The 72,089-nt window shown below is 38.1% G+C and overlaps 1 protein-coding gene across 1 annotated transcript; it reads right to left on the bottom strand.

Moving 5' to 3' along the window:
- Positions 1–26,081: 26,081 nt before the first annotated feature.
- On the bottom strand, positions 26,082–29,111 carry LOC147640308 (lysine histidine transporter 2-like). The gene is made up of 8 exons (XM_086779015.1): positions 28,574–29,111; positions 28,219–28,373; positions 27,728–28,117; positions 27,100–27,493; positions 26,911–27,016; positions 26,726–26,817; positions 26,560–26,628; positions 26,082–26,344 (listed from the first exon to the last, which is right to left on the bottom strand). Exons 1-8 carry the CDS (start codon positions 28,640–28,642, stop codon positions 26,246–26,248), a joined length of 1,374 nt encoding a protein of 457 aa, XP_086635141.1. The 5' UTR covers positions 28,643–29,111; the 3' UTR covers positions 26,082–26,245.
- Positions 29,112–72,089: the final 42,978 nt, after the last annotated feature.

Genomic DNA, 72,089 nt, shown 5'->3' with positions numbered 1-72,089 from the left:
AATGCTCTTTTGGTACCCATTTGCCTTCCGCATGTTCCACCCTTGCTTCCAAGCAACCTTGGCATCCAAAAGTAGCTTAAGTGTGTCCACAAATTCCCTCAATCCAATCCATGCATGTAATTTTTTAAAAAATTTGGCATGGTATCCTTTGTATTAGTGAGATCAAGTCTCAAATTTCCAATGTACTCAATTCACAATCAATGCTCTCTTGGCATTTGGCATAGTATCAAAGGCATATCCTCATTGCATCATACATTGACCAATGGCATATTGCATGTAGCCTTTGTGTCAATGAAGATTGATTGTTGATGGAGAGCTTTGCTTGCTAATCTCCTAACCAAGCCTTCCCACCCTCTTACCAAAGTTTAAAATCCAATGGTAAGAGTTGAGGCCATGTCTTCACTCCATGTACCTAATCCTCTGATGTACCACTTTTCCAAGACACTCACACCGGATTCAAGACATTCTCCCCTTGGCCTCTCTATCAATTGCCAAGATACGCTCACCACATAACTAGCTTTCTAATAGTGCAAGAATCAATGGAAAGCATAAAAATGGATGAGAGCATAGGAGACATAACAATGGCATTTATAGAACATGGCAAGTTTCATAATGAGGATCCTTGATCTCTCATCAGGGTAATCCACCCATCATTTGACTGATTGTCCAACTAGATTCTTGGTGATTTCGGTCAAAGGAAAACTAGTTTAGTTCAACGGTAGTCTATTCTTTGTCTTTAGGAACTGGAATCGATCACAAAGTTTTTGCTTAATTTTCAGATCGAGAGATGGACAAGTAGGTTTACTGTTCGTCCCTCTCGTAATCTAACCAAATTCATTCGGTTTAGTTCTAACAAGGATTCCCTTCAGATAAACATCTATTTTTGGGTAAATACCAATTTAGTGATTTAACCAAATAAAATATCTAAAGATATTCTTTCTATCACCTAATTTCTCGACCTTAATTCCCTAGGTAGAATTATGGTGGAAATTCATCTTTTGACACTAAAAATTAATTCATATCCTTCTTTTTCTCATTTAATGAGTGCAATCCAAATATCATGGGAATTCCTCTTTTATCATAAATTAAATCTATCTAACATTCCTCTTTAAATTAAAAAAAATATTCAATACTCCAATATACCAAGAATTCTTCTTTTTCCATTTTAATGATTGAATTCCAAATATGATGGGAGTTCCTCTTTCATCATTTTAATCTATTCATGGATAAAATACTTTTAACTAAAATTTCTCTTAAAAATTACATAAAAATATCCATTAATCCTAATATGACAAGAATTTCACTTTTTCCATTCAAATGATTGAATTCCAATTATGATGGGAATTCCTCTTTTATCATTTAAATATTTCATGCATAAAAATAAATTTAACTAAATTTTCTCTTAAAAATTAAATAAAAATATCCATTAATTCAATTATACTAAGAATTCAACTTTTTTCATTTGAATGATTGAATTCCAATTATGATGGGAATTCCTCTTTCATCATTTAAATTTTTCATACATAAAAATAATTTATCTAAAATTCTTCTTTAATAAAATATCCATTATTTTAATATTCCAATTTTCTCTTTCTCCATTGGAATACATGGATCTCCATTATCATGGTAGTTTCTCTTTTATCATAAAAATGAAATTACTAGAAATTTCTCTTTTTCTCTAGTTAACTATTTATGCATAAACATTAAAAATCAAATTTCCTTGGATATGATGAGAATTATTCATTTAACCTAGGATGACTAGTCCTAGAATATGGTAGGAAGTCCTCTTTTCACATTATGCATAAAAATAATTTATTTGTTAATTTTTAAAAATTTTGCCATAGCTCCGCTACTATTACTGATAATTTTTAATAATTTTGAAAAGCATAAGTTTTAGTAATACAATATGATAGAATAACTATCATTTGGACCAATATCCAATTTATGGACTTGATTCATAAGTTTATCATAATTTAAGTAACATAAAAGCATTAAAAAGCCACTTCTTTGGCCTCTAGCTTGACTAGCATAGAGTTTTCTTTTAGATTTGAGAATTGCTTCATGAGAAGCATCATTTGAATATAGAATTGGTCATAGGAATGACCATTCTTTGGGGGGGAGAGAGATATGCTTAAAAAACATTCTAATTAAGCATAAATGTAAACTATTTATGGTTAATCATTAGAATTCATTAGAGAGCTTCATTTGCATTGAATTCAATTGAATACTTATCAAGCTTGAGAGGGGTTGAGAAGTGAAAAACATTTAGAAGATTAAGAAAAAAATCATAGTCACACCTTACCTCTTGTTTTGCTTGATTCTCTAGTTTTAGGAGAGGCCCCCAACCAATCAATTGGTTAGTATGTTGAGGAAAGCTCCAAAGAAGGTTGAAGAGAGAGAGAAGCTCCAATCTCTCCAAATTGTAGAGGATTTTTAGAGGATAATAGAAAATATGCTTATTTTGGAGAGTAATACTGGCATGGTCTAGTTCACAGATGACAATACAAAAGAATGAGGGTCTATTTACAGGTGAGGGAGGCCACTAACTAAGTCCAACTAAGTTTTAGAATTTTTCAGCTTCAGTTTGGCTGAATTTGGACAAGATTTGGACCAGTTTGGCTCTCTTTTTTATTTGGTTTGATCCAGGAGAGAGGAGAGATAAAAAAAATATCTTAATATTTTTGAGTTTAAAACTCCTTCACATGTGTGAAATAGGTGGCTCCTTGAAGGCTCCCCCTTTCCTTACCAAGGTGTCAAAATTGTATGATTACTCTAAAATATCTCATTTTTTTAGTAATATTTCATAATTTTTAACTAATAAATCTTGTACTCAGTCAACTCTTCATCTTATGTGGGCATTTACTCATTTTTGGGTATTTTCTTTTATTCATTAGACTTATCGCATCCCAACACTTGGATTAATCTTATTGGTCCATACGAACCTTAATTGGACCATAATCCATAAATTTTAGAAAATCTTGACCCTTAGGCTAAGGTCTTTTAAATCATTTTTTTAATTGATTCCAATTGCACCTTGGAAAATTTATTTTGATTTTCGATTTCAAGGAAACACATTTTTTATATTTGTAGAATTAATATATCCAAAAATATCTCAATATTGAATTACCACTCTCTAGAAATTTTTATCTCACTAGGCAAAAATAAGAAAAAATAATATTTTCTTGTATTCAGAAACAAGGAATGATTACAGGGGATTGAAGTAAAGCTTATTCATTATTCAAGCGGCTGAGGAGGAATCTTACATTCTCTCCCACTTGAAAAACGCTAGATGTCCTCATCTCGCAAAGTGGGGTAGTCTTTCGCCAACTCTTCTTCTTTCTTCTAGGTGGGGTCTTCTAGAGGAAAGAACTTCCACTTTACTAAAAAATCTCTGAGGACTTTGCTCCTGAGAATCTTCTCCAGAACGTCAAGGATTCATTAGTACGGAGCCAATCCATTCCAAGGAATCCATCATAGACTCCCAAGGGTAGGACTTTGAAAGAACTGGTACTCTGTTACGTTCCCATCTAGGCTAAACTGAATAAGGTCTGTCTCAAGGTGTGTGAAAAGAATCTTTCCACTGGCCAATTTCACTTGTATAGGTTTCCCTGATTTTTGATTTAGGACTAATTTACGCAGCCATCCTGGGGAAATAAAAGAATGAGCACTGCCTGAATCAATCAAAAGCTTGAATTGCTTACCTTGGTACTCTGCTGGAGTCTGGAGGACTGAAAATTGACGGTTATTCCCCTCATGCTCTATTGCTGCTGCGTAGATCTGTCCTTTTTCTTTCTCCACTTCATCAGCTATAGTGAGTGCTCTAGCTGCTACAGTATGAGGTGGAACTCTCTCTCTTTGGTTATTCCAATTCTAGAAGGGAGTTCGGAGACTGCTTTGCATGGAGGCTGTAGAGGCTGAGCTGTCACTCTTCTGGGGTTACCCTGATTTTGGCGCAGGGGACCTTGATTGGACTGATATGAAGGAGTCTATCTTTGAATTCTGGGACCCTCGCTTCCTTGGCCCACAGAAGGAGATGGAAAATCCTTGAGCTGGTGCCCAAATCCCTGACATCCGCCGAAGCATCTGTTCTCGTTTCAAAGTTCTTCCCTTTGCATTCTTTAGAGAGCCGGAGTTCCTGAGAAAGTACTTCGAGGGAAAGGTCTTCCTTCATTCCTGAAGCTTGGGACCTTGGTGTCTCTTTGGAGGCAGAAAGTTGGAAGAACTTCCCGGTGTCTGAAATCTTTTGAAGGATGAGGGAGGCTTTGGCGGGACTTTTACGATGAAAGCTTTGGCAAAGTCCTTCGCCATTCTCACAACTTCCGCCATGGACACTAGCTTGGCATTTCTGACCAGTGTGTCTAAGGGTTCGTTCATTCCCCGAATGAACCTGGCCATGAGTTGCTCTTCATCTAGAGGTGGTGAATATTTGAGTAGAAGAGCAAATGCCTGGTGATATTCTTTGATGGTTTTGCTCCCCTAATTTAGCTCTAAGAATTCATTCATTTTGGTTTCTAAAAACCCGGGGGGACAAAATCTCTTCCTCAAATAGGTTTTAAGATCGTTCCAAGACTGGGTATTCCTATCCAGATGGTTGGTATCACAATGGTTCCTCCATGCCACCCTGGCTGTGTCCACTATTTTCAGCCTGGCAAGAGCCATTTTGCTCCGCTCATTGTAGCCTGTGACATCAAAATATTCTTCCATAGCTTCCACCCATTTCTCCACAACCTCGCCGAAGTTCTCCCCTTCACCTTTGAAGGGTCCTCTGTGAAGAGCCTTGCGAACGCCGGGGGTCAAGCTCTTCCTCTTGAGAGAGAGGGTCTGGTTGACGGCCACGGTTTCCTCGCCTCATGATTCTGCCAAAAATGATATTATTAAATTTTTCTTTTGATATCGTCCACGAGATCCTAAGACTTAAGAGGTTCGGAAAATAATTTCTTAAACAAGATAAATTGGAGATCTATGACATATGTTTGGTAACAGATTTTGCTTTATCAGTTCGTCCATAAACAATCACTTATACAACAGAGAATTTTTCCACAAAACATTTCTTTATAAAAGTTGCAATATGTACATAGAGCAGCTCGGCTCCAGAAGTCAAAGACGACGGTACTGGGCTATAGACATGCCTTGATACAAATGTTCCCTTACTGCCAAGGGAGCTACTAAAGCGACTAAGGAGTCTGTAGATTTGGCAAGAAAGTCTGAAATTTCGAGGCCCTTGAGTGATATAAAATAATGCCATGTATCACTTTCAGCTTCATTAGAATCATGGTCAATGAGAGATTCTGCCTCAGCATCGCACGCTAGTCGCAAAGAGGCGTGGACATACTGCCCTGCAAACTACTTATGCTACCGTCTCTCCACGCTGCGTCAGGAAAATATAGATCCTCAAAATGGCCTGCGAGTCTAGCTCGGCTCGTTTCGAGTTGTAGAGCGGAAGAGATGAGATGCTCGAAGGCGAACACAGTCATGTCTTGTGACTGGGTAAGGTCAAGAATATCAGATAAGTGTGGAACTTCCATCTATAAAAATAATTTCTTTGATTAAAAATCTTCATTAATAAAGCTTACGGAATAAAAAAACAATATGTAAATGCTTTTTCTGAGTTTTTTATTATCAATTTCTGATAAGAATTCATTTGTCCTTATTACCTTTCAACAAAGCTCTCATACTAGCTATGAGACCCCCCCTCCCCGGGAGCTCTGACGGCAGAAGCAGCGTCGGCCTCCCGTGCGAGGCGGGGATCCACACTCGGGGCCTCGCTCGCGGATGTCTGGACGAGAGACTAGCCTGGCGGTTCCTCCGAAACCGAGTTCGGAAAAACTCCCCTCGCCCGGAAGGCACGAGCGATTCCGCTATGGGAAAATCTTCTAACGGGGAAACTACTCTAACGAGTCAAAGTCTTAACTAGTTAAACTGATCTGACCGAACCTGAAGTCACATGGTCAGATCAAGAAGAGACTTACACTTGGTCCATGAAATCACCGCATTTTTCCTCCTTTAATGAGGCACAACTGCTGATCCCCTCCCACAGAACAAGGTCTTCTCAGGACTTAATCTAACTAATGTAACTAATCGCATCTTAATTATTTCGCAGGAATCCTTCGATCCAACCTAACCCCAACCAGCCCATGGGTTAGCCAACCACCCGACCACTATATTTGTGGGATTCCTTTATAAAGATTTGGTTGTGTTTTGCCCGAGTACCAAGGAAAAGAGTTCCCAGGCCCCCTAGCCCAATTTATGCAAAAATTAAGGTAACACACCCAATATGAAATTGCCATTTATAACAGATTTGGTTGGCTTTAAAATAATCCTTCAATAGAAATCATAATATTACTGATCATCATCCTCCAAAATTTTGAGTCCATTGTATTATAAAATGTGTCCTCTGAACTCTCTGTTGAAGACCAGCTGGCCAACCAACGAGATCCAGTATCAAAATTTGATTCACAAAAATCTTTCCTTTTAGTCCATCCGAATCTTCCTTGATGCATGCATGGGTGTCCTCGCAACCGCGAGCCTGTGCATCGCCTGGTCAGAACCCTCTAAGATCCTCCTTAGGTGTCCTAGCACTTCACTCAGGGACCGCTTTGTCGGTCCTCGCCCATCGTACTGGAAGCGTACCATTTTAACCATACCGAGGCTGGTCAAGACCTCGGCAGGCTTTGCCACGAGCGACATCCCTCAAACGACTCCCCGCCACTTGTTCAACGAGCCTCCTCTTAGTAAAACACATGCCAAATGCTTCGTCCAACATTCTGGCGTAAAACAGTCCTTTAAATGAAAAACAGAGGTTCCAATGCATGTAAAATTCCCAGTTTGAGATTGGTTCCACAAAACCCCTTTTTCCATAATTCCCAGTTTCATAATGAGGATCCTTGATCTCTCATCAGGGTAATCTACCTATGATTTGACTAATTGTCCAACTAGAATCTTGGTGATTTCGGTCAAAGGAAAACTAGTTTAGTTCAACGGTAGTCTATTCTTTGTCTTTAGGAACTAGAATCGATCTCACGAAGTTTTTGCTTGATTCAAATCGAGAGATGGACAAGTAGGTTTACTGTCCGTCCCTCTTGTAATCTAACCAAATTCATTCGGTTTAGTTCTAACAAGGATTTCGTTCAGATAAACATCTATTTTTGGTAAATACCAATTTAGTGATTTAACCAAATAAAATATTTAAAGATATTCTTTCTATCACTTAATTTCTTAACCTTAATTCCCTAGGTAGAATTTTGGTGAAAATTCATCTTTTGACACTAAAAATTAATTCAAATCCTTCTTTTTCTCATTTAATGAGTGCAATCCAAATATCATGGAAATTCCCCTTTTATCATAAATTAAATTTATCTAAAATTCCTCTTTAAATTTAAAAAAAATATTCAGTATTCTAATATACCAAGAATTCTTCTTTTTCAATTTAAATGGTTGAATTCCAAATATGATGGGAATTCCTCTTTCATTTTTTAAATCTATTCATGGATAAAATAATTTTAACTAAAATTTCTCTTAAAAATTACATAAAAATATCCATTAATCTTAATATGACAAGAATTCCACTTTTTCCATTTAAAAGGCCTCCTCTACCTCGTCCTCTTCTTGAACTTGTGTAGAAGGCCTGTTGCTCTGAACTGTTTTTGTTTTGTGAAGACTGTTGGTCTTCACCCAAGCTCTTCTCTTTCTATAATCAACGTAGATACCAAATCTGAAATTGGGAATGTTTTTCCGAGTCTGAATAGACGTCTTGAATGCCTTGTATTGTGGCCCGAGACCACGTAGACAGACTTCCACCTTATCATCATCATCTACTGAAACACCAATAGATGCAAGGGATTCCACAATACCCTTGATCTTCAATGCATAGTCATTCACAGACATACTCTTTTTCTCCACAGTATGTTCATTCTTTAACTGTATCTTTCGTGCCTTGGTATTCGTTTCATAGAGTTTTACCAAGGTGTCCCACGCCTCCTTGGGGGACTTGACATCCTGTATGCGCCTAATCATGGTGTCTTGTATACTGATAGAAAATACATAACTTTTCTAGCTCCTTGGTTCTAATCCTTGAACTCTTTCACATCTGCAGTAGTCGGATTGATCTCCAGTATCTCCGGTGCCTCTTCATGCTCACCTTCTATGTAGTCCGAGCAGCAGTAACCCTTTCCCATCAGGAAATTTGTCAACATGAACCTCCAAGCATGGAAGTTGTTCTTGTCAAGCTTCTCAGCAACAATCTGGTTTATGCCATCATTTGACATCTTTCCAGACACAAATTTACCAGAAACAGTACTCTGGTTTGTCTTGCACAAACTGCTATATTTTTTACAACGGTACTGTACTACACTCAAATGTCACAACAGTGACCTCAATGTGCATACATACACCCAATGGCAACTGTTTGACCTCCTTGCAGCACCACACACAATGTCTGCACAACCAATCTGTCTTCTTGCAGTTCTTAAATAGAGTTTTGCATAGAATCGATGACTTACCCGCCGTAGTGCTCGAAATCGCTTGCTTTTCGAAAAACGAAGGTCCTAACCGAAACGCGTTTTTCTCGAAAAATTTTGTTTGATAGGACTTTATAGTTCCCCTATAGCTTTACTCCCGCGAAGAAAGCTCCTCAATTAGAGATCGTTTGCTGGTGCCTCCCGTAGAGCTCCCGACAAGGGTGTAGTCGCCAACACAAATAGGGAAGAGTAGATGAAGCTCTTACCCTCGTACCGCTTCCTATGCTTCTCTTGCTTGCACCTCAGCCCTTAGCATGAACCAGGCTCTGATACCATGAAAAGATGTAGGGGAGAAGAGAGCTTGAGCTCTTGCAAGTACACACACACTCACAAAACCCTAAAAGAGAACACATAAGGTGAGAGGCTGAAAATCTTCTTCTTAACACTCAACACACCATATACAAAGATAAGAGCACACAATATGAAACCAAACACATACTAGGGTTCTCTATAGTGTGAACCCAACTAAATGAGCTAGCGCTATAACTATGCCAGTCTCAAGAATGGCTGTCACACAGCCTGTCATCCCACACTGGCCGCATATCACCCATGATCTCACCAACCATGCCAGTGGTGTAAGTGTGGGGCCTATCCCCCAGGCGGGTCATCAATGTCCACCGCCTCACTAGATGAGCTCGATATCTCAACACCTATTTCCTTTGAGGAAGCAGATGATCATTAGATCCATGCTATGCAGGATGAGTATAACTCTATACTCAAGAATGACACCTAGTATTTGACAGATCTACCTCATGGCAAGAAGGCCATCATTGGTACTAAGTGGGTTTACAAGATAAAATGCAAAGTAGATGGTAGAATTGATCGCTACAAGGCCAGACTTGTTGTAAAGGGGTATGCCTAGCAAAAGAGCATTGATTATGATATGAGACCTTTGAGCCCACATCTCGTAGTATGACTACCATTAGGTGTCTCATGATTGCTTTGACAGCACATCATGGGTGAAATGTAAATCAATTAGATATTAAGACTACATTCTTGAATGGCGATTTACATGAGGACGTGTATGTATCGTAGTCTCCTGGTTTTGCTTTGAAAGGAGAAGAGTCTAAAGTATGCAAGTTTGAAAAAGGCTCTTTATGGCCTTAAGGAGGCTCCTAGGGCATGGTATGAGAAGATTCATGCATACTTGGTTGCAAATAATTTTTACAACATCCCAACAGAGAGTACCCTTTAAGAGAAGTAAGGACAAATTTTTGGTCATCGTTCTATACGTTAATGACATGCTACTCATGGGGCCCGATATAGATCAGATTTCAGTCTTTAAGGTTGATTTGCAGTGATCGTTTGAGATGTCAGATTTGGGGCCCTTGCATTACTATTTGGGGATTCAGTTTATGCAGGGCAATGATGGCATTGTTATGCTGCAGTCTAAATATATACAGAAGCTATTGAAGAGGTTTAATCTTGAAGATTATAAACCTGTGGCTACACCTATGGAGACAGGTACTCAACTTAGTCTTCAAGATGCAGGAGACTCTTTTGATGCTAGTTTGTATCAGCAAGCTGTTGGATCCTTTCTTTATGTGTGCAACACGAGGCGAAGCATTGGTAGGCTGTTAAATAAGTAAGTTTTTTACGATTTACACTCAATATTTTGGATTATTTTATCCAAAGGGGGGTGAGTCACCGTTGCATACTTTCAGTGATTCAGATTGGATTGGATATTATGACACACGACCACTAGTGGGTTTTGATTTCACCTTGGTGATTCATGTATATCATGGCTCAGCACAAGAAGCAGCCTATAGTGGCCACTTTCAGCTATGAAGCTAAGTATAGGAGGGCAGCTTTTACAGCTACAGTTATGTGTGTGTGGCTCAAACGTCTTATGGTGGTTGATTTGGGTGTTGGACAATCATCTAGCACTACGATTTTCACTGACAACCGGAGCACATTAGCAGTTTTGCGAGGAACCCAGTGTTTCATGCTGGCACTAAGAACATTGAGGTGCATTACTAATATGTCAAGGAAAGACTCTCTACAGCAGAGATCTGCTTGGTCTATGTGCCGACAGATGACAACATGGCAGATTTATTCACAAAGGCTCTTCCTGCTGAAAAGTTCAAAGCTTTTCATAAAGCTTTGGGCTTACTGCCTTTTCAAGATTGATCAGCCATACCCTGTAAATGTTCACATCATCACTCGAGGGGGGGATTTGTAGCATTATATGGTAGTGATGTGTGTGAACACACTTAGGACCGGTGAGGTAATTTTTCCCTCACTAGGTGTAAGGTCCCTCCCAAGCCATGTATGTATGTGTCTCTTTTAATATAGATTTCACTAGGTGTAAGGTCCCTCCCAAGCCATGTATGTATGTGTCTCTTTTAATATAGATTTCAATAAGGAAAGAGAGTGCAGAAGAGTGAGACAATAAGGCTAGAAACATTAGGAAAGTGTTAGAATAAAAATATTAGCTCCAAAAATCCTAAAAGAAATAAGAAGACAAGAATAGTTTTATTAAGAGATAAGTATCTCCAAAAATAGAAATTCGAATTTAGGTGATAGGAGGTCATATTTAGAGTACTTTTACATATTTAGAGTCCATGCATACTAAAAATGTAGAAAAACAACGCGTTTCCAAAGATGGCGCATTTGTGACTATATTCAGACGTTTTTGCCTATTCTACCTACGCAGGCTTGTAGACCAAATACCTTCCAATTATTTTGACTGGCTACATGACCATATTCTGAGTTTTTATCACAGAGTTATGGCCGAAACGATTTGCTGATTCTGTCAGGGTCTCTACACCACAGGGAAAACTGTAAGAAGGCAGCAAGTAGCCTCAAGGTAATCTTAGAGCTTGAGATGTATATATCCCTTCATTCTTATCTAATATCTTAGAAGAGAAGGTTAGATTGCTATGGTCTTTCGAAGGAAAAGACCAAAACTCCATAGCTTTTCTTTTAGAAAAAGAATAGTATGCCGCAGCCCTGTAAGAGAAGAAGGCTATTTTGCCATAGACCTTAGAAAGAGAGAAGAGTCACAGTACAAGTAAGAGGAGATAAAGCTTGGGGATTATTGGATGATTTCAATCAAAAGATTAGGTATTAGAAGACTCTATTCTCATATGTCAAGTTCTAAAGCTCTTGTTAACGAGCAAAGCGGCAACGATAAACGATAAATTTCTATAAGGTATATACATGGGTTTGTTTTTCAATTATATATCATTCTTAGGGGTTGAGGTATGGCCCCGGCTTCTCTATTAATTGTTAATAGTAATCTATTTGATTGATTTACTAGTTAAAGTTTGTATTCTTTTAAACAATAGCATATGCCTTAAATAAAGAATGTCTTCTCGCAATCTCAAGTTGAAATGCAAAAATCTTTATGAAAAGGATTGTTTTCTTAAGAAGGTAACATGGATTCTAGTCCTATGGTTTAGTGAGTAAATGGATTGTTATCTTGGTTAAATTAAGATATAGGTACAACTCTCCCTGCCTTGACGCTACCCCGTTCTTATGCTTGTATAGTCGGACGACGGAGACGTTAGTGAGGCCCGGAGTTGGCCCATGGTATCCCTCATAACATTGGGAGAATGAGGTTCACCTATTGAGGCGAGTGATTGTGATGCTACCTAGTTCTGAGGGCCCAAGCTAGTGCGGTGAATTAGTCCACCCTAGTGTGCAGACATCCCTCTGAGGGGCGGGAGGATCGAGCGATGGAGCTTCAGAGGGCGACAGGCCGACTTGAGCGACGATGAGGTGTATGGTCCCGTAGGGTTTTTCCCATATCCAGCATGTAGAGGCTGGAAGGCCGAATTCTAGATCATCGGCGGTATAAAGGAAAAGAATAAGAGAGCCGGTTTGGCTTGTATGAAATTGATTCATGTATAAACTTTTCTTTTAAATCTTGTCTTGGCATTATTGTACTGTGAAAAAAGGTTGTTTTAATAAACCTTGTGAAAAGGGCCTTAATTAGGGAACATGTTTATTTATGTCAAGCAGTGTGGTAGGATTAATTAGAAAACAAATTGACACGTGAGTAGGGTGAAAAGTGGGAGGATGGAATGCCCTAACGGCACCATCCTACGGACGGGTGGACCCGATTAGTCGGGTAGCTTTCCAACATATTAAGTGAAAGCCCTACGTTAGATAAATAGGTTCTCGGACAATTCTATTCTAGAAGACTAGGCCAGCGGCGGCTGTGTCTTGCATGGATGAGGAAAAAAGCATTGTCTCTAGAAATGAAGACTAGTAGTTGCCCAAATTATGATCAATTACCATATGGGTGATTTGACTTTTAGAAGACCACGCTCCCCCTGCGGGATAGAACAAGGTCTTACCTATGAATCGTATCCTTGAATCTCTGCATGGTCAAGGTGTCGATGAGTAGGAAATTTTCTCCAAGATAAGACTTAGTGGACTATCTTAAGTGTTTCCCCTATTTTTGGAAGGGGGGGAATCTTACAAGTGGTATCAAAGCCGATCTTAGTTCCTAGAATTTGTTTTTCAAAGGTTAACTATCAAAGGGATTAAAACAAGTGATTGTTTATCATATGAGGACGAATCAATCATCTCTATACTGGCCAAAGAAGTGATTTGAATATCCTCACATGTTGAGATAATCATCCTATGAAATTGTGCTTGTATCTTGTGGGTGCACACGCAAGATATTTGTACAATAAATTTGAGAAATTAGATTGGGGAGAAAACCTTTTGTGAGAAAAAACATAGGGTGATCAAATTAAGAATCTAGTGAGAGACTGAATAGAAGGATAGACCAAAACTTTGTTTAGAGAAATTTTCAGGATATATCTCATTAGTTCGCATATTATAAATTATTAAGATTATAACTCCATTAAGGTTTGAATAAATGACGTGTGCATGTCATCCATTGGATGCTTTACACTAGGACGATCATCCAAGATCTAGAACCCATCTCAGACAAACATGGGTCTAACTTCGGATGTGTAATTCCCAGAGGATCATACTATTAGATGTGTTAATCCCAAGATACTAGATGTGTAATTTTCAGAAAACTAATCATCTCAAACGTGTTAATCCTAACAATCTTTGGATGTGTCAATCCCAAGGCACCAGATATGTAATTCTAAAAAAAATGAAGATCTCAGATGCACTAATCTTGACTGCCTTTAAATGTGGTGTTATGATAAGTATTTGATAGTTTTAAACTTTTTATGGATATAATGAAAGAAGCAAGTTCACCCTTGCTCGTCTAAAAATTGAAAGAAATGCCGAATTAGTTGGAAGCACTATTGTCAATCTAACCACTAGAACTAGAATCAATTATATGAGATGCCATGAAAGTACACCTTCATGAAAGGTTTTATCCTCTAGGATTTTGAGAGGATAAAATGAACGAATTTTTAGAGAGCTAACCCAAGAAAGGAAGACCCTAAAATAATACCACCAAACTTTTGTTAAACTTCTCCGATTTATTCCAGAGATGGATGAGGTAACTCTTCTCCATCGATTCATTTGGAAGCTTAATCTACCTTTGAATAACCTCATCAACAATGTGAAACCATCCTCTATTTGAGAAGCCATAATTATAGCCAGAGACTGTGATAAAGTTTTTTTATATAGAAAGTATCGAGAAGGACATGAGTCCTTCCATGTTAATCAAGAAGAGGTCTCCTAATTCAAGAGGAACGTCAAGCCCACCCCTGGCTATAAGAAATCATGACCTAGAGCAAAAATTAGGTCAAGAAATAGGGATAGCAGGATTAAAGATAACCGAATTCAACAAGTATTTCTGTGAGTAAATAGAAGAGGATATTCAACAAGTATTTCTATGAGTAAATAGAAGAGGATTGGTGCAAGATTCATGTGAAGTAATTGTGCATGATGAATAGAGGTATTCTACAAGACGATACTAAGATTACGAAATTGCTATCATAAGTTAGATTGCATAAAGGATTGATTCCCTTACGTTTCTCCATGACAATTTGTTAAGTACCATATTACATGGAGGTATAGAATAAGGAATTCGAAGGTTCATAGCACTTGAGAGGTATATGGATGCATGAACTTAGGGTAATAAGGCCAAGTAACTTTAGAATAATAGACCTTTTAGGGGCACAACAAAACAAGCCAAACACATGAAATAAGGGACTCGGAACAATGTTTAGATAAAAGAAGATTTTTACCTAGTGGGGACACCACTTTGAAAGAGATAGGAGGATTTACTTAGATACTACTCCAGCTCGCGAGATGAGGACATCTCGAATCTTTTAAGTAGGGGAGATTGTAAGGTCCCTCCCAAGCCATGTATGTATGTGTCTCTTTTAATATGGATTTCAATAAGGAAAGAGAGTACACTTAATCTTAAGGCTAGAAACATTAGGAAAAAGTTAGAATAGAAATATTAGCTCTAAAAATCCTAAAAGAAATAAGAAGACAAGAATAGTTTTATTAAGAGATAAGTATCTACAAAAATAGAAATTCGAATTTAGGTGATAGGAGGTCATATTTAGAGTACTTTTACATATTTAGAGTCCATGCATACTAAAAATATGGAAAAACAATGCGTTTATAAAGATGGTGCGTTTGTGGCTATATACAGACGTTTCTGCCTATTCTACTTGCGTAGGCTTGTAGACCAAATGCCTTTCAATTCTTTTGACTGGTTACATGACCATATTCTAAGTTTCTATCAGAGAGTTATGGCTGAAATGATTTGCTGATTCTGTCAGGGTCTCTACACAGGGAAAACTGTAAGAAGGCAATAAGTAGCCTCAAGGTAATCTTAGAGCTTGAGATGTATATATCCCTTCATTCTTATCTAATATCCTAGAAGAGAAGGTTAGATTGCTATGGTCTTTCGAAGGAAGAGTCCAAAACTCCATAGCTTTTCTTTTAGAGAAAGAATAGTATGCCGTAGCCCTATAAGAGAAGAAGGCTATTTGCCATAGACCTTAGAAAGAGAGAAGAGTCACAGTACGAGTAAGAGGAGATAAAGCTTGGAGATTATTGGATGATTTCAATCAAAAGACAAGATATTAGAAGACTCTATTCTCATATGTCAAGTTCTAAAGCTCTTGTTAACGAGCAAAGGCAACAATAAACGATAAATTTCTATAAGGTATATATACATGGGTTTGTTTTTCAATTATATATCATTCTTAGGGGTTGAGGTATGGCCCCCGGCTTCTCTATTAATTGTTAATAGTGATCTATTTGATTGATTTACTAGTTAAAGTTTGTATTCTTTTAAACAATAGTATATGCCTTAAATAAAGAATGTCTTCTCGCAATCTCAAGTTGAAATGCAAAAATCTTTGTGAAAAGGAATGTTTTCTTAAGAAGGTAACATGGATTCTAGTCCTATGGTTTAGTGAGTAAATGGATTGTTATCTTGGTTAAATTAAGATACAGGTATAACTCTCCGTGCCTTGACGCTGCCCCGTTCTTGCGCTTGTATAGCCGGACGGCGGAGACGTTAATGAGGCCCGGAGTTGGCCCATGGTATCCCTCATACCATTCGGAGAATGAGGTTCGCCGATTGAGGCGAGTGATTGTGATGCTGCCTTGTTCTGAGGGCCCAGGCTAGTGCGATGAATTAGCCCACCCTAGTGTGCAGACATCCCTCTGAGGGGCGGGAGGATCGAGCGATGGAGCCTGAGAGGGCAACAGGCCGGGTTGAGTCCTCGTCGCCAGCGACGGCCGACGATGAGGTGTATGGTCCCGTAGGGTTTTGCCTAACATGTAGAGCTGGAAGGCTGAGTTCTAGATTATCGGCGGTATAAAGGAAAAGAATAAGAGAGTCGGTTTGGCTTGTATGAAATTGATTCATGTATAAACTTTTCTTTTAAATCTTGTCTTGGCATTATTGTACTGTGAAAAAAGGTTGTTTTAAAAAACCTTGTGAAAAGGGCCTTAATTAAGGCACGCACAACAAAACAAGCCAAACACATGAAATAAGGGACTCGGAACAATGTTTAGATAAAAGAAGATTTTTACCTAATGGGGACACCACTTTGAAAGAGACAGGAGGATTTACTTAGATACTACCCTAGCTCGCGAGATGAGGACATCTCGAATCTTTTAAGTAGGGGAGATTGTAAGATCCCTCCCAAGCAATATATGTATGTGTCTCTTTTAATATGGATTTCAATAAGGAAAGAGAGTGCACTTAGAGAAGAGTGAGACAATAAGGCTAGAAACATTAGGAAAGTGTTAGAATAGAAATATTAGCTCTAAAAATCCTAAAAGAAATAAGAAGACAAGAATAGTTTTATTAAGAGATAAGTATCTCCAAAAATAGAAATTCGAGTTTAGGTGATAGGAGGTCATATTTAGAGTACTTTTACATATTTAGAGTCCATGTATACTAAAAATGTGGAGAAAAACAACGCGTTTGTAAAGATGGTGTGTTTATGGCTATATACAGACGTTTCTGCCTATTTTACCTATGCTAGCTTGTAGACCAGATGCCTTCCGATTCTTTTGACTGGTTACATGACCATATTTTGAGTTTCTATGAGAGAGTTATGACCGAAACGATTTGATGATTCTATCAGGGTCTCTACACAGGGAAAACTGTAAGAAGGCAACAAGTAGCCTCAAGGTAATCTTAGAGCTTGAGATGTATATATCCCTTCATTCTTATCTAATATCTTAGAAGAGAAGGTTAGATTGCTATGGTCTTTCGAAGGAAGAGACCAAAACTCCATAGCTTTTCTTTTAGAGAAAGAATAGTTTGCCGTAGCCCTGTAAGAGAAGAAGGCTATTTTGCCATAGACCTTAGAAAGAGAGAAGAGTCACAGTACGAGTAAGAGGAGATAAAGCTTAGGGATTATTGAATGATTTCAATCAAAAGACAAGGTATTAGAAGACTCTATTCTCATATGTCAAGTTCTAAAGCTCTTGTTAACGAGCAAAGGCAACAATAAACGATAAATTTCTATAAGGTATATACATTGTTTTGTTTTTCAATTATATATCATTCTTAGGGGTTAAGGTATGGCCCCGGCTTCTCTATTAATTGTTAATAGTGATCTATTTGATTGATTTACTAGTTAAAGTTTGTATTCTTTTAAACAATAGCATATGCCTTAAATAAAGAATGTCTTCTCGCAATCTCAAGTTGAAATGCAAAAATCTTTGTGAAAAGGATTGTTTTCTTAAGAAGGCAACATGGATTCTAGTCCTATGGTTTAGTGAGTAAATGGATTGTTATCTTAGTTAAATTAAGGTACAGGTACAACTCTCCGTGCCTTGATGCTGCCCCGTTCTTGTGCTTGTATAGCCGGACGATGGAGATGTTAGTGAGGCCCGGAGTTGGCCCATGGTATCCCTCATACCATTGGGAGAATGAGATTCGCCGATTGAGGCGAGTGATTGTGATGTTGCCTAGTTCTGAGGGCCCAGGCTAGTGCGGTGAATTAGCCCAACGTAGTGTGCAGACATCCCTCTGAGGGGCGGGAGGATCGAGCGATGGAGCCTGAGAGGGCGATAGGCCGCCTTGAGTCCTCGCCAGCGACCGACGATGAGGTGTATGGTCCCGTAGGGTTTTGCCCAGCATGTAGAGGCTGGAAGGCCGAATTCTAGATCATCGGTGGTATAAAGGAAAAGAATAAGAGAGCCGGTTTGGCTTGTATGAAATTGATTCATGTAAAAACTTTTCTTTTAAATCTTGTCTTTGCATTATTGTACTGTGAAAAAAGGCTGTTTTAATAAACCTTGTGAAAAGGGCCTTAGTTAAGGAACATGTTTATTTATGTCAAACAGTGTGGTAGGATTAATTAGAAAACAAATTGACGCGTGAGTAGGGTGGAAAGTGGGAGGATGGAATGCCTTGACAGCACCATCCTACACACGGGTGGACCCGATTAGTCGGGTAGCTTTCCAACATATTAAGTGAAAGCCCTACGTTAGATAAATAGGTTCTCGGACAATTCTATTCTAGAAGACTAGGCCAGCGGCTGTACCTTGCATGGATGAGGAAAAAAGCGTTGTCTCTAGGAATGAAGACTAGTAGTTGCCCAAATTATGATCAATTACCCTATGGGTGATTTGACTTTTAGAAGACCACGCTCCCCCTGTGGGATAAAACTAGGTCTTACCTATGAATCGTATCCTTGAATCTCTGCATGGTCAAGGTGTCGATGAGTAGGAAATTTTCTCTAAGATAAGACTTAGTGGACCATCTTAAGTGTTTCCCCTATTTTTGGAAGGGGGGAGGGGAACCTTACAAGTGGTATTAGAGCCGATCTTAGTTCCTAGGATTTGTTTTTCAAAGGTTAACTATCAAAGGGATTAAAACAAGTGATTTGTTATCATATGAGGACAAATCAATCATCTCTACTGGCCACAGAAGTGATTTGAATATCCTCACATGTTGAGATAATCATCTTATGAAATTGTGCTTGTATCTTGTGGGTGCACACGCAAGATATTTGTACATTAAATTTGAGAAATTAGATTGGGGAGAAAACCTTTTGTGAGAAAAAACATAGAGTGATCAAATTAAGAATCTAGTGAGAGACTGAATAGAAGGATAGACCAAAACTTTGTTTAGAGAAATTTTCAGGATATATCTCATTAGTTCACATATTATAAATTATTAAGATTATAACTCCATTAAGGTTTGAATAGTTGATGTGTGAATGTCATCCATTGGATGCTTTACACTAGGATGATCATCCAAGATCTAGAACCCATCTCAGACAAACATGGGTCTAACTTCGGATGTGTAATTCCCAGAGGATCATGCTATTAGATGTGTTAATCCCAAGATACTAGATGTGTAATTTTCAAAAAACTAATCATCTCAAACGTGTTAATCCTAACAATCTTTAGATGTGTCAATCCCAAGGCACCAGATATGTAATTCTCAAAAAAATGAAGATCTCAGATGCACTAATCTTGACTGCCTTTAAATGTGGTGCTATGATAAGTATTTGATAGTTTTGAACTTTTCATGGATATAATGAAGGAAGCAAGTTCACCTTTGCTCATCTAAAAATTAAAAGAAATGCCGAATTAGTTGGAAGCACTGTTGTCAATCTAACCACTAGAACTAGAATCAGTTATATGAGATGCCATGAAAGTACACCTTCGTGAAAGGTTTTGTCCTCTAGGATTTTGAGAGGATAAAATGAATGAATTTTTGGAGAGCTAACCCAAGAAAGGAAGACCCTAAAATAATACCACCAAACTTTTGTTAAACTTCTCCGATTATCGAGAGATGGATGAGGTAACTCTTCTCCATCGATTCATTTGGAAGCTTAATCTACCTTTGAATAACCTCATCAAGAATGTGAAACCATCCTCTATTTCAGAAGCCATAATTATAGCCACAGACTGTGATAAAGTTTTTTTTATATAAAAAGTATCGAGAAGGACATGAGTCCTTCCATGTTAATCAAAAAGAGGTCTCCTAATTCAAGAGGAACGTCAAGCCCACCCCTGGCTATAAGAAATCATAAGCTAGAGCAAAAATTAGGTCAAGAAATAGGGATAGTAGGGTTAAAGATAACCGAATTCAACAAGTATTTCTATGAGTAAATAGAAAAGGATTGGTGCAAGATTCATGTGAAGTAATTGTGCATGATGAATAGAGGTATTCTACAAGACGATACTAAGATTATGAAATTGCTATCATAGGTTAGATTGCATAAAGGATTGATTCCCTTACGTTTCTCCATGACAATTTGTTAAGTACCATATTACATGGAGGTATAGAATAAGGAATTCGAAGGTTCATAGCACTTGAGAGGTATATGGATGCATGAACTTAAGGTAATAAGGCCAATTAACTTTAGAATAATAGACCTTTTAGAGGCACAACAAAACAAGCCAAACACATGAAATAAGGGACTCGGAACAATGTTTAGATAAAAGAAGACTTTTACCTAGTGGGGACACCACTTTGAAAGAGACAAGAGGATTTACTTAGATTCTACCCCAGCTCGCGAGATGAGGACATCTCGAATCCTTTAAGTAGGGGAGATTATAAGGTCCCTCCCAAGCAATATATGTATGTGTCTCTTTTAATATGGATTTCAATAAGGAAAGAGAGTGCACTTAGAGAAGAGTGAGACAATAAGGCTAGAAACATTAGAAAAGTGTTAGAATAGAAATATACGCTCTAAAAACCCTAAAAGAAATAAGAAGACAAGAATAGTTTTATTAAGAGTTAAGTATCTCCAAAAATAGAAATTCAAATTTAGGTGATAGGAGGTCATATTTAGAGTACTTTTACATATTTAGAGTCCATGCATACTAAAAATGTGAAAAAACAACGTGTTTATAAAGATGGCGCGTTTGTGGCTATGTACAGACGTTTCTGCCTATTCTACCTGCGTAAGCTTGTAGACCAGATGCTCTCCGATTCTTTTGACTGGTTACATGACTATATTTTGAGTTTCTATGAGAGAGTTATGGCCGAAACGATTTGCTGATTCTGTCAGGGTCTCTACACACGAAAAACTGTAAGAAGGCAACAAGTAGCCTAAGGTAATCTTAGAGCCTGAGATGTATATATCCCTTCATTCTTATCTAATATCTTAGAAGAGAAGATTAGATTGCTATGGTCTTTCGAAAGGAAGAGACCAAAACTCCATAGCTTTTCTTTTAGAGAAAGAATAGTATGCCGTAGCCCTATAAGAGAAGAAGGCTATTTTGCCATAGACCTTAGAAAGAGAGAAGAGTCACAGTACGAGTAAGAGGAGATAAAGCTTGGGGATTATTGAATGATTTCAATCAAAAGACAAGGTATTAGAAGACTCTATTCTCATATGTCAAGTTTTAAAGCTCTTGTTAACGAGCAAAGGCAACGATAAACGATAAATTTCTATAAGGTATATATACATGGGTTTGTTTTTCAATTATATATTATTCTTAGGGATTGAGGTATGGCCCCGGCTTCTCTATTAATTGTTAATAGTGATCTATTTGATTGATTTACTAGTTAAAGTTTGTATTCTTTTAAACAATAGCATATGCCTTAAATAAAGAATGTCTTCTCGCAATCTCAAGTTGAAATGTAAAAATCTTTGTAAAAAGGATTGTTTTCTTAAGAAGGTAACATGGATTCTAGTCCTATGGTTTAGTGAGTAAATGGATTGTTATCTTGGTTAAATTAAGGTATAGGTATAACTCTCCGTGCCTTGACGCTGCCCCGTTCTTGTGCTTATATAGCCAGACGACGGAGACGTTAGTGAGGCCCAGAGTTGGCCCATGGTATCCCTCATACCATTGGGAGAATGAGGTTTGTCGATTGAGGCGAGTGATTGTGATGCTGCCTAGTTCTGAGGGCCCAGGCTAGTGCGGTGAATTAGCCCACCCTAGTATGCAGACATCCCTCTGAGGGGCGGGAGGATCGAGCGATGGAGCCTGAGAGGGCGACAGGCCGGCTTGAGTCCTCGCCAGCAACCGACAATGAGGTGTATGGTCCTGTAGGGTTTTGCCCAGCATGTAGAGGCTGGAAGGCTGAATTCTAGATCATCGGCGGTATAAAGGAAAAGAATAAGAGAGCCGATTTGGCTTGTATGAAATTGATTCATGTATAAACTTTTCTTTTAAATCTTGTCTTGGCATTATTGTACTGTGAAAAAAGGCTGTTTTAATAAACCTTATGAAAAGGGCCTTAATTAAGGAACATGTTTATTTATGTCAAACAGTGTGGTAGGATTAATTAGAAAACAAATTGACGCGTGAGTAGGGTGGAAAGTGTGAGGATGGATGCCCCGACGGCACCATCCTATGGACGGGTCGACCCGATTAGTCGGGTAGCTTTCCAACATATTAAGTGAAAGCCCTACGTTAGATAAATAGGTTCTCAGACAATTCTATTCTAGAAGACTAGGCCAGCGGCTGTGCCTTGCATGGATGAGGAAAAAAGTGTTTTCTCTAAGAATGAAGACTAGTAGTTGCCCAAATTATGATCAATTACCCTATCGGTGATTTGACTTTTAGAAGACCACGCTCCCCCTGCAGGATAGAACTAGGTCTTACCTATGAATCGTATCCTTGAATCTCTGCATGGTCAAGGTGTCGATGAGTAGGAAATTTTCTCCAAGATAAGACTTAGTGGACTATCTTAAGTGTTTCCCCTATTTTTGGAAGGGGGGGGGAACCTTACACTAGGAGGTTTTTTCCCTCACGCGTATGTACACCCTCTTATCTACTCATTTTGGGATATGTACTTATCTTTTGTATCTGGCACACATTTGATAATTCTAATCTAGTGAGTTTGTGTGCTCTCAAGCTTCTCTATCTTGTGTGTATGCATTGTTGCAACCCTAACCCTAATTCCAACAAGAGTGTACTAGGGACCTGTTTGGTTGTCAAATTGCATGGATTAATCCCCTCCAAAGTCGGTGAACCCTATTAAAATCCTCCTATGTCATGTAGAAAATTGTTTACCTACTAGGAACATTAACCACAGGATCCCTAAACCGAGGTGTTTGAGACATTCTATAAAAAGTAAACAAAACACAGAGGTGCCTCAAACCAAAGGAGCACTGAACTCCCACCATAGCAATGAAAACTACACAACATAAGAGGTTGCATGGCATACCTTCCAGTTGAGCCTTTGGAGAACTATGACAAGCGTTAATGAGCACTGTAAGATAAGAGTAAGTAGGAAGCGAAAAGCTATGCACAGACTAGCAAAACCCATGTACTTGACCTTGAAGCTACTCTGAGAAGGTCAAAAAGTATAAAACGAGGGAGAAAAGTGAAAAGCTGTGCACAGACTAGCAAAACCCATGTACTTGACCTTGAAGCTACTCTGAGAAGGTCAAAAAGTATAAAACGAGGGAGAAAAGCAAACATGGATCCCAAAAGAGAAGATAGAAGAAAGATGCGCGAATCCTAAATGTTTGAAATCAACTATTAAAAAGGGACTATTAAACAACTATTAGAAAGCAACTATATAGTTACAAAAGCGATCCATCTTAACGTGCATACACCCCCTCATGAGCGAGATGGGTGGGGTGGTTTCTAGACCTAACACCTTTTCGGATATCCAACGGTTTTGGGAGCCCATTCTAAGTGTTAAGACAATGATTAGAAGATCTAAGACAATGATTAAAAGAGCTAAGATAATGATTAGAAGAGCTTAGAAGAGGATTAAACGAGCTATGAGTATTAGAAGACCTAAGATAAGGTTAAGAAGAGATTAGAAGAGCTACAAGGGTTAGAAGAGATTAGAAGAGCTAAGATAAGAATTAAGATAAAATTAATATTGAAAGCTAAAAAGATTAAAGAGAGACTCAAATAGGCTCAAACCTATATCCCAATGAGCTTACAACTCAAATGAGCTTAGAACTGTGTTTCAAAGCTTAGAACTCAAATGAGCTTAGAACTATGCCAATGAGCTCATCCACAAGTTTACTCAAATGAACCCAAAAGTGTGTGCTGTGAGCTTAGAATTATATGTGCTAATATATAGTAGGAAGTGAATCTAGATAGAAGATTCTAGATTACTATTTTTTATTATTTATTATTTGTATAAAATAAATTCTTTTATCCTTATGTAATTTTTTTATTTTAATAACTAATATGAAAAAATTCATTATCATATAGTTTCAATATCTAATATTTTATATATTTTTAATAATAAAAATATTTTTATAATTAATATATATTAATTTATATATATTTTAATAATATAGAAATTATTATTAATATTTTATTTTTTATTATTAATAGATATTTTTATTATTTAAAATATAAAATATTATAGCTAATTTTATTTAGAGTTGATTGAAAACATGTTTATTTTAAAATTATTTTTATGTTAAATAATTATAAATTAAATTATAGATTAGTTTAGATGTATGCATGCATGGAGCTATGGGTGGAATGGATGATGATTTGGCATGGCAATTGCCATGTGGCATATTCACGTGTACATGCATGCATGATATCGCATCATCAAGTGAGGTGTCATGCCATATCAACATATATGGGAAGTGGCATGCAAAGGTGGCAAGAATGATATGGCATTATTGATGACTAGGGTGATACTCAATTAGGTTGACCATGCTAACATGGACAAGTCAGGTGGCAAGGTGAGGTGGCATGATGCTTTGAGATGGAGACAAGGTGGCATAGAAATATAGGAGATGTAACCCACTAAGCCTAGGATATAAGGTGGCATAGAAATATAGGAGACGTACCCACCAAGCCTATTTCCCAAACTTAAATTAACCCAATCACAAATTGACCATTACAACTACCTTTACCCACATGAGTTTAGAGTGATCTGCATAAATATTAAAGTTTTTATTATTAAATTATAAAACTTTTAGAGGCCATAATTTTTTAAATGAGATATCAAAATTATAATTGTTAAATTTAAAATTTTACCTTAGCTTCACATTCTATCACATTTCATCTATTTTCTAACAGTTGAATCTCTAAAATTGAGCATTTTAAGGACATACTATCCTACAACAGTTCAAATCTAGTTGCTAAGAGTGTGTACAAGAAAATGTGTACTTATAAATACCTAATTCTCGATCGGACTACATCATTAGGTGCTCAACTTCATATTTGATGTTTCATTAGAAGATGAAATTACTTTTGTAGAGCTAAGGACGATTGGACACATTAAAGGTGTAGAAAGGCATGTTTTCGACCTATTTCTAGGACACCCAAGTAAACAAAGGTGAGCACTCTTACCATGCATCTACCCCATTGATGGGTCAGTTTGAATTCATTGGTAAAATATAAGAAAAATGTCAAGCTTGCTTGTAACTAATAAATTTTCTATCAACAAGGCCACTCCTTTTCACCTCGTTGATACCTTTCTCTAGGCTTTCTTCCTTAATTGTCACTCTAAGGTGCAAACAACCCAAACAACAACCAACATCATCCCCCACTTTCCCCCTTCCACAACACCCCCACCAAAAAAAAACACATACACTTCTAAGGTTCAAACTATGTCTTTGTATGAGTGGTTGCCATCCTAAGTTTCACACGTATCCCCACACCCACCCACTCACCCTGAATAAAAAAACAGACATATCATAGAGAAGCAATGAGTCATGAATTTTAGACAACTTTTTCAAAATTAGTAAATCTAAAAAAAGAGATTGCATGTCGTCACATGTAGAATTGATGGAGATGAGATGAGCTCTCTATAGATGGTTATGGAATTTTATAATGGTCACACTCGATATATTGGCAACTCAAATCTTAATGGTTTTGTAGGTTGTAGTGATGAGAGTAAATTGAGAAGTGGGCCAACAATTGGATTACATATGATGTGCTTGCTTCATGTATGTGATTAAGCATCAATGTCTTGTTAGTGCACTTGCAAATGAGAGCGACTAAATTTATGTGATTTTATGCAGTGCTACATTTCACTACATCTATTAAATTAGAGAACTTCTAAATTAGAGAACTTCATCTGCATTTCATGTGTCTTCATGTATTACATTTCCTTCTAGATGTAAGCTTCTAAATGTAAGCTAATAAAAAGGTTAAAATAACTATTAATGGCCAATATATCAAGTGTGTGTGTGTGTGTGAGAGAGAGAGACCATCATAAATAGGTTAAAATAACTATTAATGGCTTTACAATATCATATTTATGGGACATGAAAGCATTACTAGCTTCTTCTTTTGAGACACACACAGACACACACAGTATGTGCAGCATTCTGACAACATGTTCACGTATACATTTTTTTGGGTTATGTACAGAGATGAAATACAGACTAGGATCAGTTAAACATTTTTTGGGCTATGTACAGAAATGTAGGATATTCAGTTACACATTGAATAGATCAGCTAAAGAACTTATAGCCATGGGCAGTCCAAATGATTTCGCGAAGCCCTCCGATGCAGGCTACAATCATCAGCAACACTCCCAGTACGATACAAACCTGCCATGTCCACAGAACACAAGGTAATTACACATGCTAATCAACACCTTCACATAAGGCATAGACCATAAGGGAGAATGTTAGCATACTTTAATTACACTTGCTAATCACCACCTTCTTCACACAATGGCATGATTTAAGGCAAATGTGATTAAAAAACACCAGTAGGAAAAATGACCCAATTGTGGAAACCTAAGAAAGGGATTAGCAGTTACCCAGTTTGTGATCCACGAGAAACTGAATGGTTTTGGCTTGTAGATAATAAGCCACATAATGCAGGGTAGCTGCAATACATTGAGATTGATGAGTGGGATATCAAAAAAAATATAATATGCTATTAGAGAGCTAAAAAATAAGATGTGTTTGTTAAGAAATACTTACAAAATATGTCGTGGGCGCAAATGCAAACCCTCCAAAGAACCCGAGCAAATCATTAAAGAAGGGGATGCTAATTGCAGCAAAGCATGTGAAAGCTGTGCTACAAGACATCTGTTAGTCAGGATTTACAAGAGGAGGTTAATCAAGTGCTTGTCAATATATGCAAGGAAGGCCCATGTTTGACTCACCGACATAGGCCGAGCGGGCAATCACACGAAGCAGAATGGTGGGAGGAAGATGGAGTTTCTTCACTAACAAAGTTTCTATCATGTCATAAACCGGCATAGCATATAACTGCATCGAGGCCACATAGATTAATCACGGTGTAAATGCTGAGAAAAAACAGACTCAAGGCAGCTGTGGCATTCAATGGTTACCTGATAGCCTCCAATGACATGGATCACCACCATCATATTTGCTGTTGCAATGAGCCAGGTAGGGTGTTTTAGTACGGCAAGAACATCGTCATTAATCGATGTCCCGAAAGCCCAGTAGCCAACAAATGCCACAGGAAAATAGCAGATCGCAGTGATGGCATATGCCACGATAACGCCCCGCCACATGGGGACCTTGGATGGCCTTTTTGGTGTTGAGGGCATGGTGGCTTGGATTTCCAAGACCACATTATGACCGGCATAAGCAAATGCAACTTGCCCCAATGCATTGAAGGCCCCAAAAAGCTGACGTGTATTTGCTACATCAGTGTAGTCAATATAGGATGCACCATCATTCCCCTTTGCTGCACATGCAGTCCATGCGATGGTTGAATAGCTGCAAAGATGGAGTTACACACAATGACATTAGCCAAAAGGCCATGACACTACCCCCTACACAAAAGATAGTCTACCAGTGGCCATGTGGCCAATGAGCCTCTAAACACCTTTAGAGACACAATTAAGTGCCTAGGTGCCTCACTAATTGGCCTACTCCTCTAGAATCACTATTACATACCCCTGCACAAATCTACCCTCCAAAAACAAATTCTATCATTAGGAGTGCACACACCTCAAAGACATCACTGCTGCTGCTACTGAAATGCCTGCAATCGAGTTGAAATTTGGTAACTGAGCCAAGATAAAGTGTACTGAAGCAAAGATCATGATCCAAACCGTTTGCCTGAAGTCTGGACAGGAGGACTTTGAACACACTGCATCATGAAATGCTTTCAGGGACTTTCCCCCAGTAACCATATAGACTATGTCTATACCGACTTCGACTATCAATTGCTGTGGCACAACTATCCAAAGACCTAGCTTCTCTCCAAATGCATACTGTCCAAGTTCATGGTACCGATCAAACCGCTTCCCTGGGACCATCTCATGCATCTCAACCATTTGCCAAAGAGTGTATAAAGTGATCAACCATGAAAGGACAAGTGCAACCACACCAGGACCCCTGCATGATATGAACACATGTGGGATATGATTTAAGCATGAAAACATGGCATGTACAGACATACAAGGAGATAAATTGTTATTTTGATAGGTTCCCCTTACCAGCCCAAATATGCCATGGCAGCTGGAAAGCTTAACACGCCGGCACCGACCATAGCTGTGATATTGTGAAAAGCCGAAAACCACCATTTCCCATCACGTGAGCCTGTGACTGGGAGCCAATCATCCAGAGACTTTGCAGGTATTATCTCATGGGGCTGCACATTGTAAGAGAAACATGAAATTAAGGAGTGTCTACAAGGTTCAGGAAATGCCTTAGAGCCTCATGAAATCCAATCTCATGACTAGAGAAACGCATACAATTGAATCCAATCTCAGAATTTAGTAGCTTTCTAACAACACATGTACTTATTCAAATTGAAAATTAAGCTTTAAAAAAAGTAGATCAGATAAGTACCTTAATGTCAAAAGAAACGCGAGCATTGTGACGATCACGGTTCTCGGGTGTAATTTTTGCAGTACCCATTGCAGAGGGTGCAGATTAGCCAAAGGAGTATATTAATCGATAAAGAGATGATTAGGCAAGAATAGAGGAAGTGAGCGATGCTCAAAACAAGTGGGCATATGCTTAAAACTCATTTAAGCTTAAGGACTGGAGTAGTTGGGCGATGCTTAACCTGCTTAACAAACAACAAGATTAGACGGAATCGGGAGAAGGTGAAACTGCTTAGAAAGCAAGATTAGAGGATTTGCGCGCAGCTTAAACTGCTTAAAATACAGGAAATGCGAGCGATTGAGCGAAGCTTCAACTGCTCGGAAAAATTGGAGAGATTGAGCGAAGCTAATTCAACTTCTTGCTAAAACAAGATTAGAGGAATTGGGCGATGCAGCAGAGGCTAAAGAAGTGGGCGATGCAGCAGAGAGCTACAATTAGGGATGAGGCGAATGAAAAGGGGAGATACGGTTCAGTGGAACGGGAGAGAAACGTAATTGCGAGAGCGGAACGAAGGGAAGACAAAACAAAGGCAGTATCAACTAACATTTTATTATTTAGCTCTAATCGAGGTTAAGAATATTATTGGGAGGATTAAGCCCACCCCACCTTTGAAAATTGGGAGGATTAAGCCCACCCCACCTTTGAAAATTGGATTTCAATGAAAAGCCATGCCAACACATGCTTGTTGACTAGGTAATGGGTTTCATTTGATGGTCAACGTACATTCATCGAGGTTAATTATATTATGATTAAACCTGCATTTAGGTTAATCCGTTATGTGGAGGCTGCAATGCCCCATTTTTTTACCTTGGGAGGATTAAGCCCACCCCACCTTTGAAAATTGGATTTCAATGAAAAGCCATGCCAACACATGTTTGTTGACTAGGTAATGGGTTTCATTTGATGGTCAACTAACCTTGTGAGTTGAAATTTAAGGCAAGGTTAAAAATCTCAACCCTTTCCTTGAAGCTTATATAAGGTGCGAGTGGTAGAAACAAAGACCCTCTTTTCAATTGCCCTCGGGTGCTCCCCCACCAGAAGCACGTATTTCATTCGAATCTTGCGTAAAGGCATGGCATTGGTACTATATTTTCTTGTCATAAATCACACTTTTATTCTTATCATCCATAATTTTTAAATTACTAGACCTTCTCAACAACTACCATATCTTTACTCTTTCACATGCCCACAAGCTAACATTCATTATAACAATAGGAATCTGTTCAAAATTGAGTGATCGCATGGGAAAGGTGCTTCTTTGAGATGCCTTTATGTTTAAAATTGAGTGATATCATGGGAAAAGGTGCTTCTTTGAGATGACTTTATGAGTCAAGGTTCATTTTTCTTTGCCTCGCCTTTCTGTGTGCCATCATTTTTCTTTGCCTTCCACAGTCAAGTTCCATTGTTTGACCAAAGCAAGGCACACCTTTCCATGTCATCATTGCCTTTTCAAATCAAGTTTCATTTTTCTTTTGTATTCAATTCATTGCCACCGTAAATGGTTGTTAATAAACTTCGATACAATCTCTCTATACATTGGATGAAAAAAATATATCTTTCATTAAGTATTTATTTTCATATAATGCATGTGTTTATATCAATTAGTACTTCCCATTGAATAGACCGCGAGACCAACTATGTGGTGTCTATGATCTGCATCCTTTTTCTCATCAAATGAGTCTTCATCATGCAAAAACTTGACGCAACACCTTGCCGCCTTTTCTTGTATGTTCACCTTTTCCATGGCCTCACATGTGCCCTCTTCTCTTATTGGACTCAAGGAGGAGGAAGGACTAAAGTGACCTTTGAATGAAACCCATGACTTGATTCCCTTATAGAGAATGTACTCCCTTACATAGCTCCAATGATTACAAGCAAGGAAAATAAATAAAAACTAAGTATATGAATTGATTTGATCTCCTCTTCAAAGGTTTTCACTTGATAGAACTTCAAGTGATGCCATGTCCTTAAAGAAAAAACTCACCACCTTCCTTGCGAAATCACACCATGGCACATGGCATTGCATGGACAAATTATAAAATGCAATAGCTTAATTAGTACATGTTTGCTTCATGTTTGAGTGCCACTCAAATCTCTTCTGTGTTAAACGCTCATCTTGATTCACAATTTGACAAGGCCCTATTAAAACATGTGATCTATTTTTAAAATGTGATATGGTGAATCAAAACCCTTGCAAGTAAGTTACTACTTGTAATAATATTTTTAATTATAAGCATTGCTTAAGTTTTACATGTCTCAATATCTAATTTAGAAGAAGTGGCAGTCAAAATATGTACTACTTTTAGCATGATATTGGTTGACACAATAATGAAATAGAATCATTATCTAATTTTAAAAGAAGAGGCAAACAAAATGTCTACTACTTTTAGCATGCTATCAGTTCACACAATAATGAAATAGAATCAAAACATGATATGAGGATACTCTACGTAGTACAACATGTACAAAATTAGATAAAGGTCTCCTAGAATTATTGCTACAATTTTGACCATCGACATTCATTGTAGGAGGCCAATTTGTTTTCAACAAAGGTTATGTACTAGAAACAGCCCTCTCAATGAGCAAGCCCCATAAGTATTCATCTTTAGAAGGCACTTCCAATGTATTTCATTTTTATGACTTCTTGAATTGGCAGGTAACACAAAATGGTCACAAATGATCTTGTGCGGTCCCTATCCCTATCCCCACCGCGCAACGAATTCAAGGGTTCTAGCATAGCGGAAGTAGCACTTCTTGCGCGGGGCAGGGTATCGCACTCGGGGCCTCGCCCACGGATATCCGGACAAGAGACTAATCCATCGGTTCTTCCAAAACCAATCTCGGAAAAACTTCCCTTGCCCGGAAAGCACGGGCGATTCCTCCAGGATAACTTTTCTCTTTTCTCTAACGTAGTCAAAAGCCTTAACTAACTAACTGAACTGATCTGACCGAACCCGTAAGTCCCAAGTCAGATCAGGGAAAAGATTTCACTTGGATCATAGAGACCAACTTTTTTTCCTCATTGAGAGGCACAGCCGTTGATTCTTTTCCATAAAACAATTTTTGTCCGGGATTTACTTCATCTATCGTACCATAACAGAATTGAGTCTCAATTTAAGGATCCATCAGTCCAGCCCAGTCTCGTAGGTTAGCCAACCGCCCAACCACTGTAGTGATGGGATCCAATTAAGAATTTGGTTAGGTTTTGTCCCAGGTACCACCAGGGAAAAGAGTTCCCAGGCCCCCTAGCCGGATATTCATACAAACTTAAAACTAGTCACACCACTTACACACCCAATATGAAATTGCCTTTTTCTTAGCATCAACTATCTTTAAAACAATCTTTTAATGAAACCATAGTGTCACTGATCACAATCCTCAAAATCTCCGATTGAATCCTTATTTCCAATCATTCCTTCATCGGTGTACCTATGGCATCATTGGCAACCAGAACGCTCACCACCTGTTCACTCAGGGTCCTTTTCGATAGTTCTTAGCTCATAGTAACCAGCAATATATTCACATATCAAAATGCAATCTCCGTTGAAGATCAACAAGATCAACCAACGGATCCATATAAAAGAGCCATGGACTCATCCGTTTGAGGAACAGCAAGGTCAACCAACCAGATCCATGCCCGAATTCAAAAAACATCTCTTACTCCTTGTTCCAATATCTTCCCCGACGTATGTGTGGGTATCTTCGGCGACCTAGAGCCCGAGCATCGTATGGTCAGCACCCTCTAAGATCCTTCGCAGGTCACCTAGCGCTTCACTTATAGGCCACTTCCTTGGTCCCTCATCCACCACTGTACCGGAAGCTCACCATTTAAATCAAACCGAGACTGGTCAAGACCTCGGCCGATCTTGCTACGCGAGATGTCCTTCGTTGACTCTCCGTCAACAGTTGCAACTTTAACAGATAGGTCTCCACGACCTCATTCACAAGACTGTCAAAATGCTTCCCGAGCATTCTTGACATAAAACGATCATTTAAAAACAGATTTCACATATAAATACAGTTCCAACAATATTTCCATTTTTTCTCATCACTCCACATCCTTTCACATTAGTCTCCATCTTTTCTCATCTTCCCACAATTTTTTTTTTCATCGATCCCTATCACATCATATCATTCCCACATCAAATCACATCCAATCGCATCATCCACACATCAATCCACATCATCCATACATCTATCCACATCATCCACACCAATCAACATCATCCATATATTCATCCACATTATCCACACATCCATCCACATCTTCCATACATCCATCCACATCAATCCACACGTCAATCCACATCATCCATACATCCATCCACATCAATCCACATTATCCACACATCAATCCACATCATACATACATCCATTCACGTCAATCCACATTACCCACACATCAATCCATATCATCCATACATCCATCCAGATCATCCACATCAATCTACATTATCCCCACATCAATCCACACGTCAATCCACATTACTACCCACACATCAATCCACATCATCCATACATCCATCCACATCATCCACATCAACCCACATTATCCACTCATCCATCCACATCAATCCACACGTCAATCCACATTACCCACACATCAATCCACATCATCCATACATCCATCCACATCATCCACATCATCCACATCAATCCACATTATCCACTCATCCATCCACATCTTTCATACATCCATCCACATCAATCCACACGTCAATCCACATCATCCATACATCCATCCACATCAATCCACATTATGCACACATCAATCCACATCAGCTAAATATCCATTCACGTCAATCCACATTACCCACACATCAATCCATATCATCCATACATCCATCCACATCATCCACATCAATCAATCCACATTATCCACTCATCCATCCACATCTTCCATACATCCATCCACATCAATCCACATGTCAATCCACATCATCCATACATCTATCCACATCAATCCACATTATCCACACATCAATCCACATCATCCATACATCCATTCACATCAATCCACATTACCCACACATTAATCCATATCATCCATACACCCATCCACATCATCCACATCAATCCACATTATCCACTCATCCATCCACATCAATCCACACGTCATTTCATAAGTATTCCCGTTCTCATCTAATCACATCTTTTTCTAACTCATCACTTATTGCCTCATTTATCCTCATCAGATCACATCTACTTGCATCTACTCATACATCTCATCACTTCACATACATTAACATCTATCTAGTTTACATCGCATCTAATCACATCCATTTCACATCACATCTCATTCATTCACATCCCAATTCACATTTTAACTTATTCATTCACATCCCTTATCGTTCATTCACATCCCGATTCACATGTTATCACATTCATTCACATCCTATATCATTCATTTACATCCTAATTCACATGATACCACATCTCATCTATTCATTCACATTTATCTGATTTGCATCACATATCATCACATCTATTTACCTTTCATTCTCATCACTTCTATTGTCATCACATCCATCCATCCATTCTTTCCCATCTATCTGATTCGCATTACATCTCATCACATCTATTCACCTCACATTCTCGTCACTCCTATTCTCATTGCATCCATCCATCCATTCATTCCCATCTATCTGATTCGCATCACATCTATTTACCTCTCATTCTCATCACTTCCATCCATCCATTCTTTCCCATCTATCCGATTCGCATCACATCCATCCATCCATCCATTCTTTCCCATCTATCTGATTCGCATCCCATCTCATCACATCTATTTACCTCTCATTCTCATCACTTCTATTCTCATCACATCCATCCATCCATTCATTCCCATCTAACTGATTCACATCCCATCTCATCACATCTATTTACCTCTCATTCTCATCACTTCTATTCTCATCACATCCATCCTCTATTCATTCTCATCTATCTGATTCATATCACATCTTACCACATCTATTTATAGAATGTAAGAGAATTCTTATTTTTGATATAAAGATTCTTTACGCATCTATTTATGCATAAGAACAACTTCAGTGAAATAACACTTTTATAAAAATCCGTTTATGCATCTATTTATGCAAAAATTCAATTTTAAGGAGAATAACACTTTCGAAATAAAAATAAATCTTTTATGCATCTTTCTATGCATAAATTCAATTTTAATGAGAATAACTCTTTTGAAATAAAAATAAATTTCTTTATGCATCTTTCTATGCATAAAATCAAAATTGATGAGAATAACTCTTTTGAAATAAAAATAAATTTCTTTATGCATCTTTCTATGCATAAAAGTAATGCTTTTATAAAAAAAATTCTTTTATGCATTTATTTATGCACAAATTCAATTTTAATGAAAGTAACACTTTTATAATAAAAAAATTCTTTTATGCATCTATTTATGCAAAAAAAATCAATTTTTATGAAAGTAACACTTTTATAATCAAAATATTCCCAATATGCATCTTTCTATGCATAGAAATTAATTCTAATGAAAAATAACACTTATTATAAAAATATTTCTAATATGCATTTTTCTATGTATAGAATAAAAATAACACTTTTCGAATACACAAGCGGTGGGGATTACTCTTTTGAATAATAAAAGATAAAACTTATTTCACAAAATTTAAGAAAATTTTGCCATAACCTCCTTTGTATGGCTGACCATTTTTCAGTTTTTTTCATTCTCAAGTTACTTAGAAATTATCCCAAATGGTTTAAAGCATTCTAAACTAATCAAATTTCACTTTTTAAAGATATACAATATGAAAAGTTTAATTCTAACAATTTGATTACACATCTAGGATAAAGAAAGGCTGAATTCAAGAATGAAGAGAGGGGGAAAGCCTTTCCAACAAGGCATAGCATCATTTTTCATTTTAAAGAAAATAAAAATTAGAAAACCATTAAATGGAATAAAGAAAAAGTAGGATTTCTAGCTTACATGAATTTTTGTGAGCTTTCCTTTGGCTTGATGGTTTGAGGGATCTACTCTTGTTTGCAACAAGAGTGGCCACCAATTCTTTTGAAGAGGAAATGGTCAAAAACTAATAAATTATCAATAAATTCATTGTTTTTGGCTCTAGGGAGGAGTAGAGTAATAGTGCGAAAGCAAGAAAGTGAGTGGGTGACTGTGTTTTAGTGTATGTGCTTGTGTCTATGTGTGTATAGTAGAGATGTGTGTATAGGAGAGAAAGGAAGCAAATGAGTGTGCGTATGTATGGGTTTAGGAGAACATGGAAGAAAGTGTATACATGTGTGTGCCTTAAGGAGAGAATGCAAGCAAGTGGCATGTGTGTGTGTGTGTGTGTGTGTGTGTGTTTATGGAGGAGAGAGAGAGAGAGAGAGAGAGAGAGAGAGAGGAAGGAAGTTTGTGTGTTTGATTATATGTATTTGTGTTTTTGTATGTGTGTGTATTTGTGGGCGGGAGAGATGCATGCAAGAATGTGTGTATTTGTGGGGAGAGATTGTGGGGAGAGATGTGCAAGACTTTATATTCAAAAATGAGAGAGAGAGAGAGAGAGAGAGAGAGAGAGAGAGAGAGAGAGAGAGAGAGAGAGAGAGCATCACGTCCTTTTGATCTTGATGGCCAATACAAAAAAAGGGCATCAAGATGGCCTTTTATGCACACACAAACTAACCATGGTTAAATCTAACCCAACCGAAAACAAGGAGTCATGAAAACAAAATCATGCAAACAACAACTCAACTCCATTTTAAAAAAAAACCCTAAAATATACCTTTTTTCAAATTTATGGAGACAAAAGACACACTTTCATGTCAAACATTTAAAAAAAACACTACTTTTGTGAAAAAGAATGCATAAAACATTACTTACATTTTACTCTAAACCCAAAACATCTAATTGAAAAAAGAATTATAAAAGAGAAGAAACTCTTCCAATCAACTAGGAGAGTCATTGGACCTTTTGCTTAAAAATATCAGTTATTTTTTGGTTTGTAAGTGTCAAGAAGTTTTTTAACTCAAATCCATATACAACAATTTCTATATCATGCAAATTAAGCATGTCCACACATCTACAAATTTCACTTTTCTTTTCTTTTTTGCTTTGTTTAATCATCTCTAAATCATACTTTTCCTTGAGCACGGATAATTTTTGTACCAATACACATTTCTACATTGCATGTTGTACGTAGCGTGTTATCAATATATTGATAGAGGTGATAAAACTGATGTTACTTTTAGACCCCATATAATTTGATAAAACTCTTACTGGTTGTGTAAGAAAATAAATTTTCTTTGTATACAAAGTTGATCCAATGGTTGAATTTAAATATATTTTGATATTAAGACATGTAGCTATATGGAGTCCATGGCTATAGAAGAGGTTTATTGAAAGCAAAGATGCCTATAGATTTAGATAGAAATCCAACGATCCAAACAATCAAATTTTAGATGGTAGTAAGTACTATAATTTATCAGTTTTCTTTATTTTGATCTAATAGTTTGATTTAGAGTTATAGTCTTTGTAAAAACATAGTTTTCAATTTATAACAGTTAGATTTTGAGGCATGAAAATAACAACAGTTGTCGTTTTGAAAAATTAATGGAAATTTGGATTCCAGAATCCACTTTGAAAGTGGATTCTGGAATTCAAAATTCCATTAAGACTAACGTTTCTATCATGACATTGAAATTTTCATCCCAAAAAAGAGAAATTTTGGTCCATAATGAATGAAAATTTCACTTTTATTAGATAGAAAATTTAGTTCGTCAAAAAGTTGTCAACAGAAAAAAATTTCGTCAAAAAACTGTCGTTGAAAAAAAATCACATCAAAAAAATTCCATCAAACTTTCGTCAAAAAATTCCATTGACGAAATCCAAATTTTCATCGACGAATTGAAATTTCAATCCATCGACGAAAATTTGGATTCCAAAATCCAAGTGGATTCTAGTATCTAAAATCCAAATGGATTCTAGTATCTAAATTTTCATGGACGGAATTTTTTTTCGTCAACTGAACTTTTTCATCGATGAAAAATTTCAACGGAATTTTTTCTCGTCGACGGAATTTTTTACTGGAATTTTTTTCTCGTTGATGACTGACTTTTTCCGTTGACGGCATTTTTTCCATCAACGAAAGTTTTTGACAGAATTTTTTCATCGAGATGAAATTTTGCGACAGAAATGTTTTTGATCGACGGATGAAATTTTTCGTCTAATAAAAGTGAAAATTTCATTCATTATTATGGACCAAAATTTCTCTTTTTTTGGACAAAAATTTGAAAACGTCAGTGTGTCCAAAATTTTGGATTCTAGAATCCATTATATAAACAGTGGATTCTGGAATCCAAATTTTCATCAATTTTTCAAAATGACAATTGTTGTCATTTTCATGGCTCAAAATCTAACTGTTATTAACTAAAAATTGTGTTTATACAAAGACGATAACTCTAAATTGAATTGTTAGATCAAAATAAAGTAAAGTGATAAATTGTAGCACTCACTAACATCTAAAATTTGATCGTTTTTGATCATTGGTTTTTAATCTGAATCTAGAGAAATCGTTTCTTTCAATAAGCCTCTTCTATGGCCATGGGCTCCATATACCTGCTTATCTTAACATCAAATATATGCTCTAATTCAATGATTAGAGATGAGGTGCAATGATTAGAATGAAGTTAGTTAAGTTTTTAAAGAAGACAAAGTACATTTTTATAATTCTAAGTAAAGAATGTATTATACATTACATAGACCTACGTTAATTATTAGTAGTTTTAAAGAATATTAGATCTTGTATTGATCTTGTTTTTTCCATTTCGTTATTTGACATGAAAAGTGAAAAATTTTTACCTTTAAATTAGTAATATGTACATAATTTTTTTACAAGAGGTTTGAAACTATGTTTATTTTGTAAAATTTCTAAAAACGGTTCTCTTCAATGTCTCTAAAAGAGTGTAAAATTGATCAATATTTAAGACTAGTGCAAAATCAAGACAGCTTGTTGCAAAACGACAACTCATGACTCATTGTCATGTTTCATGACTCACTGTTCCAACCCAAACCTAACCATGCACTTGAGTTATACAAGCAAATCAATTCAGGGAGTTTAGTTTAATGATCTATATGAAGTCTAAAAATTTGAGGAGTTCATTAATGTGATGATGTAGATGGATCATTACTTACTCCGTAGAGGCTACAATGTTTAAGATTCCTCCTCAGCCTGAATAATGAATAAGCTTTTACTTCAATCCCCTGTAATCATTCCCTATTTCAGAATGCAAGAAAATATTATTTTCCTTGTTTTTGCCTAGAGAGAGGAAATTCAATATTGAGATATTTTTAGATATAAAATTTCTCCTGATATCAAAAATATATTTCCTTGAAACAAAAGTTTAAAATAAATTCTCAATGTGCATTAGGAATCAATTAAAAACAATATAAGGGACCTTAGCCTAAGGGTCTAGATTTTCAAAAATTTCTAGATTATGGTCCAATTAAGGTTCCTATGGGCCAATAGGATTAATCCAAGTGTTATGATGAGATAAATCCAAAGAATAAAAGAAAATACCCAAAAATGAGTAAATGCTCACATAAGATGAAGAGTTGACTGAGTACAAGGTTTATTAGTTAAAAATTAAGAGATATTACTAAAAAAATGAGATATTTTGGAGAAATGATGAATTTTTGACACCTTGGTAAGGAGGGGGGACCTTTGAGGTAGGCACCTCCTTCACATGTGTGGAAGGGTTTTTAATTCAAAAAAATTGTGATATTTTTATCTCTCCTCTCTCCTGGATCAAACTGGATCAAAAGGGGAGCCAAACTGGTCCAAATCTTGTCCAAATTCAGTCAAACTGAAGCTGGAAAATTCTAGAACCCAAATGGACTGAATTAGTGGCCTCCCTCATCTATAAATAGACTCTCATTCTTTTGTATTCTCATCTGTGAGCTATACCATGCTAGTATTACATTAAAATAATCATATTTTCTATTATCCCTTAATTTTCCTCTACTTTTGGGGAGCTTGGAGCTTCTCTCTCTCTTCAACAACTCTTGGACTTCTCTTCTCCTCTTGCTAACCAATTGATTGGTTGGGGGCTTCACTTCTAGAGAAAGAATCAAGGTAATCCTTGAGGTAAGAATGAATTTTTATGGTTTTTTGTTACTTTTCTCAAATGACTTCTCTTCTTAACCCCTCTCAAGCTTGAGAAGCTTTCTAAATGATTGTTTTAAATTCAAATCAAGCTTTCTCTAAGAATCTTAATGTTTAATTAAGAGAAAATTAATCATTATGCTGCTTACTTATGTATATATCTCTCTCAAAAAGAATAGTCATCTCTATGGCTAATTCTTTAGCAAATGAATGCTTCTCATTGATAATTTCTTATTTCAAAACCAAACTCTAGGCTTGATAAGCTAGAGACTAAGAAAATGGTATTTTCATGATTTTGTATTAACAAAATAATGGTTATTCCTTTTAGATTATTTATAAGTAGTTAAAAGCTACTTTAATTGATTCTAAATGAGAAATAGATTATCCTATCAAATTGCAAAAAGAGGAATAATGGAATTAGCTTAATCTATTGGGATAATCATAATTAAGTTTATACTTATACAATAGGAAATTTTTCCACAAAACATTTCTTTATTTATATAAAGGTTGCAATATGTACATAGAGCATCTCGGCTCCAGAAAGTCAAAACCTCCTCGGGAAATATATAAGATGGCAATACTAGGCTACAGACATGCCCCAATACAAACGTTCCCTTATTGCCAAGGGAGCTACTATCTTCTCCTTTGGAATAAAGCGGCTAAGAAGTCTATAGATATGGCAGGATAGTCTAAAATCTCGAGGCGTAGGGTGATATAAAATAACACTATGAATCACTTTTAGCCTCATCAAGATCATGACCAACGAGATATTTTCCCTCAGCATCACACGCTGGTCGCAAGAGGCATGGACATACTACCCTGCAAACCACTTGTGCTGATATCTCTCCTCTGGGTCGTCTGGGAAATATAAATCCTCGAAATGGCTTGCAAGTCTGGCTTGGCTCGTTTGAGATGTAGCGGAAGAGATGAGATGCTGGAAGGCGAACGCAGTCATATCTTGTGATTGGGTGAGATTGGGAATACTGGATAAGTGTGGAACTTCCATCTATAAAACCAAATTCTTTGATTAAAAATATTTATTAATGAACCTTAAGAAAGGAAAATACAATACGTAAATGCTCTTTTTGAGTTTTTATTATAAATTTCTGATAAGAATTCATTTTTCTTGATTAACTTTCAACAAAGCTCTGATACGAGCTGTGATACCCCTGCCCCCTCGGAGATGCCCCCTCCGAGGGCACTGGCAGTGGAAGCAGTGCCAGCCTCTCGCGCGGGGCAGGGATCCACACTCGGGGCCTCATCCCCATGAATGTGCGGACAAGAGACTAGCCCGGCAGTTCCTCCAAAACCGAACCCAGGAAAACTTCCCTCACCCCGAAAGGCACGAGCGATTCCACCAGGGAAATCATCGAGAGAATTGATCTAACGAGTCAAAGTCTTAACTATCAAAACTGATCCAACCGAACCCGAAAGTCACATAGTCAGATCAAAGAAGAGACTTGCACTTGGTCCATAGAATCGCCACTTTTTTCCTCCTTTAGCGAGGCACAGCCCGCTGATTCCCTCCCACAGAACAAGGGCCTTTCTCTAGGACTTATTCTAACTAACATAACCTAATCGTAACTATTTGTATCACATGAATTTCCCGATCCAGCCCATGGGTTAGCCAACCGCCCAACCACTGTATTGGTGGAATTCCTTTATAAAAATTTGGTTATGTTTTGCCTGGGTACTGAGGAAAAGAGTTCCCAAGCCCCCTAGCCGGCGTTTCAAGCAAAATTCAAGGTAGTCATACCACTTACACACCCAATATGAAATTGCCATTTTAACAGATTGACTGTCTTTAAAACAATCTTTCAATGAAATCATAGTATGACTGATCATAATCCTCCAAAATATTGAGTCCATTGTTTTACAAAATATATTATCCGGACGCTTCGTTGAAGACCAGCTGGTCAACCAATGAGATCCAATATCAAAATTCAGTTCACAAAAGTCATTCTTTTCAGTTCATCCATATCTTCCTCGACGTACGCATGGGTGTCCTAGAAACCAGGAGCCCCTGCATCACCTGGGGGTGAGAACCCTCTAGGATCCTGCTTAGGTGTCCTAGCACTTCACTCAGGGACCGCTTCGTTGGTCCTCGCCCATCGTACCGGAAGCACACCATTTTAACCATGCTAAGGCTGGTCAAGACCTCGGCAGGCTTTGCCACGAGCGACGTCCCTCGACGACTTCCTGCCAGCTGTTGCAACGAGTCTCTCCTTAGTTAATCACATACCAAATGCTTCCTTCAGCATTCTGGCTTAAAACAGTCCTTTAAAAGAAAACAGAGGTTCTAAGCAAGTAGAATTCCCAGTTCGAGATTGGTTCCACAAAACCCTTTTCCCTTAATCCATATTTTCTTAATGAGAATCATTGATCTCTCATCAAGGTAATCTACCCATCATTTGACTGAATGACCAACTAGATTCTTGGTCATTTCGGTTAAGGAAAAACTATGCCAATTCAACGGTAGTCTATTCTTTAGAATTGGTCTCACGAGGTTTTTGATTGATTCAAATTTGAGAGATGGGCAAGTAGTTTACTGGCCGCCCCTCTCATAGTTGTGGTGTAACCAAAATTATTCGGTTTACTTCTAACTTTGATTCCAAGGATTTTCTTCATATAAACATCCACTGAACTTCTAACCGTAAGGAAAATTCCAACTTTATGAATTTCATTCCATAATAGATTAAGAATTGGTTCTATATGAGAATATCGGGTTTTTATAAAAATACTCTTCTTCCATTAATCTAATTTTGAGTAAATATCAATTTGGTGATTTATCCACCTAAAATATCTAAGAATATTCTTTCTACCAATTTAATTATCAACCCTAAGTTTCTAGGTAGAATTATGGTAAAAATTCCTCTCTTGTCACCAAAATTTAATTTAAACCTTTCTCTACTTAAAATATCATAAAAAATCTTCTTTTAAATTAAATACAAATATCCATTTTTTTGAATATGCTAAAAATTTCTCTTTTTGCATTTAAATGATTGAGTTCCAAATGTCATGGGAATTCCTCTTTTATCATAAAATAAATTTATCTAAAATTTTTCTTTTTTAAATTAAATAACAATATCTATTATTTTAAATATGCCAAAATTCCTCTTTTACTATTTAATTACTTGGATCTCAATTATCATGGGAATTCCTCTTTTTGCATAAAAATAAATTTACCAAAAATTCCTCTTTTCTTTTAATTAAATATTTATACATAAATACTAAAATTTTATTTCACATGAATATGATGAAAATCATTCTTTTTGCATAGGATGTCCAATCCTAGAATATGGTAGGAAGTGCTCCTTTAGCATTATGCATAAAAATAAGATATGTATTATTTCCTTAAAATTTTACCATAGCTTCGCTGCTATTACTAATAATTTTTTAATTTTCTTAAAAGAATAAAACCTTGTAATGAAAATATGATAGAAGATCTACTTTTAAGCTTAAATCTAAACTATGAATTTAAATCATAATTTTCTTATATGACGAATTGATGAAGCAAAATCTGTTACTCGGACATCTGTTAGATCTCCAATAAGATTGTTTATCTTGTTTAAGAAATTATTTTTCGAACCTCTTAAGTCTTAGGATCTCGTTGACAAACTCAAAATAAAAATTTAATAATGTATCATTTTTGGCAAAATTATGAGGCGAGGGAACCATGGCCGATAGCCAAATCCTCTCACTGATGAGGAAGAGCTTGACCCCCAACGTTCACAAAGCTCTTCAAAGAACTCAGTCCCAGGACCCTTCAAAGGTGAAGGGGAGAACTTGGGTGAGGCTGTGTGGTGGAGAAGTGGGTTAAAGCCATGGAGGAATATTTTGATGTCACCAAATACAACGAGAGGAGAAAAATGGCTCTCGCTAGGCTGAAGATTGTGGAAACAGTCAGGGTGGCATGGAGAAACCATTGCGACACTAACCATCTGGATAGGAATACCCAGTCCTGGAATTATCTCAAAGCCTATCTAAGGAAGAGATTTTGCCCCCCCGGATTTTTAGAAACCAAGATGAATGAATTCTTAGAGCTAAACCAGGGGAGCAAATTTATTGAAGAATATCATCAGGCATTTGCTCTTCTCCTCAAGTACTCACCACCGCCTAGCAAAAACAGCAACTTATGGCCAGGTTCATTCGGGGAATGAACGAAACTTTAGACATCCTGGTCAAGAATGCCAAGCCAGTTTCCATGGCTAAAGCTGTAAGAATGGCGAAGGAATTCGCTAAAGAATGGCGAAGGAATTCGCTAAAGCCTTCATTGTTAAAGTCCTGCCAAAGCCAGCTCCCTCATCCTTCAAGAAATTCTAGACACCGAGAAGTTCTTCCACCCTTCTGCCTCTAAAGAGACACTAAGGTCCTAAACAGAATCTGGAGTCAGGAAGTTTCAAGAATATACGAGTCCTGCAAATGTGATTAGTACATCACATAAAGGCAAAGAGAAAGTGGTTGACCCTTAGTATGCCTGAAATTTTTGCAAGGCATTCTCATGTTGATGGAGAGTCTAGTGGCTCAGAGATGAGCCTTGATGAGGATCTTGGGATACCAGCTATGAGAACACGTGGTGTAAAGAAGGCTATGGAAGCCATGAATGCAAAGCTACGAAGATTTGGGAGAGTGAAGAATCCTGTGTAGAGGTTTACCTATGATGGTTATGTGGCACATCACTATGCATACATGGCAAAAGTTGTACAGGTTGTAGAGCCCACATGCATTGATGAGGCTGTTGGAAATGTGTGTTGGGAGAAAGCTATGGATGAGGAGATGGATGCACTATATGGAAATGAGACTTGGGATTTAGTGCAATTGCCTGAAGGCAAGAAAGCCATTGGATGCAAGTGTGGGTGTACAAAGTAAAACATAACAGTGATGGAAGCATAAGTAGGTACAAGGCTAGATTGGTAGCCAAAGGATATGCGTAGACATATGGCATTGACTATGAGGAAACTTTCAGCCCAGTTGCCAAGATGGCAACAGTGAGAGTTGTGATAGCAGTGGCTGCATCAAAGCAATGGTCTTTACATCAGATAGATGTAAAGAATGCATTCTTGCATGGGGATTTGCAGGAAGAGGTGTAAATGTTGCAGCCACCTGGTTATGAGGATGTGTCACCCCGAGCATGTTTGCAGGTTGAAGAAAGCCTTGTATGGCTTAAAACAAGCACCAAGAGCATGGTTTGACAAGATTTCTGAATATCTTGTCACTATTGGCTTTCATGTAGCCTTGTATGGCTTAAAACAAGCACCAAGAGCATGGTTTGACAAGATTTCTGAATATCTTGTCACTATTGGCTTTCATGTAGCCAATGCAAATTTCTCGCTGTATGTGAGACACAGTAATAGAGGGGTTGTGCTTGTTGTCATCTATGTAGATGACCTGATCATTACGGGGGACCATGATGCAGAGATCTTTGATGTAAAGATCTTGCTTAGACAAAAGTTTGAGATGAAGGATCTGGGGGAGCTCAGATATTTCTTGGGCATTGAGGTGATTATGCCACCACATGGTATCGGATTACTGCAAAGACAGTATGGCTTGGACATGTTGTCCAGGTATGGTATGACAGGCTATAAGCCAATCTCAGTGCCATTGGATCAGAATGGCAAGTTGATTGTAGATTTAGGAGAGATTTTGGAGGATCCTACTATGTATAGGCCCATAGTAGGAAGCTTGATCTACATGATGATCACCAGGCTAGATTTGAGCTATGCTGTTGGGTTGGTGAGTCATTTTATGCAGGTTCCTCAAAAGCGGCATTTGGATGCGTTGAGACGCATACTGAGGTATGTGAGGTCTACTTTGCATTGTGGACTATTTTATGAAACTGGGACAGAAATATGTGTACATGGGTACACAGATGCTGATTGGGCTGGTAGTATAGAAGATCTACTAGTGGCTTCATGTTTTCTTTGGGGAGTGCTGCTGTGACTTGGAGCAGCAAGAAGCAGCCTATGGTTGCTCTATCCAGTACTACAGAGGCTGAGTACAGAGGTGCTGCATGGAAGCATGTGAGGTACCTTGGTTGAGAAAGCTACTTGCAGATTTGGGTCTATCAGTGGATAGACAAGTTGCCATTTTCTGTGACAACATTAGCAGTATACAGTTGGCCAGGAACCCAGTTTTTCATGCTCGCATGAAGCATATAGAGGTCCACTACCATTTTGTCAGAGAGAAGGTTTTAAGGTTTATACATAATTAAATAATTAAGAAAAGAGAAAATTGTGGTAATTTTATTTAAATGATAAAAGAGGAATTCCCATGACATTTGGAATTCAATCATTTAAATGGGAAAAGTGGAATTCTTAGCATATTAAATTTATGGATATTTTTATTAAAATTCAAAGAGAAAATTTAGATAAATTTATTTTATGCATGAGAAATATTTAAATGATAAAAGAGAAATTCCCATGACATTTGGAATTCAATCATTTAAATAGTAAAAGTGGAATTCTTGGCATATTGAATTAATGGATATTTTTATTAAAGAAAAGAAGAATTTTAGATAAATTTATTTGATGATAAAAGAGGAATTCCCATGACATTTAGAATTCAATCAATTAAATATAAAAAGAGGAATTCCCATGATATTTGAGATCCAAGAAATTAAATGGGAAGAAGAGGAATCCTACCGAGTTGCCTATAAGGAAAAGAAATAAACAAAACATAGACCAAAATGGAAATGTTAAAAGCATAAGAAAATGATGTAAGGATTTCTAGAATGCAGTTGTGCTTGTTGAATGCTGTAATTTCAAGACCCAAGGGAGGACTCACTTTGTGGACTTCCAGAGATAAAGCTAACTTCTCGGACACATGGAGGAGAAGCAGGTGGCTGCATTGACACAGATGGTAGCACACTTGAGTGCCTATGGACAAGATTCTTCATCACCGTATACTTGTGGACTCATCAAATTGGTGGAAATCATCTTCCCACCATCTCCTTGGTCTACCATTAATTTTTGTGGTTCTATATGATATATTTAATAACTTGAAATGGCTTGCATTGTACCTTCTGGCATCTGCTTATTTACAGATTTTCATGATGTACTTACTTAGCCTTGATAGGAGATAGTACACTCCCAACTAAACAAATGGGAAGAGAAGTGTTGACGGGTGTGTTCACCCCCTAGCAGTTTGGCATTAGCTTGGGTGTGAACACCCCCTAGAATTAGTAGCATTAGCTTAGGATAATGAGTTGTGGAGTTTGGTTATTGAAAGATGTCATATCAACAAGAAGTGTTTACAAGAGGGCTAGTGGGGAGTTAGGATCTTGTGGAGGTTATGGGAGCCCAATAGTCACATGGGTAGCCCAATAGTCACATGGGTATCCCAAGTGTCACAATTTTTGATGACTATATAAAGTCCCACTTGTTTGCAAATTCTACATGATTCTTACAAATGATTCTAGCACACATAATATACATGATTCTTGTATACACAATATATTATATATGATTCTTGGATACACAAGATGATGGATATGGAATACAATTTGATGTTTTGCTTATATCTTTTATCTTGTTCTTGATCCATGTCTCCTACTCTATGCTCATGTGTACATGTGTACTCCATGGTTATGTGTGTAGGAGCATGTGTTTTTCCCCATGTTAGCAAGGCTATGCTAACAGATGTAACAATCTAGGAACTTCACACGCTCGAATTTAGTAACCCGACACTGTAAACAATGAGTCACAAAATGATTAACATTTTTCTTTAACTATGGCCACCAGTAGAAACGTCTACTACTGAGCTCAATTGTTTTCTTTATTCCTGGGTGTCCAACACATGGACTATCGTGACATTATCGGGTCAATAATACCCTGAGATTATCAGAGTCTAGAATGCATACATTGTCGTTCCTCTTGAGAATTCCATTCTCAATGGTAAATCTATGTTTATCAGACAATAAATCAGATGGAGATGATTTCTCATCTACTTGGCTATCCTTATTTCATAATGATTGAAAATTGTTAATCCCGTTTTGTAGAGTAACAAAGATGCTCCTCCCGTTGAGGACATTAATAAGTGTTATGTAACGGCACTACTATGAATGTTGTACATTATGAGATATTGGCCAGCCAAGGCTTTAGCTAGTAAGTTTTGGGAGCCCAAGTCTAAATAAGGGCGAGTTGTATATAAGGGAATTTCTCATAATGGAAAGACACAATCCCCCTTTGTGCTTTGGGAGCTCTGGTCTTGTCTTATTTATGTGTGAGAAAGAGAGAGAGTGTACTCTAGTGCATGTGGCTCTTCTATCCTTGGGTATGGGAGAGTGAGAGGACAGATTACGTGCATTGTGGTGTGAGCGACTCCGCAGTGACAGAGTGGAGGTGGATATTTGAGGATTGGAGTTTCTAGAAGCAAGCTTGGAGAGCCTCAAGGGACATGAGCTCGGAACTTGGTAAGTACCCTATGACAGTTGTTGTCCTACTGCTTGTTCCATTGGTGAATGTGTGGAGTTCTCCTGGGAGGTGCAGTAGGCCATAATATTTTTGGCATCGTTGCCAGGGAAACCACCATTGTTTCTTCCATCTTCCTAGAGCTCCAGCTTCCACTATGCAAGTTTCATTGTTGCCTTTACATTCAGGAAGTGCATTGTGAAGTACTGCGTGGATAAGGTTTGTGTGGAAGTGAAAGAACTAGATTAGTTGTAAAATTTTGTGTGTGTTGAAGTGTGTGTTGTGAGTACTTGGTAATGCTTGGAGGAAAGCAACACTTGGGTTTTCTTCTGATTTTTTTATTTTTATCACCAATTATTATATCATAAAGTTAGTAGTTGGTGATACTCTTTTATCTGTTCTTTCAAAAATCATAAAAATCATAAAAATAAGGAGCCATTGGTTGTGTTTGTTACTTGCATTACATTCCTTTTGCTAGGCACGACCATTCTGGATTCATTGGGCAAGGAAATCAAACTCCAAACCACTCAAAGAATCCTTATGTTCGCTTGACTGACAAATGCGTGAAAGTACATGAAAGCATTTCACAATGTGAGACATAATTTTCACCTCGATTTCATGATCAACTTCTCGAGGAGGAGCTAGCCCTGTAAGCTCATCAGGGAAGATGTGAGAGAATTCCTAGAGCCAAGAGGGTTCTGTCTCCTTACTAGGTTCAATGGTTTTGTTGAGCTTGACTAAGAAAACTTGCTGACCCTTACGTGTTCCCTTGAGAAGATGTTTTGCCTTAACTACCCTAGATTTAGGTTTTCGTGTTATCCCCCGAATGGATATTACTTGGCCATGCTCATTTTCAAAAGTGATACTCTCCTGGTTACAATGAATGCTAGCTTTGTTTGCAATTAACCAATCCACAAACCCTAGCCACTCATCAACGACGGTAAGCCATTTTAGCTTTTGATTGATTGTGGCAGTACCTATTCATTTCTTTCTCCTAGGTGTTTGCAAAAATTAAACTTGGGTCAAAAAAAATCTTATATTTCCCAAGTGATAGAGAACTTCGTTTGAGTCACACTCGTAGAAGAACTTTGTCTCCTTCCTTGAAGATCCTTTCAGACCTCTTGGTGTCAGCATAATGCTTTTGTCGATCTTGGGCAGCTTTAATATCCTTCTAGATTGCCTTGGTTCCTCCATCTCTTCTAGCGTTTTCTTGGATGCCTCAACTCTTATGGTCGGATCAGAGAAATTTAGAGGAGACAAGCATTCTTGCCCATAGAGTGCTTTGAATGGTGACATTCCTATGCTCTGATGAGATAAGATGCATTGTAGGTGAATTCTACCAGAGGAAGGTATTGAATCCACCTTCTTGGTTCCTGTCCACAATACGCTCTGAGAGTGTCTTCAATTACTTGATTGACTCTCTCAGTCTAGCCATCGCTCTTTGGATGATAAACTGTGCTAAAGAAAAGTTGAGTTCCCAGGGCTTGAAATAAGGACTGCCATAACTTTGAAGTGAAGTTAGAATCCTGGTCACTTACTATCCTTTTTGGGAGACCATGAAGTTTGAGGACTTCCTTGATGAATATTTGAGCAACATCAAAAGCTTTGAAGGTCTTCTTTGCTGGTATAAGGTGAGCTACTTTGGTAAGTAAGTCCACTACTACCAGAATGGAGTCATATCTTCTTAGAGCATTTAATGTTTTTGCATAGCCTGGGTGTCCCACAGCAGTAGGACTATCATGAGCTTCATGGAGGATTAGTTTCTTTAAAGCAGAATCCTTAGAGATACATAGCCTGTGATTGAAGTAGAGGCTTCCTTTATGAGTGGAGTATCCCTTGATTAGATTCTTCTCTTTCTCTGAATTTCCCCCTTCTTCTACTAACTTCATCATCCTCTGATAATTTGGATCATGAGATGAGACTTCTTCCACCTTGACCAGTATGGGATTATTTGGCATTGAAATTGCACTCAAGAAAGATTTGCGGCTAAGTGCAACTAAAAATGACTGAAATTTGCGTATAAGCTTGATCCGGTGTCCGTTTTGGATGCTGTAAAATCCTATATTAGGGTAAAATCACGCGTAGATTCCAAATTTGGGCTGAGAATTTGAAGATTCTAAGTATAAATGACTTAAATAAAAAAATCGTTGATTTTTATACCATAAAAACTCATAAATTTATCTATTACATGGACATTTCTTTATTAGTGAAGATGGGTATGTTACATCCTATATGCTATGAGAATGTCTTCAATTACTTGACTCTCTCAGTCTGGCCATCAGTCTCTGGATAATAAGCTGTGCTGAAGCAAAGTTGAGTTCCCAAGGCTTGAAATAAGGACTGCCAGAACTTTGAAGTGAAGTCCCGGTCACTTACTATCCTTTTTGGGAGACCATGAAGTTTGAGGACTTCCTTGATGAATATTCGAGCAACATCAGAAGCTTTGAAGGTCTTCTTTGCTGGTATAAGGTGAGCTACTTTGGTAAGTAAGCCCACTACTACCAGAATTGAGTCATATCCTCCTTGAACAGTGGGGAGACTTGTGACAAAATCCATACTAATGCACTCCCACTTCATTTGGGGAATATCCAAGGGTTGAAGTTTCCCAAGCATCTTGACCCTTTTAGCTTTGATCCTTTGGCATGAGATACATTGCTTCAAGTACCGAAGGACATCATTTTTCAAGCCTGCCTAATGAAAGCTCCTTCTTACGGCATTTAATGTTTTTGCATAGCCTGGGTGTCCCGCAGTAGGACTATCATGAGCTTTATGGAGGATTAGTTTCTTTAAAGCAGGATCCTTAGGGATACATAGCCTGTGATTGAAGTAGATGCTTCTTTCATGAGTGGAGTATCCCTTGATTAGATTCTTCTCTTTCTCTGAATTTCCCCCTTCTTCTACTAACTTCATCATCCTCTGATAATCTGGATCATGAGATGAGACTTCTTACACCTTAACCACTATGGGATTATTTGGCATTGAAATTGCACTCAAGAAAGATTTGCGGGGCTAAGTGCATCTACTACCACATTATCTTTCCTAGGGCGGAATTTGATGTCGAAGTCATATTCTTATAGAATTTTAATCCATATCCTTTGCCGCATGTTGAGGTTAGGCTGGGTGAAGATCCACTTCGAACTTTTGTGGTCAGTTACAAGCTGGAATTTGCCCCCCAAGAGATAATGTCTCCATAATTTGAGGCAATGAACAACTCCTAAGAGCTCCAAATCATGGGTTGCATAATTTGCTTCATATTGCAATTTGAAGTGGTTACTGATGCCAGTAGTCTAGCACTTGGTGGTGTCTTAGGTCAAGAAGGAAGACCAGTCACGCTTATGGAAGTTTCAGGACTGGGGCACAAGTAATAATGGCCTTGAGCTGATCAAAACTGTTTTGATGGATTGGCAGCCACACTATTTTGCAATCCTTCTTAAGAAGATCCATCAAAGGTGTACCTACCAAGGCATAATCTTTGATAAAAATCCTATACCATCCCGTGATTCCCAAAAACCCACGAACTTCACGAACTAATTTAGGGGATGGCCACTCCAAAATGTCTTTGACCTTGGCGGGGTCTACTGAAATGCCATCTTTGGAGACGATGAACCCAAGATACTCAATTTGATGAGTAAATAAGGTACATTTTCTCTTCTTGGCATCATAGAGTTTGTGTCTATGCAACAAATTGCAGAACTCTACGCACATGCTCCTCATGCTCTTCGATTGATTTGGAGTAGATTAAGATGTCATCACAGAAAACAAGCACAAATTCATCCAAGTAAGGACGGAATATATCTTGCATTAGGCGGTTGAAGGTTGCAGGAGCATTGGTTAACCCGAATGACATTACAGTAAACTCATAGTGGCCATAACGGGTGTTGAAGGCTGTCTTGGGGGGCGCCGACCTCAATTTGCATGCCGGACTGCCCCGAGGGGTGAAATTTTTTTTTGTCTAGGAGGTTCTCTTGGTCGTTGGGGTGCAGACCGTTCATCAATCGGACGCTCGGTCGTGCATTTATTAAGTTTTAAAGGTCATTGCTTTTTAACTAAAAATGACTGAAATTTGCGTATAAGCTTGACAGTAGGGTGGGCTTATTCACCACACTAGCTTGGGTCCTCAGAACTAGACAGCATCATAATCTCTCGCCTGAATTGGTGAATCTTATTCTCCCAATGGTAGAGGGATACCTTGGGCCATTCCCGGGCTTTGCTAACGACGCCGCGCTCGGCTACACAAGCACAAAACGAAGTTAGCATCGAAGCCAGGAAAAACTTGCACTCTTTAAAGATAACAATTTCAATGCAATTCATTGAATACAGCATCACTCAATTCGTAACTTCATACAATTTTATGTCATTACTTTAAAAGGAAAAGATACACATTTATTAACACTAATATTAAAAAAACTCTTCTTTAAAAGATAACCAAGCTAACCTGGGCCACCATTTCCTTGAGGAGCTTGTAAAGGGAGGGTTGGGGCCGCATCGGGAGCATCTTCTCTAATCTCGTTTGTTGTGTGCTCCTCTCGAGGTAATATTCTGACGCTTTTGGGAAGGGGCCATCTTGGACGTCGTCTTGTAGGGCTCGTTGTCGCGGTCGAAACGCTTCAATCGGATCTCAATTCTAAGATCGTTTCCTCACCGTATGAGCAAAAGACCACAGCGCATGAACCCTCTCTTAAGGCTAAAACCTGTTACTAAAGTCCACGCAAATGGGGGGGGGAATTATGAGATGTCCTTAACATAAAAACGTTTTGCTAAAGGGGAGAAGGGCTGAGGGCTGTTGTAAGTCTCTTCACACAGGGGGGAGAAGAGTTAAGGATACTGCCTCCTTAGCAAGAGGGGGATGGAGGAAAAATTGGCTTATCTGAAAAGTCGCAAATGAGGGGGTGTGAGAGGGGTGGCTGTACTACAGCAAGTACACTGCACAAGGACGGACGGTGGCACAGCAGAGCATAGGCTATGCAGAAAATGCATGTTGCCCATGGAGTACCCCGGCGGGGGTTTATATAAATGTGGTGTACGAGTAGTACGGGCGCTGTGCAAAGCAAGGACGAAAGGACGGTGTACCAGCAAAGGCTGTAGATGAGTGGCCTGCATGTCTCTGTAGGAAAGGTACGGTTAACAGGGAAAGGAGTGGTACGCATGTACCTTATCAGGTCTGGGGCATCATGGGTGTCCACGTAGCAGTACGTGTGGACCACACAGTGGGCGGCCGTCCTTTGGTTCTTGTGCGGCCATCGTACGGGCACCCTGGTAAGTGTGTACGGTCTAAAATTTAGAGCGGGGTCTCCAAATTTGGGGCGTCAGCCTCGATTTTCATGCCGCCCCGGGGGCAAAATTTTTTTTTTTGTCTGGGAGGTTGTCCTGGTCGTTGGGGTGCAGACCGTTCGTCAATCGGATGCCCGGTCATGCATTTATTAAGGTTTAAAGGTCACTTTTTAACTAAAATTGACTGAAATTTGCGTATAAGCTTGATCCGGTGTTCGTTTTGGATGCTATAAAATCCTATATTAGGGTAAAATCATGCATAGATTCCAAATTTGGGCTCAAAATTTGAAGATTCTAAGTAGAAATGACTCAAATAATAAAATCATTGATTTTTATACCATAAAAACTCATAAATTTATCTATTACATGGACATTTCTTTATTAGTGAAGATGGGTATGTCACAACACTCATACACCATTCAATATTACATATGGCATTCTTATCTTGTCACAATATCTTGCACCTTTAGGGTACTTTCCCACATACACATAACACCACGATTACATCTCTCAACACCCCCTCTATATCGAGGTGTTCTCACTCACCCATCACCCATATCAATGTAGCATTGCACAACCGCTACCTCTCAACACTCCCCCTCAATGATACATTGGAGTGTCCATCAAACAATATGTGTGCACGTGTCTACCATCTTAGATACCAAGTCCTTTTTAAGCCGACTCGCTCACAGCGGAACCACTGAGTCTAATTTGAACGTAGAAGTTCGGGTGGGAACCAACCCATGCGCATGCACCTCACATGTGCATCGCTCATGCACACATCACATGACAACCATTTCGAACTTCTAGGTGAGCTCGAGCAAGGCAACCCTCATACCAATGGGTGAGAACAAAAAAATACATATCTCGTTTTGAGCTTTTAACTGCTCGGGCAACTGCTCGGGTACGGTTACCCTCATAAGCTTGGGGTGAAAATTATAAAGCTCTTTTGACCGCAGTCGAGCAGGGAACCCGCATATGAACACATCTTCAAACTATCATCCCAATTTCGATAGCATGTGAAAATTCCTTGTTTAAGTGTGAATGAACCCTTGTTTAAGTGTGTTTTACACCACACATGAAAACGTTAGGTTTTCAAACCTTATCTTTGAACCTCCATTAAAAAAATAAGGAATATCTGTAGCTTGCAATTTCTTCTACGCGCTCTAGCGGCTCCTTCCATGTCGAGGTGATGGTAGTTGCGTGTTGCCACTTGAGTGGGCTGCTTCCCTTCTTTCCTCTCTACTGATATGTCCCCTTTGCATACCAGCAGTCTCCATGTTGCTCATATCTTTGAGTTTCTCCTTTATGTGCCCGATTCATGCTGCGTTGGCAACTTTAAATAGTTTCGCTTTTGTTTCTGTTGATGTGCCGCTTCTGCTCTGCGAGTCCAAATGCTATTCTGTTATGCTACTCTACCGCTTTGCAAGATGCCGCCAGAGCTGTTGCACTGCTTGCTGCAATGGTGCTACTAATGTCCTTGCTCTAGTCTCTTTTCTTATTGTTTGCTACTGCTGAAGATGTTATTTGAGATAACATCTCTAAGGTCAACATTTGCTGGCGCGGCTACAATCCTAATGTGACCTTTCAATACTTGAAGACTCGTCAAAGCTTATCCATTCAATTTTTCTATAAACGATGGATGAAGAAGAATGGGGAGTGGGTTCCCTTGCAATCAAGTGAGGGTGTGGATACACCCATAGATTAATGTGTGACTCTTTCCTGATGGTTCAATTGAGGTGGTGAATGCAAGAAATGAATGGAGCTTAGGAGATGTTTGAGAGCATTTGCTCATTCTTGGATTTCAAGATGTCCAAGAAGCAAGCATCAAGATTGGCCGACGAAAGGTGGGATTTGATATTTGTAAATTTGTGTTGCTTTGTGTTTTTTGAATATGTTGTTTTATTTAATACACTTGAATTTCCTTGTTTAGATTGGAAGACATTTGGAGAAGAGCTTAAAGGTTTGCAAAGACTAGAGTAACGGTGGATGCAAATTTCAACTTCAGAATTAGTGTCGCAATCGTTCGAGGGGCTATTTGTCTTTTTTTTTTTAATTAAGATGGTTTTGTATCAAACCTATTATAAAATGATGGTTCCTTGTGTGATGACCACTTGTGTTATGTCTTGTCGATTTAATTTATATTTTTATATAAATTTGGGGTAATTTACTGGCCACTTATGTTATACTCTAAAATGCCCAATGTTTAATTTTGATGTCTATAAATATATGACCTCTCTCATTTTCCAACACTTTGTTTTGAAGTTCCTCTCTCTTTCACCACTCATCTCTCCATTTCTAGCATTCGTGACTCCCTTCCAGCATGGACCCAAACATGGCATACGAGAGGTTTCTCGAGTTCTTGAAGAGGACCGAGTGGCCTGACAGAGAGGAACTTTTCTTCATCTTCTCTCGTGAGATTAACTTTGGAACAACCATCCTCTTAGTGTAGAAGAGGACTACATAGGTACTCTTGACTACATGGAGAAGTACATGAGGCCCTGGACTGTCAAGCTACCACAGGAGGACGGTGATTGGGTGCCATGAGATCTCCTATGGTATATCAACAAGAATGATACAAATGCCCTCAGGAGGTTGCAAAAATTCCAAGATATTGTTTTCCTTGATGGTCACTACAAGCAGATCACCAACAAGGAGGAGATTCTTGCACTTCAGAGGGGGAAGATTGGCCTTGATTTCCTGTCTTGGGTTGCCACCTTCATATACCTTTGTGGTGAGCAAAACTCTAATGAAGAGGTAGAGGTGGAGAATGTCCCAATTGGAGGCATGGTACAAGGCAAGGAGGAGGATCCTAAACCTAAGGTCCTCAACCAGCTTGTTGAGGCCGTTATGGCCAAAGATCTCCTCCTCCAAATTGAGGCACCTCAATCTGGTGTGAAGCATCCTTGTCAAAGGCATTAGTGCCATACTCTAGAGAGACAAGTGCCTTAGCCACAACAGAGGGTGGAGAAGAGGTGGGGGAGGGTCCTATAGAGAGTACCCTAGATTTACTAGATGTGGGCAAGGGAAAGGAGGCTACACATGAGATGCCAGAGCTTGAGCTTAGTAAGCTCAACTCTGTGGTGATTGAAGGGGAGGAATTCCTCTTTTTACATGACCTAGAAAAGTTCTACAAGCTCAACCAAGCCAAGTGCCTCTCCTTGTTAGAATGATGAATTTCCAATCGACAACAAGGGCCCCGAGGCTTTGCAACAAGGGATTGTTCCGGTGCAGGGTGGTGTGCATAAGTTGGTGATGATCCTGAAATCAGCAATTACAGAGGCTGATTAAAGCCTTGTGACTGAGGAGGAGTTTAGAAAAGCTCAGGAACAATTACTGCTGACTAGAGAGTCTGAGGATGCTACATTAGTGTCATTGGAGGAACATAAGTCCTCCATTGACATTTGCAAGCCTGAGGTGGTTAGCTCTGATTTCAAACACATGGTAAGATAAATTTGTATAAATCTAATAAATATAATTGATAATACTACTAGAATTCCACTAATCCTCTTTCTTGTGTGTAGCATATAGTCTTTGTAGATGCTTGGGCTGGCTCAATGTAAAGGTGGCACATGCGAGGGTTTTGGAAGAGATGCTACGTTGGCCCATTACATGGGTCATATTGCACCTCAACACCTTGTTGTGGTGCCCCATGGCAAGCTTCTACATGTTAGCCCTCAAAGTACTTAGCAAGGTCCTATGCTTGTCCACGATTCCAAGAAACGCTGACAAGATAGTGCTCATCAACAAGGCTGCAGTGTATGCTGCCTTCCAAGGGGGTTATGCTTCTAAAGTGCTCGCAGACACTACATTTGTGGAGAGTATTGGTGAGAAGGACCTAGATTGTGTCATCAATGCCATATTGTCACGGGGACCCTTCCACTTAGCAAGAAGAGGCGGACTATAGCTAGGCATCTTAAGAACATTATGAGTTAGCTTGAAAATTTATCGTAGATACTGTGTTCGACAATAAATAAAAATCCTTTTTATTAATACAAGTGGCTTTTTTTATACTACATAAAGTTTGAATAATGTAAGTTTTCATGATATGAGAGAGAGAGAGAGAGAGAGAGAGAGACTGAGAGACTGAGAGAGCCATTGTGAATAACATTGGATTGCATGCATGTTTAGTTTGTGGTATCAGTAATGATTAATTTGGGCCAACTTCCCATGATGTCCCCCCCTGTCCTCTCTGACCACAATGAGTGTGTAGTTGTGTCTGATTTAGCCAACACCCAGCTTTAATTGATAGCAAGGCCTATGTGTATGTGAATGTGACTTCTTGTAAATGCTTGTACATGCCACCAAATACAAAAATACCCCCAACTTGAAAAGGGCGACTTTTGCCCAAACAGGCTTGCTGTCTGGGCAAAAGTCGCCCTATTCAGGTTGGGGCTCCTTTTGTATTTTTTAGCCTTCAGTTGTCATGTATAAGCATTCATACAAGATTTTATATAAACTAGGTGCTTAAAATTAAAGATATATAGTGCCTTATAAAGTAATATTAAGATCATAAAAGATACTCTTTTACATGATGAGAGAGTTCTTACACATGGAAGGAGAGAGTTTTTACATGAGTGTAATTCTTACATGAGTATAGTTTTATTTAATTTAGCCAATACTCAGCTTTAATTGATAGTAAGGCCTATGTATATATGAATATGAATACATATAAATGTTTGTACATGACAATTAGAGGCCACCAAATACAAAAATAGCCCCTACCTGAACAGGGCGACTTTTGCCCAGACAGGCTTGCTGTTTGGGGCAAAAGTTGCGTTGTTTAGGCTAGGGCTCTATTTGGATTTTTTAGCCTCATGTATAAGCATTTATATAGACCTTATTATAAATTAGGTACTTAAAATTAAAGATATATACTGCCTTACAAAGTAGTATTAAGATCATAAAAGATGTGCCTTTACATTGGGCATGATATCACCTAGTTATCATACATTGCAAGTTTTGATATCACCAAGCAATTTACAACTAAATAATATTAAAACAAAAAAATATTAGTACATATGGTTGAGAGGAAGGTTTACTGTAAGATCCCTATCCCCACCGCGCAACGGATTCGGGGTGCTAGCAGTGGAAGTAGCACATCTTGCGCGGGGCAGGGTCCCACACTCGGGGCCTCGCCCAGGGATATCCGGACAGGTGACTAATTCCTCGGTTCTTCCAAAACTGAACTCAGAAAAACTTCTCTTGCCCGGAAAGCACAGGCGATTCCTCCAGGATAAAATTTTACTCTAACGTAGTCAAGATCATTATACTGACCAAACTGATCCGACCGCACCTATAAAGATACTCGGCCAGATCAAGGAAGAAACTTGCACTTGGATCATAGAGATCAACGTTTTTTTCCCCATCAAGAGGCATAGCCGTTGATTCCTATCCATAGAACAATTACTATCCGGGATTTACTTCATCTATCGTAAACAGAAAGGAGTCTCATTTTACGGATCCATCAGTCCAGCCTAACCCCATCCAGTCCCATGGGTTAGCCAACCACCCTACCACTGTAGTGATGGGATACAATTAGGAATTTGGCTAGGTTTTGTCTCCGCCAGGGAAAAGAGTTCCCAGGCCCCCTAGCCGGATGTTTATGCAAACATAAAACTAGTCACACCACTTACACACCCAATATGAAATTGCCTTTTTCTCAGCATCAGCTGTCTTTAAAACAATCCTTTAATGAAACCATTGTATCACTAATCACAATCCCCCAAAATATCCGGTTGAATCTTAATTTCCAATCATTCCTTCATCGGAGTATCTATGGCATCATTGGCAACCAGAATGCTCACCACCTGTCCACTCAGGGGCCTTTTCCATAGTTCCTAGCTCATAGTACCCAGCAATATAATCACTTATAAAATCAAGATGGAATCTCCGTTGAAGATCAACAAGATCAACCAATAGATCCATATAAAAGAGCCATGGACTCATCCGTTGAGGACCAGCAAGGTCAATCAACCAGATCCATGCCCGGTTTCAGAAAACAACTCTTACTCCTTGTTCCAATATCTTCTACGATGCACATGTGGGTATCTTCGGCGAGAGCCCGAGCACCGTATGGTCAGCACCCTCTAGGATCCTTCGCAGGTCACCTAGCGCTTCACCCATAGGCCGCTTCCTTGGTCCCTCATCCACCGTACCGGGAAGCTCACCATTTAAATCGAACCGAGGCTGCCGACCTTGCTACGCGAGACATCCTCCATTGACTCTCCGTCTCAGCAGTTGCAACTTTATCAGTTAGGTCTCCACGACCTTAATCACAAGACGATCAAAATGCTTCCCCAGCATTCTTGACATAAAACAATCATTTACAAACAGGTTACAAATACAGTTTCTCTAATGAACTCTTATCTTTCCACATTATCTCTCATCAATCCACATTACTTATTCCACATTCCATTCATATGTGTACTCATTCTCATCCAATCACATCAATTTTCATCTCATCACATCACATCACATTCCATTCATATGTGTACTCATTCTCATCCAATCACATCAATTTCCATCTCATCACATCAGATTCATTCACACCATCCTCACATCATTTCACATACACATTCGCATTCATTATTTCGCATACACATCCACATTCGTACATCCATATCCATACATCCACATCAATATCCACATTCATACATACACATCCACATTCCATATGTACGTCCATACATCCACATCGACATCCACATCCACATCCATACATCCATTTTCACATCCACATCCACATCTATACATCCACATCCACATCCATATCCATACATCCACATTCACATCCATACATCCACATCCACATTCATACATCCATATCCACATCTATACCCATACATCCACATCCACATCTACATCCCTACATCCATATATCCATATATCCATATTCACATTCACATTCATGAACATCCTCGTCCACATTCCATACATCCATTTCTACATTCACATACACCTTCACATCTATTCTTTTATAACACATTCATTCTCATCCTATCACAGCTCATACACATCTTATCACATCCTACCACATCCCATACGCATCTTATCACATCCTATCACATCCCATACGCATCTTATCACATCCTATCACATCTCATACACATCTTATCGCATCATCTCATCCAATCACATCCCGTACACATCTATTCACATCAGATACATATCTTTTCACATCAAATACATATCTTATCGCATCATCTCATCCAATCACATCCCGTACACATCTTATCACATCAGATACACATCTTATCACATCAAATACACATCTTATCGCATCATCTCATCCAATCACATCCCGTACACATCTTATCACATCAGATACACATCTTATCATATCAAATACACATCTTATCACATCATCTCATCCAATCACATCCCGTACATATCTTATCACATCAGATACACATCTTATCACATCAAATACACATCTTATCACATCACTATTACATGTTATTACTATTTAATAGCTTTTTTCTAGATTGATACCGATAATAGGACTTTTTCTAAACTTCAACCACTTGCTTGGTTTAAGTTAAAGATTCTTTTCTGTGACGACTATTTCCATATTTCTTCTCAATTCCTCAATTGAATTTTATTTCATATTCTTCTTTTGAATAAAAGAATTCATGGGATTTATAGAAAACAATTCTACCCATATTTCTTCATTTGGTAAAAATAACCATAAATCAAATTTATACTAATCTTTTCTCTTCTTCCCATTTAATTTCTAGGATTCCAATTACCATGGGAATTCCTCTTTTTGCATTTAATTAATTACATTCCAATGTCGTGGGAATTCCTCTTTTTCCAATCAAGTATTTCTCATATAAATTCATCTAAATTAAAATATTCATTATTTCAATATGTTAGAAATTTCTCTTTACCCAACTAAATGAGGGAATTCCAATTGTCATAAGAATTCCTCTTTTGACATTTAAATATTTCTCATAGATAAATAATTTATCTAAAAATTTTATCATTGAAATTAAATGAATTATCTCATAATTTCAAAATGATAAGAAGTTCTCTTTTTTTTCATCCAATCATGGAATCCCAAATGTAATGGGAATTCCTCTTTTAACATTTAAACTTATCTAAGCAAAAGATAATTTTAATTAAATTATTCTCTTAAAATTTAAATAAAATCTCCTTTGCACAAGGAATTACACTTTCCTTATTTAATATTTGAATTCCAATATGGTGGGAATTCCTCTTTCATCATAAAAATTTATCTATACAAAAAGATAAATTTAACTAAAATCTTTCTTTAATTTTTTTTACATAAATTATACATAATCTTAGCCTTCTCATTCTTTTCTCTAAATCAATGGAATACATGGATTCCCAAAGTCATGGGGAATAATCTTTTAATATAAAATTTAATTATTAGAAATTTCTCTTTTTCTTAATTCAATTATTATGCATAAATATAAAAATCAATTTCTCCATGATTACTATGAAAATCTTTCAATTAATCTAGGATGATAATTCCTAGAATATGGTAGGAAGTCCTCTTTTCATACTTTGAATGAAAATGTTTTATGTGTAAATTTTACAGAAATTTTGCCACAGCTCCGTTGCTATTACTGATAAATCTCAGTTTATTTTAAAAGAATGAACTTTAACATTATAGATATGATTAGAATGATCCCTAATTGGATCATTAACCCATTATGGGTTGAATCATAAATTCTCATGAAATAACTAACTTAAAAGCATAAAAAAGCCATTAATTTGGTCTCCAATTAAACAAGCATAGAATTTATTCTTGGATTAGGAAAAAGCTTCATGAGAAGCTTCATTTGGATTAAGAACAGGTCATGGGAATGACCATTCTTTGAGTGAGAGAGAGAAAATTACATAAAAACCATTAAAATTAAGCATAAATGGAAATTTATGTATTTCCTTACTACCATTCATCAATTAACTTCAATAGCATTAAAAAGCCATTCCAATTAAGCTTCTCAAGCTTGAGAGGGGTTGAGAAGAGAGAAACATTGAGAAATTATGGAAAAAGATCAAAATTCACACTTTACCTTACAAATTACTTGATTCTTTGATCACAGTAGAGGTCCCCAACCAATCAATTGGTTTGGTATGTTGATGGAGCCACCAATGGAGATTGAAGAAAGAGGGAAGCTCCAATTTCTTCAATTTGGAGAGAATTTTAGAGAATAGTAAAAATTATCATTATTTCAGCATAATTCTGGTATAGTAAAATTCTCCTATTTTTTTAACAAAGGCTCAGGTTCTATTTATAGGAGAGGGAGGCTCTAACCAAGACTAACTGATTTCTAGCATTTTCTAGATTTTAGTTTGGTTGAATTTGGACCAAATTTGGACCTAGTTTGGTTTCTTTTTTATTCGGTTTGATCTAAGAGAGAAGAGAGATTTGGACCTAGTTTGGTTCCTTTTTTATTCGGTTTGATCTAAGAGAGAGGAGACATAAAAATATCACATTATTTTTGAGTTTAAAACTCATTCAAGCATGTGAAGTAGGCGCCTCTCCTTGAAGGGACTTCCCTTCCTTACACGTGTCAAAATGGAATCATTATACCCAAAATATCTCATTTTTCTAGTAATACTCATAGTTTTTTACTAATAAACCTTGTACATAGTCAACTCTTCATCTTATGTGGGCATTTACACATTTCTTGGTATTTTTCTTTTACAAATTAGATTTATCTCCTCCCCACACATGGACTAATTTTATTGGCCCATAGGAACCTTAATTGAACCATAATCCAAAAATTTCTGAAAATCTAGACCCTTAGGATAAGGTCCTTTATACCCATTTCCAATTAATTCCAATTGCTTATTGGAAAGTTCGTTTTGAATTTTTGTTTCAGGGGAATTCATTTTAGACACTAGGAGGATTTTTATATCCAAAAATATCTTAATTTTGGACTATCTCTCTCTAGATATTTTCTCTCTCTAGGTCAAAACAGGGTAAAACAAAATCTTTCTTTTATTTCAGAGAGGGGAATAATTATAAGATCAGAAGGGGAGGTTCTTACACCTGCACACCTCAAAAAGCTGGAGGGAGGAATCTTACATCATACCCCACTTAAAAAACGCGAGATGTCCTCATCTCGCACAACTAGAGGACAACTCTTCTCCTTAAGATCCAATTGATTCTAGGGTTTCTTATATTCTGGTCAACCCAACAGAATCTTGGGATAAAGATCCCTTATATAGAACTCATCATCGGATAACGATTCATTCAGATCATAACATTCATACTTTTAACACAATAATGGTCCATTAGACCGAAAAAATTTTCTTTCTAAACATTCCTTCACGGGAATTTCAGTCAAACAAGTCCTGAATTTGTCATCCAATTAACTTGATCCACCGGTTCAAGTGTTAATAGTAGCAATCTGACAGCACAATCCACTAATCTCATAGTGATTTACTGAAGTCACTATCATCATTCCAGTTACGAATATTAGCATAGGGACTTTATCCATTCATCCTCATTGTTGTTTTGCTCGACTTATCACATTTCAACCAAATTTCAGGAATCATCATTTTTCAATCAGAATCCAAATCAACTCATCAGCTCACACAACCAGAATTTAAAAATCATATCAACCACATTCGAATTCATCATCTGGATAGCATTTTAACTTATAATTTCAAGGTCTTAGATTTACTCGTATATACTGCCAGTAAAGAGCTGCAGTTATACCCTCCGTATATACGGTAGTCATGGTCCTTAGAAATATAAGATAAAGACCATCATGTCTAGGCCTCAAGCAAGTCAGGGATTCCATGCAATTGTGGTACTTCCATCTGAAGACCCAATTACTAATTTATGAATTTCAGTTCAAATAACAATTTGTATGAATTTCATCACACAATTCTGATCTTATACTACTACTTCATAAATTTTTGACATTTTTGGCTTCTCAGTTGATCCTCATTAGCCAATTTGCTCTGATACCAACTGTAAGATCCCTATCCCCACCGTGCAACGGATTCGGGGTGCTAGCAGCAGAAGTAGCACATCTTGCGCGGGGCAGGGTCCCACACTCGGGGCCTCACCCATGGATATCCGGATAGGTGACTAATTCCTCGGTTCTTCCAAAACCGAACTCGAAAAAACTTCTCTTGCCCGGAAAGCACAGGCGATTCCTCCAGGATAAAATTTTACTCTAACGTAGTCAAGATCATTACTGACCAAACTGATCCGACCGCACTTATAAAGATACTCGGCCAGATCAAGGAAGAAACTTGCACTTGGATCATAGAGATCAACGCTTTTTTTCCCATCAAGAGGCACAGCCGTTGATTCCTATCCATAGAACAATTACTATCCGGGGTTTACTTCATCTATCATAAACAGAAAGGAGTCTCATTTTACGGATCCATCAGTCCAGCCTCCCGTCCAGTCCCATGGGTTAGCCAACCACCCTACCACGGTAGTGATGGGATCCAATTAGGAATTTGGTTAGGTTTTATCCCGGGTACCAGGGAAAAGAGTTCCCAAGCCCCCTAGTCGGATATTCATGCAAACATAAAACTAGTCACACCACTTACACACCCACCAATATGAAATTGCCTTTTTCTCAGCATCAGCTATCTTTAAAATAATCCTTTAATGAAACCATTGTATCACTAATCACAGTCCTAAAAATATCCGGTTGAATCTTAATTTCCAATCATTCCTTCATCGGAGTATCTATGGCATCATTGGCAACCAGAAGGCTCACCACCTGTCCACTCAGGGGCCGTTTCCATAGTTCCTAGCTCATAGTACCTGGCAATATAATCACTTATAAAATCAAGATGGAATCTCCATTGAAGATCAGCAAGATCAACCAACAAATCCATATAAAAGAGCCATGGACTCATCCGTTGAGGACCAGCAAGGTCAATCAACCAGATCCATGCTCGGTTTCAGAAAACAACTCTTACTCCTTGTTCCAATATCTTCCACAACGCACATGTGGGTATCTTCGGTGATCCAGAGCCCGAGCAGCGTATGGTCAGCACCCTCTAGGATCCTTCGCAGGTCACCTAGCACTTCACTCATAGGCCGCTTCCTTGGTCCCTCATCCACTGTACCACCGGAAGCTCACCATTTCAATCGAACCGAGGCTGGTCAAGACCTCGGCCAACCTTGCTGTACGCGAGACGTCCTCCATTGACTCTCCGTCAGCAGTTGCAACTTTATCAGTTAGGTCTCAATCACAAGACGGTCAAAATGCTTCCCCAGCATTCTTGACATAAAACAGTCATTTACAAACAGGTTACAAATACAATTTCTATAATGAACTCTCATCTTTCCACATTATCTCTCATCAATCCACATTATTTATTCCACATTCCACATTCACATCCATACATCCACATCCACATCCACATCCACGTCCGTACATCCACATTCATACATCCATATCCACATCCACATTCACATCCATACATCCACATCCACATCCACATTCATACATCTACATCAACCTCCACATCCACACATCCACCTCCACACATCCACCTCCACATCTACATCCATACATCCATTTTCACATTCACATTCACATCCATACATCCACATCCACATCCACATTTATACATCTACATCCACATCCACATCCATACATCCACATCCACATCTACATCCATACATCCATTTCCACATCCACATTTATACATCCATTTCCACATCCACATTCATACATCCATATCCACATCTATACCCATACATCCACATCCACATCCATATATCCATACTTCCATATTCATATTCACATTCATGAACATCCTCATCCACATTCCATACATCCATTTCTACATTCACATACACCTTCACATCTATTCTTTTTTATAACACATTCATTCTCATCCTATCATAGCCCATACACATCTTATCACAAGAGGATTTTTATATCCAAAAATATCTCAATTTTGGACTGTCTCTCTCTAGACATTTTCTCTCTCTAGGTCAAAACAAGGAAAAACAGAATCTTTCTTTTATTTTAGAGAGGGGAATAATTATAAGATCAGAAGGGGAGGTTCTTACACCTGCACACCTCAAAAAGCTGGAGGGAGGAATCTTACATTTACAAAGGCAAAAGACCTCCAACCTGAACATGGCGACTTTTGCCTAGATAGGCTTCCTGTCTGGGCAAAAGTCGCCCTGTTCAGGTTGGTGTTTTTTTTTACTTTTTTAAGCCTTCAAACTATACATACTAACAAGTGAAATATACAAATCACCCTTGTAAATGAAATATACAAATCAAATACATTTAAAGTCTTTTGATACAAATACACATGCAATCAAGGCCTTGATGGACAACTTGGGAAGCACTAAAAAGAGAATATATTAAGTGAAGTTTTACATTGTCCAATCATGTGCATCATAAGGGAAAATATTTAGATATTATCACGTCAAATGGTGTGTGCCAGCTTCATGTCTTTACACATGATTGTGACCCGCTTTGCATGGATTGCACACACATTAGAATCTTCAAACATGGTGACCAAAATGCCTCCGCTGCTTCTTGGATTGCAGCCAAGGCAAGGCTTTGCATTCTCTTGTCTCGGCCCCCTAAATTGTATAGTATCCCTTTGATGACAAGACGTGCAAAAGGAGTTCTCGGGATGAGGAGGTCGACACTCTTCTAGAACCTCTGAATCTCCTTTAGAGCTGCCATGCCATTGCGTTATTTCCTCCTAGGGGCACGAGGAGGAGGGTTTCTTTTGCGGGTGGTCGAGGGGGACGTGCATGAGCACTCTGATCTCGTGCATGTTTACGTCGAGAGGATGATGGAGCTCCTTCAGCTTACTGCTACTTCTGTTGTTGCTGCTCTACAAGTTCCGTTGTTGCTGCTACTACCACCTCTTCGCGTGTTGGAAAACGGACCCATGCCTCGATGCAAGCTCTTCCCACCAGTTGTGGAACATATTGGGGGGATAGGAATATCAGCCTATGCCACACCATCAGGGTCAACATCACTCCCTGTCTCTTGATCAGGGTTAGTGGTGGCGGCCGGGTCAGTGGTGTCTCGATGAGGGGGAGAGGGAGGTGGAGGTGGCAGTGGAGGACAATGAGGTGATGGTGGATGCTTACGTGCAGTATGTTTCGTGTGCGAGCCATGGAAAAAAGTGAAGTCAAAATATAGAAATGAGAATGAATGACACTAATACACCTTTATATAAAGTCATAATGTGTTCAGATAGTCTGAAACCGGCCAAAAATTACAAAACCGGCCAAAAATTACAAAACCACCAAATTAGACATGTTTAACCCAACGTCTGCCATGTCTTGCCATTGTGGCATGCCATGCGACATGGCCTGCTCTTGAACTTCCATTCCACTTCTCTATGTTTGCCTCCTTCCTTTTGAGTCATGCGGCTTTAGCAATTGCTGACATTCGAGCCTTTTCCCTAGTAACATTTCTTGCAAGTTTGTTGCGATAGAACCAATTAAACATCTCCACAAGATAATTTCTACGTGTCTTCCCTCCACCATGTCGAGTATTCTTGAAGTACACTCCTTTGGCTTCATAATGTGATTTTTCCATGCCTTGGGTGTTGAACATATCCAAGGACTTGTATTTTTGTAGAAAATAGGGTCCATGTGCATATACAATGTGCTATGAAAAAATATCCAAGTAAGAAATTATGAAGACAAATGTTTATGGAATTTTAGTAAGCAATTACAATGTTAATTAATGAATGGCGATAATTAAGATGAGAATATCTTACCATGTAATATGTAATGGATGTATCTTCCCAACTCTCATTAACAAGCTTGATGAATTCTGTCACATCTATTTTGAACACACTTTGTTCTTCCTGAGTTGTTGTGCTCTTTAACATAGTTGTCACAACCTTGTCAAAGTAAGCCCACACCTTCTTTCACTTGTTTTGTAGAGTTGGATCCTTGTCGAGATCTGTGGTGCACTTGCAAAGATATTTCTAATGCTTCCATCGCAGGCTCCTCCCTTGATCGTTCATAAGATGCAAGAATCACCTCGCCTTTGCACCAATAATTGACACTTCATTAGGAAAAATTTGGACTCAAAAAGGGGCCTTGTAACAGATCCCTTGGGATGGTGATGTGGACAAAGCAAGCCAATAAACCCACATATAATATTGGAGGGTAGGTGCATCATTTTTGAGTTCTTTATTCCATTAACTGACATGTGGGGTGTTTTTTAATTCAAAACAATGCCTTTTAAGTATAGTTTTTTATTCCCACTATGGTGCCTTATTTTATTGAAAAAAGTCACCACTCTCTTTCTTCATTACACTTTTGAATGGAACCAAGCCAACTTTACTTATCAAACTTGAACCAAACTTCGTCCCTGCAACCCATCATCTTGCATTGTCTCCCTCATTGTCTTCCCTCATTGTCTTCCCGACTCCACAACCACAACCACTCCAAATCCGAATTATTTTGAGCTGGAAGTTTTTTATTTTCTCTTCTTCTCATTCACATTCCTTCCATTTTGGAAGCTCATAGCCTCTCGCGTCTTTCTCACGCCACAATCTTCCTCTCCATCTCATGAGTGCCTGCTGCCTACCTCCAAGTTCATGGCACATTCAATGGAACATTGATTCAGCATACATCAAGGTTTGAGGAGAGACTGAGGCGGCAAGTTTAAAAAAGGATGGAAAAGAATTTGTTCTTCATACGCCAAACCTGCTTGTGCATGAATAACAATCCCATTTCTTACCTTTTTCAAGTGAGGGTTGTGCTTACAAGTATTGTGTACATTTTGGTGCATCCAGGATACCAACAAGTTTGTTTGATGGACAAGGAGGTATTATTTAGTGATGTTGTCTTTTGGTTTTAATGAAGCAATCTTCTTCACAGGAGATAAGTGTAATATCTTTGGTTTCTTTTGGTTAAAGTGTGAGTTCATGATGCTTTTTGGTATTGTTAAAGCACAAAACAATGCAATGGAACCTGTGAAACAAAAGAAGAAAAAGGTGGACATCCACTTCCAAGTAGAAGCCGATTATGCTCCCTGCTGCTGTAAGAGAAATTGGTCTAGGCTAGCATGAAAAGCCCACATTATTGAGCTTCAAAATGAAGGAAAGAAAAATATGGACCTATGGTTGGATGGTAGTATTTACCCACCAGATCCAACCTCCTCTCAGTCTCCATCATTCTTTGGGTTGACAAGTTTCTTCAAGTTTTTGTGTGAGGGTGAAAATGGATTGCTTGGATATTGCAAAAGATTGTTTGGCCAATATCAAAGTATCATTCAAAGACAATTGAGTGATAGAGATGCCAGAATAAAAATGCTTGAAGGTGCGAATTTTTACTTGGCATCGATCACAACAGCTTTGCAAGCTTCATATGAGGACAAAGCAAAAGTTTGTTCTGGGTTACAAAAAGAGATTGATCATTTGCAGAGCAGACTATTCGTAAGATGCAGGCCACTATTAAAGAGAAGAATGAAATTTTGGCAGTTCGAGAAATCAATAATTTCACTTTGGAGAGTGATAATGCACACCTTAGAAAACAACTTGAAAAGTTCAACAAAAAATTACAATATTTGAAAGACACGCCATTGGGTGCTCGATTACGCAAGAGATAGTTCAAACCATTGGAAGAATTCAATGTTGGAGGTGGCCAATGGAAGCGTCGTGTAAAAGCTTGCAGGTATTATGGGATCTATAATTTCTTTGAGCACTCACTTTTCATTTTCATCTTTAGTTCCTTTTTTGGAGATGGGGGATTGGGTGTGGGGGTGGTATAGTTAGATGAATGATGGACTACAATAGCTATCGTTGTTGCTTCAGGATGGTCACAGATGTTGTGGCCAAAAGAGCAAGGTTCTGATATATTTGGCAAAGTTCTGACAAAAGACATTGTGGAGTCAGCAATACATCATCCTAAGTTTGCAAGACTTTGATCAGACATAGCAAAGCAATCCTTGCAGAAGGTGAGTGAAGCATTCACTCCTGCAAATGCACAAGGTATATGTGACATGGCTGGCATAAGCACAAAGTCTTACAGGATGTTGTTTAATAAAGTTAAAGAAGGTTTCAATTCTAAGCTTGGGAAAAAAACAGTAATTCCCATTCCAAAACCATTTCACGTGAACAAAGCTTGAAATATTCTCAAATGGGAATGGTCAAACTTGTTGGAGAGCCTTGTCACGTGTCTAGTACATTGACAGTGACTAAAAAGAGCGGGGAACAGAAAATCATAGAGCTTACAGAGTTCAACAATTTCATTATGGATGTTCGGAAATTACAAATGTCTATGGTGAAATATTATGACATCACTGTTCATGAGTGCAATAGAAGGCTGAAATTTGTTTTAAAACTTGATGAGAGTGAGGTGATCAAAAGACAGAAGCTGGAAAGGATTAGCTTGACTTTAATGAATAGAGATTTGGATGCAAGTATCAGTAATGCTGATGAGAGGCACTTTAGTGTACAATCCAAAAATGAGATTTGGTGGCTGGCTGCATTTGAGGTGAGGTGCTATCCATTTTTAAAAAAAGTATATTATGGTGGCTGGTTGGCTGCATGTGAGGTGAGGTGCATGTGAGGTGAGGTGCTATCCATTTAAAAAAAAAGTATATTATGGTGGCTGGTTGGCTGCATTTGAGGTGAGGTGCTATCCATTTTTAAAAAAAGTATGTTATGTTGCTATCCATTACATGTTATAGACAATTTAACTGGCCTCTTGTTAACAGGTTCCAACAGAGACCCATGAAATTCTAAAGTGGTACTTTAACCAGACTGAGCTTCCACTATCCAGCAGTAGTCACATGGCGAAAAGCTTTATGTAGAAGGATATGGTGAATATGAGGTTGAATGGCACCTGGCTACAGATCTTAAAACCTTGAAATGCATGTTTGGTATTTTCCAAGGAGCAATGGCCAAGTATCCTTGCGTGTATTGCATGGCCGAACGAGGTGTCTCCAAAGGAGGAAAAGAGAGAGAATGGAAATGCCTAAATGCAAACAGTAATAGGTGTCAAATCGTGATGCTCCAGGAGTGGATCCTAATTGGGATCCAATTCTTGCTATCCCTTTGATCAAAGTTCATATTTGTGTTTTGCCATGCACTGGTTAGAATAATTGAGAAACTAGTCTACATGTACATCGAATTTACATGGATTCTGAAACCAACATTAGAGAGTGAAAGGACTATTTAAAAAAATAGAGCAAGTGCTTTCAGATGCAGGTTTACATTGTGGTCAAGTGAAGATTGAGAAGGACTTGAAAAGATCAAGGAAGACAGGAAATGTTCCTAGCAAACCATGTTTTGGAGGTGCAAAAGCCAGAAAGTTCTTATCTAATCATACCCAAAGAGGTCACCTAGGTAGATTTTGAGGTGTGGAGAAAGCTTCATGCAGCTATACCTGATCGAGGCTCTTCAGGACAAGCAAGGGTGGCAAAGGCCAAAGCATGGTTGTTGGCACTTGATTGCCTAGCACCTTTGTTTTTACAAAAAGCCACGTTTGAAGATGGGGATGTTGAGAAATTTGAGGCAGTTGTGACAGAGTTCTACACTAGCTACTATGAAAAGGCATGGGGTGTGACAAACTTGACACAATACATGGTTATTACTTGAATACCTACAGCTTTGAGTTTTTATTGTTGTTCAAAATATATTGTACGATAGTAAATGTCTTGTTGTTGTTGAGCATTTGTAGCACATTTTGCATGCACATGGACC

The sequence above is a fragment of the Cibotium barometz genome, chromosome 3 (assembly GCF_041138505.1).
Source record: "Cibotium barometz isolate CiBa-2024 chromosome 3, ASM4113850v1, whole genome shotgun sequence".
Classification (NCBI taxonomy): domain Eukaryota; kingdom Viridiplantae; phylum Streptophyta; class Polypodiopsida; order Cyatheales; family Cibotiaceae; genus Cibotium; species Cibotium barometz.
This window is presented reverse-complemented; position numbering and strand designations above follow the sequence as displayed.

Excerpts from the sequence above, each read along its gene's own strand:
- LOC147640308 (XM_086779015.1), bottom strand. The coding sequence starts at position 28,642 with ATGGGTACTGCAAAAATTACACCCGAGAACCGTGATCGTCACAATGCT. Across the intron at positions 28,374-28,573 it reads GCGTTTCTTTTGACATTAAG|CCCCATGAGATAATACCTGC; the intron begins GTACTTATCTGA and ends TACAATGTGCAG. Across the intron at positions 27,017-27,099 it reads ATGTCATTGGAGGCTATCAG|TTATATGCTATGCCGGTTTA; the intron begins GTAACCATTGAA and ends GCCTCGATGCAG.